Source organism: Panicum virgatum, chromosome 8K (assembly GCF_016808335.1).
Source record: "Panicum virgatum strain AP13 chromosome 8K, P.virgatum_v5, whole genome shotgun sequence".
NCBI classification, from domain to species: Eukaryota; Viridiplantae; Streptophyta; class Magnoliopsida; order Poales; family Poaceae; genus Panicum; species Panicum virgatum.
Window position 1 is genome coordinate 9042805 of NC_053143.1, and position 71404 is coordinate 9114208.

The 71404-nt window shown below is 48.1% G+C and overlaps 3 protein-coding genes across 5 annotated transcripts; 1 reads left to right on the forward strand and 2 right to left on the reverse strand.

Moving 5' to 3' along the window:
• Positions 1 to 8843: 8843 nt before the first annotated feature.
• Positions 8844 to 10375, reverse strand: LOC120643848. The gene is made up of 2 exons (XM_039920329.1): positions 9861 to 10375; positions 8844 to 9752 (listed from the first exon to the last, which is right to left on the reverse strand). Exons 1-2 carry the CDS (start codon positions 10322 to 10324, stop codon positions 8960 to 8962), a joined length of 1257 nt encoding a protein of 418 aa, XP_039776263.1. The 5' UTR covers positions 10325 to 10375; the 3' UTR covers positions 8844 to 8959.
• Positions 10376 to 15043: 4668 nt separating this feature from the next.
• On the reverse strand, positions 15044 to 18204 carry LOC120645401 (translation initiation factor IF-2-like). The gene is made up of 2 exons (XM_039922187.1): positions 18110 to 18204; positions 15044 to 15473 (listed from the first exon to the last, which is right to left on the reverse strand). The coding sequence occupies exons 1-2, from the start codon at positions 18202 to 18204 to the stop codon at positions 15044 to 15046; spliced, it is 525 nt and encodes a 174-aa protein (XP_039778121.1).
• Positions 18205 to 39395: 21191 nt separating this feature from the next.
• Positions 39396 to 43964, forward strand: LOC120643849 (aldehyde dehydrogenase family 3 member H1-like). 3 transcript variants are annotated; one of them, XR_005663218.1, is made up of 11 exons: positions 39397 to 39852; positions 40685 to 40753; positions 40945 to 41041; positions 41685 to 41891; positions 42140 to 42255; positions 42341 to 42445; positions 42527 to 42699; positions 42785 to 42875; positions 42973 to 43122; positions 43219 to 43535; positions 43778 to 43964. XR_005663218.1 is itself a non-coding variant. In XM_039920330.1 (10 exons), exons 1-10 carry the CDS (start codon positions 39673 to 39675, stop codon positions 43462 to 43464), a joined length of 1434 nt encoding a protein of 477 aa, XP_039776264.1. In that variant the 5' UTR covers positions 39396 to 39672; the 3' UTR covers positions 43465 to 43960. The 3 variants fall into 3 exon arrangements, 1 of the variants encoding a protein (XP_039776264.1); XR_005663217.1 differs by having other exon boundaries at positions 43219 to 43532; XM_039920330.1 differs by having other exon boundaries at positions 39396 to 39852; positions 43219 to 43960.
• Positions 43965 to 71404: the final 27440 nt, after the last annotated feature.

Sequence of the window (71404 nt, forward strand, 5' to 3'; positions counted from 1 at the left end):
TGATATGGGAGAACATGTTTCCATTAATTTGCACCTTTGCCAATTAGGATCCATCTGAACCATCCATGCTCCTATATACATCTCTCTTGCGAGGATCAAAGATACAAGGGCTGTGATGCCTACGCTAGGTGGAGCGGACCCTAAGATACAAGATCCCTGACTACAGCATGATCAAAGACATATACTTTAGACGGCGTAAGTGAGACACATAGTATTTCATCTATACTTTGTGCAAATAAGTGAGCAGCATTTGAATATTGTTACTGATCTCATTCCTTTTGCTGATGAGTATCGGCCTGGGCTACATTCTTCATTGGGTGGTGGGAAGCTTTGGGCTTGGGACGATAACAGGACCTGTCTCGATAGGGCGAGTTACAGGCGGAAGCTCACATGGAGGTGCAGATCGTGGACCTTCACCATTCGGACTGCATGGTTAGAGGCTAGGTAGCTAAAAGACTTGATGGATTCATGTGATTAATGTACAGATTGTTGTGGATATATAGCTAGATACAATGTACAGTTTGTCACACTTGGTGGTGGTTTGATGTGAATGAGACAAGTGAATGGTCTTCTATTCTGTGTGATATGAATATAGACATGTGAACGGTATTCTATTCTGGCTGCCAAATCCTAGCTGTGCTCCAGGATGCAGCCGGAACCAAAAATGAGCCTGCAGGGGTCTAGTTCCAAGGTGACGGGCAACAACCAAAGCCGGTCACGTTTTCCTATTCACCAGGTGACGGCGCCAAGAAGCACAGCCCGTCACCTTTAAAAACTACAAGTGACAGCATTGCCCTATGCCCGTCACTTATACTCGAATCATAGGTGACAGGCGTTGTGATCAGCCCGTCACCTTTACAGTACAAAGGTGACAGTCGTAGACCTCATATGGGGGGCCTGGTTACCAAGAAAGGTGATGGTACTCTAGTGAAGTTCGTCACCTTTTATGTAATCAAAGGTGACAGACATTGTGTTACGCCCGTCACCTGGATTGGACAAAGGTGACGGGCGTGGACCTCATAGTGGGGGCCTGGTCACCAAGAAAGGTTACAGTTCTCTAGTGATGTCTGTCACCTTTTACCTACATAGGTGACGGGCATTTGCCCATCACCTTTCTGTTCTAAATAGTGACGCTGAAGAAGTGACGTCATCTTATATTAGGGAGATGATGCCCGTTACTATAGGTCTTTTCTTACGTAGTGATCCATAATGCCAAATACAGTGGTTTCACCTCCTTTCGAGCTGACCACCATCTTCCAAATACCAAATTGACACACATGACCGATTTTTCGGTATATCTCTGACCGTCCGTATTCTATCTTTTCATGATTTCATCAAATATATTTGTCCTAACAGTATATATCATCTTGTACAGTTCATGCAACAAGGATCTGGAAATAAATATGGGTTTTATATTGTACACCACATGATCCGCCTTACTGCGTTTGACTCCTACTTCTTGGTAGGATATGCGGGATAATAAGGACAAGAGATTGGAGAAGAAGCAGCTCTTGGCTATTAGAGAAAAGGTTGCCTCCTTGCGGGTAGACGTCATAAGCGATAAAGGTGACTTCCACTGTCGCTGTTGAACTGATTTCTTTGATGGAATGTTCGATTCATTTGATTATTATACAATTTGTTGTGGAAAGATACAATCTATAGTTTGTCATGTACAATTGGTGGTTGTTTCTGATATAACCTTTGTGATATATGAGTTGAGTTCTAATTGGTGATTGTTTCTGATGTAACCTTTGTGATATATGAATTGAGTTCTATTCTGTGCGTTTGCTAGATCAAGAAGGTGCCAAATCCTAGATGTGCTCTAGGATACAGCCGGAAGCAAAAATGATCCTGCAGGGGTCTAGTTCCAAGGTGACGGGCAACAACCAAAGCCCGTCACCTTTTCATATTCATCAGGTGACGGAGCCTGGAAGCACAGCCTGTCACCTTTAAAAATTACAACGAATCATAGGTGACACGCGCTGTCCTACGCCCGTCACTTATGCTCGAATCATAGGTGTCGGGCATTGTGATCTGCCCGTCACCTTTCTAGGACATAGGTGATGGTCGTAGACCTCATACGGGGGGCTTGGTCAACGAGAAAAGTGATGGTTCTCTAGTGAAGTCCGTCACCTTTTACACAATCATAGGTGACGGACGTTGTGCTATGCCTGTCACCTGCATTGGACAAAGGTGACGGGCGTAGACCTCATACGGGGGCCTGGTCACCGAGAAAGGTGACAGTTCTCTAGTGAAATCCGTCACCTTTTACATACATAGTTGACGGGCAGACGGCCGTCACCTTTCTGTTCTAAACAGTGACGCCGTAGAAGTGATGGGCGCGATGCCCGTCACCTTAGGGAGATGATGCCCATCACTATAGGCCTTTTCTTATATAGTGAATCCGATCCTCGTAATATCTAGGACCCCAGAGAAAGGCGGTGATGGTGGGTGATTCTTGTTGTGGTGGTAGAGGCACTTGCACCATGGATCCGGACAAATTGGGTCACACGGAAATATAATTTCTCGGAGGAAAATATGGAAAGAATATGGTGCATGAGGGACTTGATGAGCATGCCGCACATGGATCGCCCTCGGAATGATTCGCGTGCGACTGTTGCAACTAATCACATTGTGCCACGTGGTGAAGCTCGAATTGCAAAAAAGAAACAAAAAGGAAAAATTGCTAAAGCGGGGAGTGAAACCCGCAACCTTCACTTCATCATGGATACCACATACCACTGAGCTATATGGTATATACTATACACCATGGAGAGGGAGGCCTGGGAGCACCCGGCTCCCCACGGAGCGACACGTGTCTCCGGAGAAAGGTAGCGCAACGCTGGCTGTCCGATCCGTCACTGGAGATCGATCCACGTTGTTCCTTGGTTTTTTTGCAAATAGATCCTTCAAATTTTTTTATTCGAACCTGCCGTCCATGTTTTTTGTAAACTACCCCCCGCCGAGCCACCCACCCAACAGCCCCATTCCCCACCACGCCGTCCCCCCTCAACCCGCAGTGCACCCTACCCAGCGATCGTCCCGGGTTGGGTGCCGCTGCCCCTCCTGGGTTCCCCACGTCTCGACCCCCGCCATCGTCGCCCCTCCGACCCCTGTCGTCCGCTCTGCCCCTGCGATCGGCGGCATGCCGGTGACGGATCTCGTCCGCTCCGCCCTCCGGCGATGTCGTTCGCCGATCTAGGCTAGCGACGTTGAGGCGAAGCAATGGGCGGCGGATCCGGTCCAGCGGCGTCGACGTGGATCGGCGGGCGGCGGCGTAGAGACGGTGCAGCGGCCGGCAGTTCCAAGCGGCGGCATGGAGCGAGCGGCGGATCCGAACGCTGGTGTCGAAGAGGCGGCGTCGGCAGTGGCGGTGCTGTCGAGGCGTCAACACGAACGGCGGCGGGAGCGAGACGGACGGAGGCGACATCCAGGCAGAGGCGCGGGTGGCGGGAACGCCGGTGACGTCCACCGCCGTGCGGTGCCGTGTTTCCTTTTTTCCTCTCAATTTTCCTTTTCTTCCCTCAATTTTTTCCCTTTTCAGTTTTCTTCCTACGCGGCAGAGCGCGTTCTTCACCTAGTTTTATATATTGCCCATGACCATCTGGATTGAATTGAACACATGAACAGTAATCTTTCTCTTTTTAGTACAGAACTAAAACTTGTAATTGGTGTTTCTCCCTCACAAGAATTCCAAATTCCATGTTTCTTTTTTAATTTTTTTTATAAAATCACACTCTTTTATTTAGTTATATTTGTTTGTAAGTTAATTGCTATTTCTTGTAACTTTTTCATATCGCTTGTTTTCTTCCACCTAAATAGAGAATAAAAAAATATGTTTTTCATAGCAATTGGTAATGTAACTTCATATTTTCTAATATTATGGTGAACATAAGGTTATCTCCAAGTTTGAGGTTCATATGAGTTTACAAATATTATGACACAATTAAATCTCAAAGTTTGACTTGAGTTATATGAAACTATCTGAGAGGTATATCCATTTGTGAATAATGTATGGTGTCACTTTAACATAATCATTTAAATTTTTTATTATAAGCTTATGGCCAAAAATATGTTGCCACGTCAATTTGTAGAATTGTCTAACTAAATGTAGGTATTATTCTAATTATTATATGGTAATTTGGAGATAGAAGTTTGAATTGTCCCTAGAAGACAATTGAATTATCCGCATTGGCTTTTACATTTATTTTTACAACTATTGAACCCTATCTGTTGCAAAATAAACTTCTCGCTTATGAGCTGAAGCACAGTTGCCTTTATATGTTTTCTATATGAACTGGCTTTTCAATATACATGATTCTGTTAATTTCAAGAAAGCTTATATGAGTTCGAGTGACTTAAATATACACTGATGAAACCTGCAACTTTATAGTTGTCTGATCATGCTCTGCATGTGATGTAGTTACGTATACATATAGTGATTAATTCATAGAATGAGAAAATGCATTATGGTGGTGGGTAATGGGTACTATTAGGAGCTGCATGATAGGGAAAAATAGAAATACTATAGTATTGGAGTACCGATCGTTAATAATGTATATGTAATGTGTTCCATCTGGAATGTGTTCAATAGTGCTATCAAACACTGATATTTTTCATTTGGAGCATTCCGTGTAAGTTGATTTACTTTGATTGCCAATGTTCCTCTATGGGTAGAGAGGGAGATTTTTCTCTCCTTGATCTTGTTTAGTTATGTTGTCCATTTCCTGTAATTTATTGATAGTGTATAAGTTTTTAAAAGTTACTATGAGCAGTGCCCTTCAGAGGGAAAATGTTTTTCTAAAGTATGCTTGCATTAAACTAACGTTAGCTAACTGCACTATTTCTGTATGAAGCTCAATCTAATATGTGCACATATATGTACATACATGTATGTGCGCGGAGTCGATATTCCCAGTTTCCATTTTTTTTTGTGCCAATAGTTCTTTGCAAGTTGTGATTTAAGATAGGGAAAATTGGTCCTATACAATCGAAAGATCACTGTTTCCGTAAAATACCATTAAAATATCTCTGTTCCGTAAAATAGCATCGAAAGAATGAACGTTACCCTAAACTAGCAGTCTGTCACATTTTCCGCTAACTTCCGTCACGACGTCCGTTCTTCCTTCTTCCTCGCTGCCCCATCACGCTAGCTCGAGCAGGAGCACGGCCACCCCGGACGCCGGCGCTGACGAGGGCCCGCCGCAGTGTGCGTGGACAGGAGCTGCAGCCCTAGGGTCCTGGAAGGCGGAGGAAAACATGACAGCAGTGGGGGAACAAAGCCCGCGCACACCTACTTCATCGACTCGGCTTCTCCTCCTCGGCTCCCCGCTCGCTCGCTCGCCATGCCGCCGAAGCGCGCGTGAGGGGAGGAAGGGTGGAGCGGTGGCGGCAGCCCGAGGGATTCCGCAACAAGCCGAAGCATGCCGGAGAGCAGCGCAGCGCAAAATATTTGGCAGTGGGATTCCTCGCGCCATTCATCCGCCTTACCGAGCTCACAATTCTTCGCCAAAATTCATCATCCTCACAGCATCTCCCTTCAATTCCTTGAGCCAGCACCATCAGTGAGCAATCGTGATTCCGTTTGAGCAGAACCCAACCCAAACCACCCTTTGTCGCCTCCGGTCACCATGTTTCCCTGTTTCTGTCCGCCTCCGCGCTGAGGTGAGGTCGCCGGGGAATCGAGCCCTCCCAAGTTTCTAGGCTAGTTTTAGGTGGGAACGGAGTGTTTGTGCAATGCATAGATGGTGTAGGAGGTACTTGTTGGCCGGCTCTGGGCCTAGCTTGGATGGAACGCGAGCTCGCCGCGAGCCGCGGCAATGGGGGTCGCCGTCGAGCCCTGTGCTCCGGTGCTTCCAGGACCAGGCGGCATGCTCCTGGGGGTGTTGTGGTGCCGGTTGGACGGCTAGTTGTTGCCGGGGGGCCTCGGTATAGTCGGCTGCCGTGCACTGTGGCGGTCCGGCCGCCGACGAGCATGTTCTCGTCGGTGTCGGGCAGGGCCGCAGGGTTTTAGGGGTCTAGGGAGCGTAGGGGGCTGGGGAGTTGGCCGCTCCGCCAGCACAAGAACACCTTTGCCACGCCGTGCCCGCATAAGAGGGGAGCAGAGGGAGGTGAGGTGGAAGAGGAGATGTTTGCCATGGTGAGGCACGGGAGGAAGCGCTCCTGGAACTGCTTGCCTGTCGCCTGAGCAAAGCAGAAGGGAGAGGAAGTTCACGGAGGAGACGGCGTTTGCACGGAACGTGACAGAATGCTATTTCTAGATGACGTTGCATTCTTTCGATGCTATTTTACGGAACGGAGGTCTTTCAATGGTATTTTGAGGAAACAGCAAGATATATGTTATTGCAAGCTTCAGGTCCCAAGGTTCATTAGATTTGTGTTTCTGTGTAACCTCAAGTAAGAATCGGATCAAAAGGGACAGATCTTTATATAAGCTAGTTTGGTTTTCATATCTATATTTCCAGTAATTGTTAATCGAACTTTTTATTAGAGTTATAATTTTGTTGTCGGTTTAAAAAATTTTACTTTTCTATAAGAGGTTGTAACTTTGTTGTTAGTCCAAGAATTTTTAATGTAACTTTATCTATTTTTAGTGATTTTTCATTTGTACTCTACCTTGGGAAAAAAAAACAAAACACGTTTTTTAAGTCAACAAAAACATGCAGTTGTCAGTTTTAGTGTTTTTATTTGCTATCTTTTTCGGGGATTGTTTGTACTTTAGTAGGGAAATAAAAATATGCGGTTTTTTTAGAAGAATAAAATATGCGGTTTTTATGCGGTTTTTTAAGAAGTCAACAAAACACGTAGTTAATTACCAGGGGCGGAGACAGGGGGCGGGCAGGGGCCTGCCCCCCCTATGGTTCCTAAATTTATATTGAACATTTGAATTTTGATTAAATTTTTATATAAATTAGTATGGTTGGCCCCCCTAATAATGAAAAAAACAAATTCCTGGCTCCGCCCATGTTAATTACGTGGGCCTTTAACAAAAAATACAACCCACAAAGCTGGTAACATGCTTCCAAATAGTGATAATACAGGCCCAAAGAGTTAACGGGTCCGCAGGTCACAAAGTGCACCCGATATAAATGTATGTCTATGTTAGCGGGCCCGATAAGACACATGCGCATAACGTATGTATGTGCAGCAGCGGCACTGTCGGGATGAAGAGTACAAAGTCGATTGACATATTGGAAAATCTCAATGGATTGATATATGGACAGATCCTTCTCAGCTAGCTAAACCATATATACAGATGCATTAGCACTTGTTTGATTTGTGATCATGCCCTTCTTGAAGGCGTTGCACCTGGATGCGCTATGGCCTCCACATTTGTTGTCTTCGGCGGTCGCTCTTCACCTCTCGCCGGCCGCCTGGCGGACGAGGCCAAATCTTGTGTCGTGAAGTCGGAGCTGCTGCGTCAGGGGATGCAGCTCGGCAACGATAACACGGGGCGAGTTGTCCAGGCCCGGCCCTGAGGGGGGTCGAGCAGTGCACCCGCCCCGGGTCCAAGAGGCCCCTCCCTATGTACATGTATACTATGTAGAGTACACATTATGAGCAATACATGGCCATGTTATCCAACGCATGCAAGCATGTTCATGTGTCTAATCTGCAGTTACCAAGATCAAGCCATCGACAGGTACGACCGAATAGGTAGCTAGGTAGGTATATCCTAGCTGCACGTAACAATTACCATGATATATGATATCATTTTTTTAGAACAATGCACGCACACTCACACCCTTATGAACACACACGCAAACTCTACCCCTATGAGTATCTTTAAAGACTGAGACGTCGCCTACCACTGAATATTCGCTCTCATGGGGAGTTGAACCCAGAACCTCAGGTGCTACTGAGGCTCTTGCAACTATTAGGCTACAGGCCCTTTCGCTATGATACAATTGATGACCACATATCATTATATATATTACATGTTCGTTGCAGCTGGCCACTGATAATCTCAATTCATTATACATTGGTCAGGAATAGAATCTATACATTGAGGTGCGAGTTTTTAAAGACAGTAAGCAAAAATTTCTTCTTGCGTTCATCTAGTACCCTTCGATTTTGTGCTAGTTTCTGATTACTAATTTCTTTTACAGATTTAGCACCATTATGTTGTCTAGAAAATATGCATCTAATACTTAGTATTAAAAAGTGTTTGACATGGATATATTTGTATTAAGGGCCTCAAATTGAGTTTCGCTCTGGGCCACTAAAATCTCAGGACCGGGCCTGGAGTTGTCCTTCGACCTTGGGTTGCTGCAGGTGTGTTTGAGTGATCAACGGGGGCGGGGCCTTGGTTCGCGGTGGGAGGTCGGAGCTGCTCTTCGTGCTGCGTTTGAGCTCGGCAACGATGACATACGTGACCTCGGTCTTTTGCCAGTCTGCCCGGTGGTGGTCATCCAGGGTTTTGCTTCGGAAAGTCGGAGCTGTTGGCTTGTCCAGCTCGGCAACGATGACCTACGTGACCTCGGTCTTTTGCCAGTCTGCCCGGTGGTGGTCATCCAGGGTTTTGCTTCGGAATGTCGGAGCTGTTGGCTTGTCCAGCTCGGCAACGATGACTCGATGCAGTGGTGTGTGGTGCTGTGCCGCGGCACTTGGGCGGGTTAGTCATCCAGAGTGATTTGACTAACCTTTCTTGTACTTAAAACTTTTATTCCTTTTTAATTTAGAGACAGAGCTCCCGCCATTTGCTTTAAAAAAAAGATTTGCGATCATCGTCTCATGCGGTGAAGCTGGGTACAAATAAATAAATAAACTTTATTCCACACATACCGGATCATCACTAAACCAAAAAGGGACTACTGAAACATGCTGCATTGATTCGGTCGATATGATCGATTCCGGCAGGCTTTATTTAAACAAGACAATCATACATGCATGCACGCAACAACCTTTTATTATTACCACACCAGCTTCACAGAGATCGACGGCGGCGCATGCATGCATGTCAGACGACTGGATCGAGTTGGTAGCTGGTCGATGAAGCAACTCGGATAATGCTCATGGGCATGGCGGCCTGGAGAGGCGATTGTCCTCCACCGGGTGCCGCTGCCGCATCGCCGCGTTTCTTTGTGCCGCAAGAGCCGTCTTCTTCGCCGATGCCTTTCCTGGTGGAGGGGAAGATGACGAACACGAAGCTGGCGAGGAACCCCACCGCCAGCGGCAAGATGGCTAGGAATTTCTTCCACTGCCACGTCTCCGTCGGGACTAGGCATGCCTGCACTTCGGCGTTGCAGAAGGCGAGGACCATGAACACCGCGGAGCTGAAGAAGGCGTGCAGGAAGTCCCGCGGCTTCCTCTTCATTCTTCTTCTCAGATCCTTCCACTTCATTCTGTTCTCGTGCTCGTCCTCGGATAGTCGCAGGTCCTTGCGCTCGTGGCTGAAGAGCTTGAAGCCGTTGCGGGTGGCCAACACGAAGTAAGTGTTGCCGTACATGTCGGCGACTCTGTCGGTGAACCTGAGAAGCCCACAGAGCACGGTGAGGAAGACGATAAGCCCCCAGGTGAAGACAAAGTTGACGTCGTGGTCGCTGCACGCGCCGCCGTTGGTGAAGGATGGAACCAACGTCTCGAAGGCCAGCGTGGCGCTGGATGGCAGGAGCATCGACAGGCTCGCCGCAATCCCCACAGACTTGTCGACAAGCCGCCGAGTATCCTTCGCCGTGGTCGTCTCAGGCCCTTTATGGCCGCCGCCGTCCGTGTCCGATGAAGGGCCGCCGCCGACTTCACCAATGCCGTTCCTGGCGGAGGGGAAGATGATGAACACGAAGCTAGCAAAGAACCCAACCGCCAGCGGCAAGTGGTTGAGTAAATCTCTCCAATGGCGGGACTCCCTTGGGACCAAGCACCTCTGCAAGCCAGCGTCGCAGAAGGCCAGGGCCACGAACATGGCAGCCCTCAAGATGGCGTGCAGGAAGTCCCGCCGATTCCACTTGATTCGCTTCTTCAAAGCCTCGAGCTCGTCGTCCGGCAGTTGCAGGTCCTTGAGGTCGCCGTTGAAGAGCATGAAGCCCTTGGGTGTGGCCACCCCATAGTGGGTGTTGCCGTCCTTGTCGGTGAAGCTGTCGGTGAAGCTGAGTATCATGCAGAGAACGGTGAGGAAGCCGACGAGCCACCAGGTGAAGACGAAGTTGACGTCGTGGTCGTTGCACTGGCCACCCCTGGTGAAGGCCGGCGCCATCGTCTCGAAGGCCAGCGTGGTGCCGTCCGGAAGGAGCTTCCTCAGGCCTGCCACTGTGCCCATCGACTTGTGGAAGACCGGTTTCTTGTTGCTCTGGTCGCCATTCTTCACCTTGCTTACCTCGGATGCCATGATCGATCGATGTATGTCTGCATATGCTTGCCCTGTTATATATATACACGGCGGCGGCCTGGGTTTGCAGAAACAGGCAGGGAGGAAGAAGAACCAGATGCTGGAAAACACTAAAGCGAATGGCGATGATATATGTATATGTGCCCCGGCCGTACGGAACTTCACTTGGGTATCAAGTCAAGTACCCCGCGTGCGCCCGCATGGCAGGAAAAGAAATCATTGTCCGCCTAAATATAGCAAAGTGCATGATCTTACGTACCTGCAATCCAAACTCTTTTACACTAAATATAGCAGAGTGCATGCGACGATATAGAGTAAATTCCCTCTATGCCATTGTAAAATTGAGGTGATCCCTTATGTGCTATTGAAAATTAGCTCATCCTTTCTATGCCATCGTTTATAATTTCTCATCCCCTACATGCCATTGCTGTTAATTCTCCCTAACAGATCTGTTAAAGTTTATGGAGAAAAGACCAAAATACCCCTACATAGGATGAAGCATATTTCTTACCTTCATTCCTTCCATGCCATTAGAAACAAGAATAGTATATATTGACCTAGTTATTTTATCAGGAGATGGAGGGCAAGCATAATGACCGAACAACCCATATAAAGAGATATTAAATATAAAAAATTCATTGCAAGCTGCCAGTGGTGTTCATACAACTAGTTTTTGATGCCCAAACATGCATCATTACAAGCAACCAGTATTGTCCATACATGCCAAAAGTAGTACAGGCCTCAAACTAGTAGCAGCAACCGCACAAGGTTCAGCTCCACAAGGTTCCAGCAAAATAACAGTGCATAGACTAGGTTCCACAGAAGAGGAAGCAAAATATATCACATCAACTTGCAGCCCATACACAATGAATTGCATCAACTAGACATTCAGATCTGGTAGGGAAAGCTTTCTTTTGCTTCTAGTATGTGAGGCAGGGCTATCCTTGTGGGGGGTTGTCTTGCTTCTAGTACCCATCGCTGGACTATCATGTGGCACTGGAACTTGATTCTTCTTCTTCTTTTTCTTTGTTGCTGCCTTCCCTTCAGTCTTTGCCTTCTCTTTTGCTTTCTTCTCTTTTGTAGGCTTCAAGATAGCTGCTGGTGGAGTGCTTTCATGTGTAGGTAGCATTGGGTACTCAATGCAAAGTTGCTCTATCTGGTTTGAGCCACTTCCAGACCTGCACATGTGTTTCATGGATGAGGACAAATTATGATTGTGATATGATCTAAATGGTATTGAATAATTAAGTGGTGCACATGTACCTGAGAGAGTGTCCAGAACCTAAGCTAACTGAGGCACTTTGGCTGTCATACAAATATATAAGATCTCAGGAATTTATGAAAATTTTCAGAAAACTAATGCACAATGTAAGTGTTCAGATTCTTACCTAGGTGGAAATTGCATTGTTTTTTGTGTCGAGCCAATAGGTACAATGCTGCTCTCACTTGATGGTGCTGTAGTTTTCTTCTTTTTGTTTGGTGGAACCCTATATACCATGAACAACAATTAAATAATGTTAAGAAAAAGCAATTGTAGATAACATATGATGGAAAGGCTAAATCAATATTGTAATGCGTACTTTTCAGCTAGAAGAGCTGCAATGTCATCAGGATCGTCATCCTTGCACTTATACCAGCGATGGTCATATCCCTTGCAAATAGGGCACTTATGTTTACCTTTGGGCCTTGTGCCTTCACTAGTCTCCGTACAGCCTTTGAACCTCTCGTTCTGCCTTCTACCCGCTGTAGACTTGATAAGTGGTGGATGCATGAAGAAATCATGGTCAGATTGTGCCCATTGTGCCTTGTCAGTCATGGCAGGGATTAGAGCCCCATATGCAGTTTTGAATTTCTCAACCGAGTAATATGTGTCAATATATTTCTCCAAAGGTCCTCTAAGAAATGTGATAAATGCAATGGCATGTTTGCAAGGAATACCTGTAACATCCCATTTTCTGCAAGAACAAGTCATTTCTTGTAGGTTGACAACACATTTATAGCCACTGCCACCTTTCACATAAACCTCTCCAAGAATGTCCTCACTTCTCTGTACATTCATATCCAAATTCCTACTTTTCTCCCTCAAATCTTTGATGATGTGTGGCAAAATGGCTCCTTCCATCTTATTTGATATGTACCTTCTAATATCCCACTTGTCCATAATAAGTTGCCTGAAATTGTCCAACAAGTCATCTAAATTCAAGCCCTTGATCTTCTTTATCCAATTGTTAAAACACTCTGCCAAGTTATTTGTGACATAGTCAACCTTGCAATGGGTTGAGAATTGACTTCTTGACCATATCTTGGTATGGTTTTGCCTTATATAATCCATTGATTCTGGAACTGCTTCTTCCTTTAGTTTCCAATGCTTCTCAAAGAAGTATGGGCTCCAAGAATATGCTGCTGGCCAGAGGTTTTCTTCAAATATCTGCCCTGAATATCTTTTCTTGAAGTTCTTAACTAAATGTAACATGCATTCCCTATGCTCTGTAGTTGGAAATACATCCTTAACCCCCTGCCATCACTGCTTGCCCAGAATCTGTACATATAGCTAGGCCTTGTGGTGATCCAATTGCTTCTCGAAGCCTCTCCATAAACCAGATCCAGTTCTCATTTGTTTCCGAGTCAAACACTCCAACAGCAACTGGATACATCCAATTGTGTCCATCTACAGCGGCTGCACATGCTAGCTGCCCCCTAAACCTTCCTGTCAAAAATGTGCTATCTATTGCCAAATATGGTCTACATCCATTGAGAAACCCATCGATGCAGGGTTTCATAGCAAAAAATAGCCTATTAAATCTGATTTGCCCTGCTATTGCGTGATGATCTATAACTACAAAGCTGCCAGGAGATACCCTTTCAAACTCTGCCTTAAACCTATACAGGTTATTGAAGCTGCTGTCTCAACTACCAAATAATATGTTGTGTGCCAATTCCTTACCAGCATGCACTCTCTTGTAGGGCACCTCAACCATGTGCTTGTCTTTGATCCTCCGCTGCAATTCTTTAGCTTTCAAACTTGAATCCTCCATCAGCCAATTCTTTACTTGATCACAGATCCAAAATTTGGTTGCGTTCTTCACAACCTTGCTTCTTCTTGCACTTGAACAAGTATGCCGCCGTGGATTCTTCTTCATCTAGCATGGTACATACAAGAAAAAATGTCAAATGTAGAAAAATACATGTTAAATCTATGTACTAGCAGCAAAAGTCAAAGTTGACAAGAATAACTAATTACCTTTATTGCGACGCCATCTCTATATGTAGAAGCATGCAACCTCCATCTACATTCTTTTTCTTCCTTCTTTGAACAGTAAGCCCTCAATCTCTCTGGATCACTTTTCTCAGTATTATACTCAAATTCATTATTTATAGCATGTTGAGAAAGAGCCAACCTAAATTGTGAAATATTGGGATATAGGCTGCCTACGCTCATTGGAGGATCATTTGGATCGTATGCTACATTGGGCTTAGGTAGCATAGGATCTTTTCCAATCAGTCCATCCTCTTCCTCATACTTCTTATCAGATTCAGATCCAGATTCAGAATCAGACTCACTTTGCGCACACAAACCACCATCCTCCACATGTGTTTTAGGAGCAGCATAGTACACACCTTCATCATGAACTCCCACATGTTCTTTGTGTGGTTTAAGATTTGGCAAGCAGCCATCATCATCATCAGGTTCATCACTAGGTTCTACAAGTTGTTTGTTAGTTGTTGGCTTACTATATTGGCTGGATACATGCTCGGTTGACTGGCTTGTTGTTAGCTTACAATGTTGACTGCTTAAAGGCTGCATAGATTGGCTTGCTGCAGTAAGAGATGGAGCAGCAAGAGATGGGGTGCAAGGGATATCAAGTCCCGCTGAAATTTCTGGATGGCAGCACTCAGCGATCGGCACATCTCTAGGTTCAGTGTATATAATGGTCATGCGCACCTTCTTACTATCAACATGTTTGCTAAACATTGCAAGCAATTTCTGATCTGTTCTCACTTCTGAATATTTTTTGACATCATCATAATAAAAGACATGCACTATTTCCTGGTATCCATGAGGGAATTGATCCACAATTTCTCGTACAAAGTCCTTGAAATTTCTAATAGGTTAGGACAGGTCCTAATCCCACCCGATAGGATGCGTAGCTGGGGCCAGTTTCCATGCTATACCCCGAGCCGAGTCTGAATTTCGGCACCATCTCCCCGCTGTTCTCCAAATACACGTCTCGACAGGGAGGTTGTGTATCCGGAGAACAACAGGGAGATGATGCCGACACTCTATCTCGGATCGGCGTATACCATGGAAACTAACCCCATCTATGCATCCTCGGGCTGTCCAAAAAACGTGGACAATTCGAAACAGATACGGTCATAAATATGCAAAGATCTGCATATTTCCAACCGTATCTCCTTCGAACGGGAGTCGCCTAACTTGGTTGCAGGTCCTAGTACAAAGAGAGGGGCCTTTCGCACGTGCTCACGTAGGGCTCGATGGCGGGCGAGGCGATGATGCGCGTGTTGGTGCAGACAAATTGCGTCACGGTTCGACGACGGAGTGCTCGCCTACAAAAATAATGACTAAAATTATGTCACTTCAAAATATCCCAGCAACTTCGCTCTGCACCACTACAAGCAATTCGGCAACCAAATGACAATTTCTAGAATTCTACGCAGTAGAAACGAAGACAATGAAGTTAACCTGCTCGGGCGACTAGGCTAACCCCTTCTCCCGTTGGGAGGAGCACGACGGCGGCGGCTGGGGCGACCGGAGTCCGGCCGAGGCCCTCCTCGGGTCGGGGACGCTCCAGTGGCGGGCCACGCGGTGTAACTGGGGCGGCGCGGCGCGGCCGGGGCGCGGCCTGGGCGGGCCGGCGTGGTGTGGCCGGAGCGGCTCAGGCGGACGGGGGCGCGGCCGGGGCGCGGCCTGCGCAGGCCGGTGCGTCGCGGCCTGGGCGGGCCGGCGCAGCGTGGCCGGAGCGGCGGGGCGGCTCGGGCGGACGGCGTGTCGGCGGCGCGGAGGGACAGCGGGATGGGGGCACGGCTCGGCGGGTCGCACGGGATGGCGGCGCGGTGGGACGGCGGCTCTGCGACGGGATGGCGGCGCGGCGGCGTGGCGGAGTGGGTGAAGCGGCGTCGGCGCGTGCGACTGAGTGTGTGAGTGGTGTGTGTGACTGAGTGTGCGTGAGAGAAGAATAAGGCAAGGGAAGAAAGGTTTTCCGTGTGCCCATATCCATGGCACACGGCAAAGACCTTGTTTGCCGTGTGCCCAGATCCAGGGCACACGGCAAACCAAGTCTTTGCCGTGTGTCCCGGGCAGGCACACGGCAAACAAGTTTGATTTTAAAACATCAATCAATTCAAATTCAAAATTTATTTTTCAAATTTTTGTAACATCAACATTGAAAATACATTGTCAGAGACCCTAAACAATTCATGTTTCATGATTCTATGCAAAAAAATCTATTATTTCATGTGTTTCTAAATTGTATCACATGATTTTATTTAACTGAAAAAAATTATAAATTACAAAACAAAGTTGAAAAATTACCAAATTTTGGAATCAAAGAATTTAAGTTGGGTATTGCATATACAAAAAGTTAGAAGCCAAAACACAATTCAACAATAAGTTTTCATTCTAAACTTGAACGGTTACTTCTGGACTCTACGGATCTTCTACGCGTATTCTTGAATTTTTAACAAGCATATGATAAAACTTCACCGGATCCTTCTCAAAAAAATTTCATGGCCTCAACACAAGAAATTATGATAACATGCCAAATTTTATAATTTTTTGAGTTCATATGTTATTTATATAATTTTAAAATGAGCCGGCCCAAAGATCCTAGTCATGGTTCGTGAACAAGATCTTCAAAATTTTATTTTGTTATACGCATATGTCCTCACATTGACCTCGTAAACTTGAATGTCATTTTTTGGTTCATTATAATCCACCACTCAAAACACTTCTAGTTCAATTGCAAGAAATTTGATTAAACAAATAAATTCACTAAATATAGTAAAACTATAAAGAAAAGTACCAAAGTTTAGTACGAAGCAACATGTATTGTATGCACAAAATAGAAAAATTTGGGATGGCAAAATCAAATTTTTTTTGAAGACTTTGCCGTGTGCCCCTTAGCGGCACACGGCCAATGGAAACTAGAGACATGTTTGTCGTGTGCCAAACGGGTGGCACATGGCAAACAAAATGGGCCACAAGCCCGTTGCCATAACTTTGCCGTGTGCCCAACGTAAGGCACACGGCAAATATAGTCTTTGCCGTGTGCCCTATATTTGTCGTGCGTTGTTTCTTTAGCACACGGCAAATAGTGTCTTTGCCGTGTGCCCGATAAACAGCACACGGCAAAGCATGAGGCACACGGCAACTATCATGTTTCCGGTAGTGGCTGGACAATGTCAGGAATAAATTAGAGCTAAAGTATAGTGTTCTTGTGCTTTCCCCTGAAAAAACAACTATGCCAACCTTAGCCTTCGAGCACTGAAGGAACCTGCACCGCGCTTAGCACAAGAGAGTGAAGCCAGCCGCCGGGGGCTATTAGGAGTTACACGTGCGAGTCGCAGTCAAGATGTCACACGGTCATATTTTTCAAAACTGTGTATATCCAAAACAAAATCCGACTGCACCGTCAAAAATTTCAAAACGTGATCACGCTTGGATATTTTTTTAAACATTTCTAAATGCGGAACCACTTTTTCTTTTAAGTTGGAATAATTATTTTAGTATTATAAAAAATATTTTATTTTATATAATTATTTGACTGTCAGTTATACGTGTGACTTTTAATATGCCTGACAGAAGCTGGAGACGACGGAGATTTGGGTGGGCCACCGGCCGAATCTCTACCTACGATTTCCGCGCCAAAAGAAGGCAGGAGAGCGTGGCCATGTCATTAAAAAAAATCGTGCCCGTCCATCTGGCGAACAATGGCCGGCGGCTGGCTGAGCCCATCCTCCCCGCGGCCCGCTCCTCGCCACAGCTGACCGAGGCCACGCCCCGTCGGCTCCTCGCAGCGCAGGCCCGAGGCTCCTCGCGCCATGCCGCGCGCCGCGCGGGCCCGCCGCCGGCCCGAGCTCCGGCCGCCTGGTCACGGCTCCCCGAAGCCGGATCTGACAGCCCCAGGAGAGAGAGATAGAGGGAGAGGGAGAGGAGGGAAAGAAAGGGAGGCCAGACGCCGAGGCCCGTACGCCACCGTGAGCTCGTCGCCCTTGGCCCCGCTGAGCTCGAGGCCGCGTGGACCGAGCTCGAGGCCACGCCGCCGAGCCACGCAGGCCGAGCTCGAGGGCACGCCGCCGCAGAGGAAGGGGGCGAGGCGGGCCGGAGGAGGGCCGGGGCGGCGCGGCGCTCGTGACCGGGGAGGGAGGACGGCCGGGGCGGCGCGGCCTCGTGCCGCCACCGCCGCTACCTCCATGGCCGGAGAGGGAGGCGCCGGCCGGGAGGGAGGAGACGCCGCACCCCGCGCGGATCCTGCCGTGAGGAAGCTCCAGGGCCGCGTCCAGGCGCCCTCGAGGCCGCCGCCGCCGCCATGGCCCCGCGCGGACCCGCCATGGCCGCCAGGCACCAGTGGCCGCAGCCCCTCCAGCTAGAATCGCTCCGGCCACAGCCCTCTTCTATTCGGCAACGACGGGGAAGAGGAAGAAATGGGCGCCGAAGCCGAGAAGCTCACCACCGCTGCACTCCTCTTTAGCTCGGCTCGAGGCCGAGCGCCGCCACCACTGCTCTCCTCGTCAGCTCGGCTCGAGGCCGAGCGCCGCCACGCTCGCCTCTGCCCGCCGGAGCCACGAGCCGCCACAGCCTGGCCCTCCATCGCCAGAGCTAGCTCCACCTCGCCCGAGCTGAGGCCGCTGCCAGACGCCATCGCGCTGCCCCCTGCTCCCTCCGCCTTGCCCTGCGCCGCCGGCACATCCCCCCTCCGCTTTGCTCTCTCCCTCCGCCTCGTTCTCTCCCTCTCTTTTCTCTCTCTCGCGCGGACAGAACAGAGGGGCCGTAAGCCCATGAACGTGAGGCAGAGCAGTGGATAAGCCGGCCACGTCAACATGACCAATGGGAGCACGCCACCCGGATGCAGGTGAGGTTAACCCTCTTCAGGCTTGCCTCACGTGAACCACACTCAGCAACACGAGTTCACAGAATGGTTCACGAGCAGGTCCACAGAACAGTACCGGCCAGTCAAAGGCTCAGAGGCCACACCGTTAGCAACACATGGGCCATTTCTCCTTTGACTCTAACTTGTGACTACAGCAGCCAATTAATCACAAATCCTTTGGAATTTCCATGTAAAATCAGCGCGCGTATTGTGTTAGGAATTGAAATAATGTTGAGAGTATTTGTGGAAAGACAAATCGAACAGCTTTTGCTTCCTTTCTATTTTTGTTGCAATTATTTAAATTCATTAGATTCTTGCAATATGTCATATATTTGAGTTCACTTTACTCACACTAATTTAAATTACTTAAATATATACCACAATCAATTCAAATGTACCTTTAAAAAATTGGACATTTAAATTTGTTTGCGTATGCAAAAAAAAACAATTCACTTGATAAGGTCCACAAATTCACATAGTAATCATCAAGTGCCTTATCTTATAAACATTTGTTCAAATGTCAGCAAAATTTACGAATTACTTAAGTAAATTTTACTTAACACTATTTAGTAGAACATGAGTGCTTAGCATATGAATAGGTTTTTCTATACCTATTAATCTTTTTCTTTTATGAATAAATCTGAAGAAACTAATTGTATAGTAAACCAATAAATAAATAATATATATTACATCTTATCTAAGTACCTTAAAAAGTACATCTGTCTACATACAATTATTTTTACTCTATGCACGAAATAAAGTCTACATCAAATATAATATCACAACATAATACAGGCCCCGCCACCGCCATGATGTTCATATGAACAAATACTATGACTACATTCTAAATATTCCATTTTTGCCCTTCTATGCATTATTTAATTAGAACAAATTCTAAATACATTCTATAAATTCATCCAAATGCATACAAATTAACCAAAGCTATTCTTCCTATAATTGGAACACCGAAACGTCTTCAAATAAAAAAATGCTCGAAATAAAAGTTGCTCGAAATTCAAAGTGCTTCTACAATTCATTTATAAAAATAGCTATACAACCGCACGCGAAGAAAAAAATCAAGCATATCACGGGTACATCCACTGGCCACTCGCGGCAATGCGGCGAGGTTTTCTAGTTGATTCAGAAAAGCGTTCGGCCAGTTTGTTTCTTCCCTTGCTTTGCTAGTAGGCCCGTGTTACGCTTCGTGGATGGATTGCTAGAGTTTCAGATCATACATTGACGATGCGTGGTGATGGGCCACAGCACAGCACAGCACGCGCTCTACTGTACCGAGGTTTTGGCCCAACAAACTTGAATGAGAAAAGAAAAGAAGAAAATGATCAGATCAAACCACTTGGACACATGATGATGTCGATCCGTTCGGGCCGCATGGGGAAGCAGTGTGCCCCCAAATTAAGTGGCGCTCTTTTTTTCTTTTTGATAAACGCCGGAAGACTCTGTAAGGTCCCCTGCAATGCATGCAATGGTAAGAGTCAGCAGGTATTTATAAGCAAATAAATTTAGAGCTAAGTAGCTAGGTCTAAACCAGTATTGATTGTCGCACAGTGAGAGAAAATCACATTGAAAAACGTTATAGACTGATTTCTAACTTCTTGCTAGCTATTCACTTTTGCTATTATTTATGGAGTAAAAAATTATTTTTGCTAGCTTTAAGCTATCCTTTTGGAGGAGGGCTAAGTTGTGACCATACCACTCGAAACCATGGGGTTGCCGTGCCATTACCAAAGCACTTGAGCTGAAAGCACCGAGAGGGCCCACAGGTCAGACTCGCAAGTACTAGTAGGAGGTGTTTTTTGTTTTTTCTTTGGGGGAATGGTTTAGAGACCGACCGATCACTACATTCTTCTACATGGGTTCGGAGTTTTTCTTTTTTATCAGAAAAATGACGCGCATTTTCGTGATGAATTAGGCCCTGTCTGTTTAGTTGAAACCCAAAAAAAATTTGTAAAAGAATCTTGCTAATTTGAAGTACTAAATTAAGTCTATTTACAAATTTTTTTGTACAGATGGATTGTAAATCGCGAGACGAATCTAATGATGCTAATTAATCCATGATTAATCCATAATTACCGGATGGTACTGTAGCATCAATGTTGTAAATCATAGATTAAGTAGGCTCATTACATTCGTCTCGCGATTTACAGTCCATCCATGCAAAAAGTTTTTTAAATAGACTTCATTTAGTTCTATATGTATGTGTCGAAACATTCGATACGATGTTTTTTTTACGGGGTTATGGGGTCGGAACTAAACAGTCCTTGCTCTCAAAGTGTCTCTAACCTACATGAATCCGCGGGGCCCGCCTAGTGAAGCTGCTGACTGACCGAATTAAAAGTGGCCAGCAGGGGACCAAAAAGATCGCGTACATGCGTGTGCGTGTTTTGGCCTGGGCCGTGTTTAGTTACAAAAATCAAAATTTCAAATTTTTTTCCGGCACCTGCATGAAGACTTAAATCTAGACGAAATAAAAAACGCATTACGACTGCTGCCTGTAAATCGCGAGACGAATCTAATGAACATAATTAGGCCGTAATCAGAAGCTAAATTGCTACAGTAATGCTACAGTAAACAACCTCTAATGACGGATTAATTAGACTCATTAGATTCGTCTCGCGATTTACAGACGAGTTCTGTAATTTATTTTGTGATTAGTTTATGTTTAGTACTTCAAATGTTGAAAGATGTTTTTTCAAAAATTTTACGGAGCGCAACTAAACGGGGCCCTGGTATAGGGGTTCGTTCATTAAATCCGTGATGTGATGCCGAACTTGACTTGAATTTAAAACGGATTCTGAGTTGTAACAAATTAAAAAAGTAAAACTCGTTTCTTTCTTTCTTTCTCTCCTCTTTTTTTGAGTGGAACAAATTAAAGCACTTTTCTCATGTACGTACTCCTTTGATTGGGAGCTAGTATTCTCGCAAAAAAAAAAAAGGAGGGGAGCTAGCAACCAAGAAGTCTGCGAAATTTGGCCGTGCGACGACCACTTTGGTCGTGGAAATGTGACTTTCAGCGTGACAGGAACGGCTCACCTCATTTGGTGGTGCTTCCACTTCGTCTTCTTGCATTCCCGGCTCTCCAAAGTACTACACACATGTAGGAGCTAAGAGTATATTTGATTGAGTTTTTTTTTAATTAGTTTTGGAGATGTGGCTTCCAGCCAAAGCCCACAAACCAATCAAATAAGGGTGTTGATGTGGCCGAGCTGCTTTTACAAAAATAATTTTTGTGTAGTTCATTCTTCACAACAGGGGAAGGGGTGTTGTGGCTGGCTGGGAGGTCGGTATCTTTACGAAAATTATCCACCTGCCATCGATTATGTATGGAGTGTAACTTTTTGTTCTTTCTATTTTCCCCTTCTCTGTCGCTCCCTCCTCCGGCTAGCATAGCCTAGCACGCAAGCCCCGTGCGTGGCTACTTCCCTCCCATCCCGTACGTCCTCCTCCTCCCCTTATTTCATGGAGCACTCCGCTGTGGCGGAGGTGAGGGAGCGGCTCCGGGCGAGCATCACGTTAGGGAGGTCGAGGGGTCAGATCTGCTCCTCCACCGGCTCCTTCGCTGCAGGCTCCTCCCCCGCGGGCTCCAGCACGTGCGGTCTACCTCTGGCGCAGGGCTCGTGTGCGGGCCGGAGGTGGCGCGGGCCTCCGCCGCGAGGCTCCGGCACGTGTGGGCTGCCGCTGGTGCGGGCCTCCGGTGCGGGCAGGCCTCCCATTCCACGTGGGTGAGCTAGGGACAGAGGGAGTGAACAATGTAGGAGGAAGAACATTACAAGTGGGGCCAGCTCGTCATCAAGAGAGGAAAGAGTTCAGTGGAGGAGGGATGTGGATGACACGTGGGTCTCTTAATAGTCGTCTCGAAATGCCACGGCTACCTAACCAAACGGTTTTTGGCTTTCTCATAGTACATAACTCACGATAGCTTTTTTATAATTCACAACTCACAACAGTTTTTCTAAAAGTCACAGCTCAACCAAACACACCCTATGTGTGCTGATGTATGGAGCACATACCCATCGATTGTTGGCCAGCACAAAAAAAACAGAGAGAGAAAGAAAAAAAGAACTGCATGCTTGTGAACGGATATTTGGGGGCTTGGCATATACTACAGCCACACGTCTGCTGGCGTGTTTGATCAGCTAAGCATTAATATACTATACTAAAGCTCCAAGAATCGGAGCGTTTCCATGAATCGTGGCCCCATGTGGGACCCACGCACTGTTTATGCGGATCCCACATACTATTCAGGCGGGACCCACATGGGACCCACGCGCTATTCAGGCGGGATCCATGTGGGACCCACGCGCTATTCAGACGGGACCCACGTGGGGCCCGCGGTTCTCTTAAGTGATCCTTTTTATCTTAAAAAATTATTTTTCTTCCATTATTTGACAATACAAAATATATTTAACTACTTCCTACATATAAAAATAATAACTAAACTTTGTATACTACATTCACACGTGGTAGTTCTACTACTTTTTGGCTTTGGGTTTCCCTCTGTAAACTCACAAAATATACTTGAACTGTACATTTATTTCTATTTTTTTTTCTACTAAAGTAATCAAACTATACCTACTGACACAAAAAACGAATTCCTAAGAAAAAATTGTCTACCTCTATACTAAAATGTTTGAGATTGGCGCGCTCTCAGACTCTAAACTACTATGCTGTTTTACTGTAATTTTTAGATTTAACTCAATACATCGATACGATGTTGTTTCAAACATAGTAGCGAATAATATCTTTCCATTAATATTTTAAGTCAATGTTTTTTTAGTATAGGCACGCGTAGCGCGCCAACCTGACTAGTTGCCTTTAATTATGGCGCATTGAAGTCGTGATGGGTGCTGTCTGTTTAAATTCGAACTCGATCTTGACAGTTGCTCAAAGGACGCCGCCTTTGATTTTTATTCTTGAGCGCACGTGTTAGCTATTAATTGGAAACGGGTCGGAAAGGCTCCCTCGCTCTCTCTTAACCATACTAGCAAGGCGGAGCGTGGCCAGATTAGCACCGCGAGATCAGGGGGGCGAGTACAGATAAGTGTCCATCTCCTCAACATTAAAATCGTGCATAGTCTTGGAAACAAACACTACCACAGAACAGTCTTTCGATCCCCATATTTATTCCGGCCGCCATTAGACCCGGGACCAATAGCCGGACACGCGAGGAGTGCAAGAGGCTTTTATTCCGGTTGGAGCCACCAACCAGAATCAAAGACCTTTTTTTTTGATCCCGGTTGGTGGTGTAACATCCCTATTTTTATTACCAAAATAAAACTTATTTTGCGATTAAACAGGCAACGTAAAATAATATAATAATACTATCTTTATATGAGGTGTTACATAATTAAACTGCTAAGCAATCCTTGCAGTACGCACATGGTCGAGCTGCTGCTGAGTCCACTCCACGTACGAGCTCACAAACCAAACTTGCTTGTCTCCTACGCTTTCTTGTCTCCTGCGCTTGCCTGTCTCCCACACGAAGCACGCCCGATGACATGGGCCCGCGACGGGACTGCACGCTGCACCTGGCACCACACCGTGCCGACTAGCGCCGTGCCCCCACTCCACTGCAGCCTTGCTCGCCGGCCTGCCCGCCCGCCATGCTGACCATCCGCAGCTCGTCGCCGTGCACACCAGCCACAGACCGAGCTCTTATTCCTCCTCTAGCTGAAGAACAGAGCATCGTCGATCTCCTCGCCCATGCCATCTTGGTCCGATTCCTCTCGAGGTGAGCACCCCAATACCCTCCTAAACATGCCCCAAGCCGTGCCCTTCCCTCTCCCTGTTCGAGCAGACCTCCCCCCGAGCTGCCATGGCCGCAACAATGGCCGCACGTGGCCGACCACCGTCCAGCCCTCTCCCATGCCCGGAGTCACCAAAAATGGAATCCCCTCACTCTCCTCTCTCTCTCCCCATGCCCTCGGATTTGAGAACGGTGGCCGGGAGCGCCGCTTTCATTTTTTTAATTTATCTATTTTCGGAATTTAATTAAACACCCAATATTACAACTATAATATCTCATCCATCCAAACTCTGATTCCATTGATTCTTTTTCCTAATTCTTCTAAAATCATATACTATCTACTCCTCCTATTTTCATCTCCATTTAAGCTCATTTTATTTTATGTTTGTGCTTGCTTGTGTTTATTTGCCGGTGGCGTCGTTCCCGTCCATAGGCGACGGAGTGATCGAGGAGGAGCACGCTGAGGAGCACGAAGGCCAGTACCGCGAGCCGGAGCCAGAAGACCCGTACCGCGATCAGGAAGCCGCCGACGCGTATGTAAGCGAAGGCAAGTTTCATCGACCCCTACGTGAGCGGTTGCATCCATGTGAGGACGTTTAGCTGTAGCCTGGGTCTAGGATCGATTACATATACCAGTACTTGAGTGATTGAGAGTGCTCATGCATGCATCTGAGTAGTCATGCATATCCAGAGCTGAGACTAGGATACGAAGGGATCTGGCTGAGACCAGGGCAGCTGGGTGTGCTAGAGCCGGCGCTACCGTGGTGGTAGACTGGCGGGTGAGTGCTACCGAGGTGGTAGGCTCGAGTTGGTATGTTGAGGGATGGTTGCTGCCCTGGTGAACCATAAGGACCGAGTTGTTTTGACATCTCACCTAGCTTACTTTAGTACGACCAAAGGTTCCGGTATGGGCCGGACTTAGCCTAATCCCACTGGTTAGCCTGACGGTCGCAGGGATGGTTTACGGGTATAGACCATTGGAGTCAGGGCCCGAGGGTTTGTGCGGCCAGACTGGGGCGTGACCATGGCTTGGTGTCGGCTATGTCGGTTGTCCGATCGGGCAGTCGAGCGTGTGGGTACAGTGTACGACCTCTGCAGAGTGTATAATCCATTCGAATGGTCCGTGCCCACGGTATGGGCAGGCTAAGGTATGGTCCTGACAACTAGTGAGCTACATACTGTGGGTTGTGTCTGGAAGGGTTTGTATACCATTAGTTGCATTGCTATAAGATTGTGCTTAATGTGTATCATGCATGTCATTCCCCTCCCGTAGGGCGAGGTGGAACTTGCTGAGTACTTTTGTACTCAACCCTTATTGATTATCTCCAGAGGATCCCGACATTGTGCCGGAAGACTACGAGTAGATCGTGTCCACACCCAAGCTGATTGAGTGGAGCCGTGATGGATGAAGAGTTAGTCCTGCATATCGTTATGATAGTTGTTATCATATGGTTGTTCTGTGTAGCTTTGTGTTGTCACCTTACTTCTCGTGTATGTGTTAAATAAAAGTTCTGTATGACTCTGGACTCCACTTGATATAACATGTATTGTGCTTGAGACTTAATTTGGTAATTAATACATGGTTTAGCCTTGGTCTTTAGGTCGAGGCGCTTCAGGTGGCTCCAACCGGGACAAAAGACCCAACTCATTTGGCCCCGGGTGATACCACCAATCCGGACTAAAGGGTACCCCTTTAGTCCCGGTTGGCGGTACCACCCGGGAACAAAAGGGTCCTTTGATCTCGGTTGGTAGTACCAATCCGGACCATAGGTGTTTCTACGGGTTAGTACAAAAGGAAGTCATCTCATATAAAATCACATGCGAGCTGTAGGTGAGATGGTAAGGAATCTCTATGTGAGTCAATAGATTCTGAGTTCAATCCCTACATTGCACATAATTTTTATCGCGTGGTAGGAGGACCTTTTGGTCCCGGTTGTAGCAACCGGGACTAAAGCTCCGAACCTTTAGTCCCGGTTGCCAAAACCGGGACAAAAGGAGGTTGGCAACCGGGACAAGAAGCCATTTCTGTAGGAGTGACTACCTGGATCATCGCTCACGGCGGAGCATGCATGCATCTCCCGCCACGCTACAGCTATAGCTGGCTCCTGTCGTCGTATCTGAATCTGATATGTGCCTGGAGGAGACTTAACGCAGCCAGCAGGCAAGAGGTACTTCTTCCAATCCATTCATAAAAGAATGCAATTCTCACTTTTCGATAAGTCAAACTGTTTCAAATTTAAATAAATTTATAGAGAAAGTAATAACATTCATAATATAAAATAAGTACAGTCAGATTATTTGTGAATATATTTTTACAATTTGGAGACATATAAATGCTAATACTATTTAATATAAATTTAGTCAAATTTGAACTAATTTAGACAGCACGGATCCCACAATTGAATTCTTTTGTGGACGGAGGAAGAAGCTAGCACGTACTGATCCGGATCCTGTCAATTCCTGTTCCTGAATCATGTCCCTAATTATCAGGTCAACCCTGTATGTACATGTAAGAGCAACTCCAGCCCAAGTCCCCAAACAGGGCCCCATCCCATTTTTTAGGAGTTTTGGGCTAAAACCCAACTCCAATGAAGGCCCTATTTAGGCTCTCATTTTGCATAGGCCTCCAAATTGAAGCCCCAAGCCCCTGGAAATACAGACCTCCCATTTTCTTTTGCTGCCGCTCGCCGCCAGCACAGGCGCCGCCCCGCCGGCCCCAGCACGAGGCGCCGTCCGCCGCGCCCAGCACCACGCCGTCTCCGCCCGCCGCCGTCGCTGCCTACCATCGTGCCGTCGCCGTCACCCCTCCTTCTTCTACATGGACAGATCCACGCAGGCGTCCCGTGCCATCTCTGGAGGTGGGCGGCCTCCCCGTCCGACGACGGCTCCCCCGGAGAAGACGCGACGTCGTCCGTTCGTCGCACCGCATCCCCGTTGTACCGCAAATCCTCCGGCTGCCGGCCTTCCTCGTCGGCAAGATCTACCATCTCCCACCGCGGCCTACCTTGTCAGCTCCCCAACGATGTGCTCGTTCCTCCACACGGCCGAGGAACATAAGATGAAGAAAGAACGATGGGACAAAGATATGGCGCTCGAGCAGCGTAGGCTATAGATGGAGGAGCGGCGGCTGCAGTGGGAGCAGGAACAGAAGATCATGTTCTGTGACATGATTACCATGGACGCTCATTAAAGGGCGTATGTCTTGGTAAAGAGAGCTCAAATAGCAAAGGAGACAAGTGCTACTGTAGTTGATAGCGCCGGTGGTAGTGTGGGCGACAGCGGGGAGAGCGTAGTGTAGGCTAATTTATGTATGAGAATGTTATCGCCAGAATTTGACCAGGATTGGTAGGCCAAATGTCAGAAGAAGCCCACGGTAAAGGAGTCCACTTAGCCAGGCTTATATCATAAGTTTGGCCAAATACAATGATAATTGGGCACTCATGGGTCAAGCTGAGATGGGGTCACAGACCTAATCCATGATGAAGCCCAGTCTATTCGCGAGGCTGGTTCGGACGGCAGGAAGAGGCCGCACAAAAATGGACGCCCAGGTCACATATGGACTCCGTTTTGGACGTTCTAGATATGCATGGAAAGCTAAGGAGATAAGCTTTCCAGTACAATTAGAATCACATCCAGATTCGCTCGGAGTTGACGGGAACTGCCGAAACAATAGGACGACCAGAATCTGCCAGAATTATACGGCATGTTTCGGCTGATATTTGGAAGCTTCATGAAGATCTGGGCCGGTGGAGGGAAGAGTCCAGATCATGTTATCTAATCTTCGAGTCTTTATTGAGTTGTAATCTATCTCTAGTCTTCATTTAGGAAAGAGTTTAGAGGTTGCCTTGTACGGCAAGAAGTCTCCGGACTATAAATATGTACCCTATGACATTTGTAAAGAGAGAGCGTCATCACGTCTCGCAAACAACAACTCTCGGCACATCGCCACCCCTAATCCTAGGGTTCCATCCAAGTAAGCACCATGCTACCCTGATCGCTTCTCGCGATCAGGGCAGCGTTGTTCTTGCTTTTACCTTGATATTACTCGTACTGAAGCATTTTTGATGGCGAGTAATGCTAGTTATCTTGATGTTCGTAGCATGGCTTTTAGTAGATCTATCGTGCCTTGTTGTTTATCATCTACGAATATCATGTTGTCTCTATGCAGTCACGTTTCAATCTTATGCTAGTTCTTGTCATATAGGATTAGTTGCGCAGAGACGACACTCTGCTTCTTTCATGTTTAGTAGATCTGATCTGTTACGGTTTGCTCTTGTTCTTAAGAGTTGGCGTAATATCTGCTAGGTTAGGCCTTGCAAATGGGTTGGACGATCCGGTGGCGTCTTAGATGCTTTGCTTTAGTCTTAACGTGGAATTGATCCGGGAATCGGCTCTTGCTAGTTCTTAGGCCTCTGTTTTGGTTATGGTTTAGTTATCTGTTACGTTTATTAGGCCCAGTCATGTGTAGGATGTCCCGATCTAGCAGTGAAGCCTTTACCGTTGTGGATTAGATCAATTAGATTTAATTGAAGCAGCTTTACAGTTATTTGCTTTATTCATCAATATCCGGATAAATACAGATCTCATCTGACACCGGGACTCGATCGGCTCTTTAAAGCCGATGCAAGAGTCGTCCCGGGGAGCCGACCACGGCTCGGACTTATATTTCCACGTGTTTGTGTGTGCAGGTCAATCATCGCAAGTACGTCCGCACCTTCCTGATCGGGTATAGGTCAGGTGGCACGCCCTGCGTCTTCACAAGCCGCGGCGCGTTGCTGGAATTGCGGGCCGTCGACGAGGGAGCAGTGCCTGCCAGCGCCCCGGCGACCTCCCGACTCTTCGTGTTGCCTGTCGCTGCTCGCCGGTGGGTTTCGACCGACAACAGAGAATAAGCTCAAATTCAGTATTTTTCTAGCTACTTGTGAAGTGCAAAAAAGGTGAGATGTATGCCTGCGTAGTTTGACATCTGTGGGAAGTAATCTACTAGGATGCCCATTGAATTCATTGGGCATCGATTTTTTTCTATCATGTGCTTTGATCTAGAGGTTTTCCTGGTAGTTTTTTTCGAGACAATGAAAGCTTTGGGGATTCCAGATTTTAAATTTGTTGTCTTACCACTTACCAGCTTTGTTGTAAAAATAATGGCAATGTTATCTAACTGAAAACATGACCAAAAGGGGGTAAAATTTGGGTAAATATGACTGAAAACCAATATCAAAGCCCTCAAGAATGTTTCTCTTGAATGTCCCTTGGCACGTTGTGGCGACCCGGCAACGATCCACGGAACTTTTTCTTCCACTTGTTTCTCTTCGAGCCCTCAAGAGGACCGGCAATGATCAATAGATTGTCAACATCAGATTCATCCTCGTCATCCCACCGCCGAAGAGCTTGACTACCAAACCTTGACATCTGCCATAGCAACAAAAAACATATAAGGATATGCTAAGTTGCATATTGTTCTGGTTAGTATCATATAAAAACAATTGTATATATCATGTGACATAGGAAGATTCAAATTAAGCCCAAGAACTGGTTGGGAATATGTTATTCATGTATGGTACTCTGATCTACATTAGTATAGGTTACAACCAAACCAAAAGCACAGGCCAACCAAATCGATCAAGGATGTGTAGCCAAAACTTGTCAGTTTAATTCTTCTACACTTGAATTCTATGAGCCATCCTAAATTTGGTGCTTTTCTTCATGAGACCAAGCACCTCGCTGGTTCTTTGTACTTTCAGCAGCCATGGCGAAAGAGGATTCACCTTCTTGCTGCACGAGCGGATGACGAGGAGGAGGGGTGGTGGCACCTCCGGCTGAGCGGATGACTAGACCTCCCGGCTCAGAAGCCGAACGCGAAAGAGCGATGCCGCTGCTGTAGGGTCGAGATGGCGGACTAGAGGGGGGTGAATAGTCTTTTCTAAAACTAATTGTGCCGGCTAACCGAAACTTATGCGGAATTGAAACTATTCGCTTAGCCAAGACTTCACCCCTCTAACTATGACTCTAAGGCACCTCCAAAAAGATCCTACACAAAGCAAATGGAGTGCCAAGCTAGTAAGAGCTCTCCTAACAATTCTAATGCCAAGTCATACAAGCCTAAGAACTAGTACTTCACAAACCGGGGGAGCTCATACACAAATCTAATGAGCAAAAGCACAAAGCCAAACCTAAGCTCACTAGGGGGAGCTCCTACACAAATCTAATGAGCAAAAGCACAAAGCCAAACCTAAGCTCACTAGATGCTCAAGGACAAGGATACACAATCCAAATCCAAGAGCTCAACTTGCTTAGCTACACAATCTAAGCAAGAGCAACTAATTAAGCTACACAAGTTAACTAGTTACACTAGGATCTCTACTTCTAGCTACACAAGCAAGAAGATGATTAGCAAGCTACACAAGCTAATTAAACACTAGAGAGCAACTACACAAGCACAAGATATAGATGAATGTAAATACAAGGCTTGTGACTTGGAGAATGCAAACCACCGAGAAGAGTAGACAAAATTGACATGGTGATTTTTATCCCGAGGTTCACTTGGTTGCCACCAAGCTAATCCCCGTTGAGACAAGCTCCAAGGTTGCCGCCGATCCTCTTGCTAGTGGTGACTCTCAAGTCACACTCTCCCACGTGGAGTGCTCACACCGAGCTCTAGCACATGATCCGGCCGAACCACTTGTTGCTCTTCACGTCTCGCTCAACCAGAGTTGCTCTTCGCGGCTCCCGCGGGGTGAGCACAATACCCCTCACAATCTCTTCTCCGGAGCACCACACAATCTTCTTACGGGCTTCAACGGAGCCTCTTGCCACCAAGCCATCTAGGAGGTGGCAACCTCCAAGAGTAACAAGCACACCGGCTTGCAACACGATCACCTAGTGCCACTCGATGCAATCTCTCAAAGCAATCACACTAGAATCGCTCTCTCACTCGATCGGATGATTACTATCAAGTTAGAGTGAGTAGAGGGCTCTCAAGCACTCTCACACATGGACACCAAGTCCCCAAGGTGCTCAACCACCTCAAATGGCCGGCCACACCCTCTATTTATAGAGGGAGGCCCCAAACTAGCCGTTACCTCACAACCCCGTCGAAACAGAGCACTCGCGGACTGTCCGCCTCACAAAAATCGGACTGTCCTCCATTCAAACCCAACGGCTAGATCTGCAATGATTATGTGTCAGAGTCGACCGTTAGAGCCCTTCGCGGATTGTCCGCGCCATATTTGCGGACCGTCCGCCGTTCAGATACTCCGAGCACTCAGAGAGACAGCGTCTCTGGACAAACTTAAAGTTTGAGGGGCGGGCCGTCCGCACCCCTTGAGCGGACCGTCCGCACCCCTTGAGCGGACCGTCCGCCCTTCGCAACGTGCAACCCACCAGAAGCAAAAACGTCTCTGGTCATTTTCTCAACTGACCGGCGGACCGTCTGCTCCCCAATGGCGGACCGTCCGCCCTTCACTCTTAAATCCCACCAGGGACCCAACACGTCTCTGGTCAAATTGTTAAGTGACTTGTGGACCATCCGCAGTCCAACCTTTCAGCCCAAGCCAGAGAAACAACCTCTCTGGACAATTTCTCTAAAACACCTTCGGACTGTCCGCGAACTAGGAGCGGACCGTCCGCAGTACGGCCTTCAAGCCCAAACAGAGCTGCAACCTCTCTGTACAAATAGAATTAAACTAGCGGACCGTCCGCACAACAGGACCGGACCGTCCGCCCTTCAATTCTTTTTCCCTCAAGTTGATCAACCACAACTCCAACACTTTCTCCTTTGCAAATATGCCAACAACACTACGTGAACAACACCATGTGCATGTGTGTTAGCATTTCACAAACATTTTCAAAGGATTTTCACTTGATCTCACCACGCCACTCGATCCTAGCAACATCGCAATGTTAGATCGCTCAAGTGGCACTAGATGACCGATATGCAAACAAGTTTGCCCCTCTTGATAGTACGGCCATCTATCCTAAATCCGGTCATACACTTCTCTACACAACATTTGACCGGTGAAATGAAATTCCCTACAAGTCATACCTTTGCCTTGCGCATTCCATTTCATCTTCTCCAATATTGATGCCACACAAGCACCAAAACTCCATCAAGCCTTTTGATCATCATCATGAGTCAACACTTGGCTTGATCTTTCTTAAATGATATGATTCACTCCATATCATCACATGACCTCTTTGGTCCATCGATCTTGACCTTACTCGCTCTTCACCGTTGGCTCAGTCCATCGGCGCCAAATCTTGCCCAAGCTTCACCGCCTCGTGGTCCCTCGCTTCAAGGCCTTGACTTGCCCTTCTCCATTGCAACCGGTCCATCAAGCCAAGCCTTGTCTTGATCTTCTCCACTTTGGTCACATAACTCCATGTCATGTCTCATATGCAATGAGCTCCTCGATCACACTATATGAGCATAGCATCAACCCTTAGCCATTTCTCCTCCATGGCACATGTTGCTCATACTAGTGTCTTTGTGTGGACTAATCTCCTGTGTATCTCAACATAAACACTTATCAGTCCACCTAAGTTGTCACTCAATTACCAAAACCAAACAAGGGCCTTTCAATCTCTCTTTTTTGGTAATTGATGACAACTCTACAAAGATATGGAAATTAAGCATATTCCAAGCTAGCACTTCACACATGTGTAAATAGCTAACTTGGTTTGGATTTTATGTTTCTTATCCACCATTAAGACCACTTGTAAAAGATTGGATAAGCACCATAAAATCCGACTTGGTAGTGATAACTCCCCCTACATGTGTGCTCAAGAGATTTGGTTTTAAACTCACACACATGCATAAATATGAAATTTGTGGGATTGTTATCACTACTAAGTGATGCTAAGGTATATAGGATAAACCTTTGAAGCGTGATATCAATTTGAGTTGCATCCTTGAAGTTCCTTCCTTAGCATCAATGAGTAACTAGACATTCATCAAAAACTCAAGATACCTCATGAGATCAACAATATTAGCAAGGCTCTTGATTCACTTGTAAAAAAATGTCTAGCTACAAACTATGCATGCTAGTTATCAAATCATCAACCAAGTTCTATGACTAGCATACATCACACACAAGCAATGCATATATAAATTTTAAAACTTATGCAAATGCAAGCAAGCACATGAATATGCACATATCAAATGCAAACAACCAAGTTCATGAGCTTGCTCCCCCTTCTTGTGTGCTCCTCTTGTCCAAAAATATTGATCCTCCTCAACTTGATTCATGTCCATGATCGCACTCTCATCTCATCTCCCCCTTTGTCATCCAATGATAATTCATATCTTTGTTCATTTCTCTCCCCCTTTGTCATCAATGACCATAAAAAGGGCCGAACCCACATGAAATTTTCCATGTGAAGATCAATGGCTACCACTTGAAGTTGTACCTCTTGTACTTGTAGGGTTACCACTTGAATACCCCTTGTAGGCAATCATATGAAGCGCTTGTGGTTTGATACAAAGAGTTAGACTTGGATAAATGGTTGAGTCTTGAATCTTCATTTTTGATGGACATTTTTAATTTGATTGGAATTTACACCACTTGTAACAACATGTGAAAGCATGAAGACCACCTTGAAATGCCACATGTAGGACACTAGTAGGATCCTTGACCTTGATACCTTGTAGTGGGGCTCCTCCCCCTATGTCAAAGTGTTTGTCAATCTACTTGAATCTTGAGCTCTTCTTGATGAGGGTATCTTTCTTGATTTGAATTGATCACTTAAAGTTGAGGATCGCTTGTGGAACCACCATTGTTGCATTAGATCTACTTGAATAAATACCACTTGTATGACCATGTATATCACTTGTAGAGATACAATGATACACTTGTATGACCATGTACATCTGCAGCGGTGGCGGCGGTACGAAGAAGCGGTCGGCGTCATGGACGGAGCAGGCGGCAGAGTTGGATGGCGACGCGGCAGGCGGAGCCGGCGGCGGACGACTGCACGAACTCGAGCTAATCTTGAGAGGAGCTAGGCTGGGTGAGGCATTTACAGGCCGGCCCGCTGGAGTTGGGCTCATATTTGAGCCCTCAAAATTTGCAGCCCACCTCCCAAATAGAGAAATAGGGGGGTTTCATTTGAGAACCTGGACTGGAGAACCTGGACTGGAGATGCTCTAAGCCGCGCAGCATCCGCATCCCTCCAGGGCTCGACATGATCAGCTTTCAGCTAGTCCGATCCTCTGCTCTGAACGGTCGTCGGAGTAGGCATACGTGATGCAACCGCGGCAATTTTTGACCGACGACCGTACGTGTCCCGACGGGCAATGCAAGAACGAATCGAGGAGCTAGCGAGAGGGCGCCACTGAGTTCCATGCATGCACACGTACGTGTCCGCTCCTGGACCAGGAGCGCGGGTTGCGTTCTCTCTCGTGGGACCGGTCTGCCAGATCGACAACGCTGAACACGACAACACCGCGGGGCCCCCGCAACGTTCGTAAATAATACGAGGTAACTAAAAGTGCGCGAGGTAACTAAAAGTGAAGGAGAATGCCGTTCGTAAATAATACGAGTATACACTACTCCCTCCGTTTTACAAAAATTGTTCGTTTAGGCTTACAATTTTGTCTCACAATAATTATTAAGTGTTTAGGTTGCAGTAAAGTTCATTTAATTAAAGCAATATCAATTACAAAAAAATAATTGCATAGACAAAGGTATAGAGCAAATCAAATGCTTAAAGAGATGTTACTTTTCTGGTTCTAATGTATTGTATTTATCAAAAATTTAGGGAACCAAATAAATAACGCGGTCTTCAATCACAACTGCTATTAATTAGGAGTATTATGGTCATTTTTCGATGCTAGTAATATGGGTCGGCATAATTAACCAAGAATCAAAAATCGAACCGAAATAAGTGACACCAAAACTGAAAAAATTGGTTCCAGAAAGCATAGAACCGAAATAATCGGAAAAGTTCGGTTCCTACTCTCAGGTAACCGAATTAATTGAATGAACCGAATTATATAAATCTTGCATTTCGTAAGAGTATATTTAGTTTATATGCGATGCATCATACTTCAATTGCTATATATTTATTTTACTATATTTTTGTTGTTCCCTTCTCAATTATTATTCTCTATAATAAAGGAATTATTGTCTAAAATTTGCTAAAGAACATGTATGTTTTTTTTTATCTTAGCTTCAGTACAAAATTCGGTTAATTCGGTTCCTCAATTTTTTTTAAATTGAGGAACCGAATTTCTTCAAAACCTGAGGAACCGAACTGACGAACCTTAAGCTACTAATATGTCTAAAAATTTCTAAACGGGCAGAGGGAGGGAGAACTGTTACAGTATGATCTGGTTGGGTTGTACTAACAGCTGTGGTTGCGTGTCGGGATCGTTGGGGTTCATTAAATGTTTGACGTGTCTGTCGCCGAGACTGCGTGCGTGGGCCATGGCCCATGGGCGGGGGGCAGGCGTCGCGTCAGCGCTCAGCAACAGCCTGCAGCGGCCCACTCATGCTTCCTCCTGTCTTTGCAATACCGTTCATCAGGAGGAAAATACGGTTAAAGATTTATCAAACATCCGGAAATAAAGAAACGCGCGCTTCTTCTACCCTTGGCTTGTTCGCATTTCTTACTTACTACTAAAAGAAAATGACATCTTTTTTTTTCGTTTTACCACTTATTATTTTCCTGCCTATTCTTTCACTGTATTTTCTCATTTTTTCATGTTGCACATCTTGAATGTAATTCAAATATTCCGTACATTGTAGCCAGGTTTCTGCTATGTTTTCCTTTAGAGTCGAGCAAAAATTGTTCCCATACACGATTCAAACCTACATTATTTTTGTTCCACGATTTATTCTTCCACTAGTCGTCCACGAGCCCAATAATTTATTTTATGTGTACATTTTTATTCTGCGCGACCATTCTAGGTTCTTGAGGCGTGTCGCAGTATTTCGACGCACGTAACAAAGAAAAAAAGTAATAGTAGACGGAGAGCTCGTATTGGGATGAATATAAGAATAAAGTTTTCGGTGGTTCTCGGTGGTGTTTGCATGCATCTCGCGGCCATGGGATGCCCCTGCAGTACACTGCCATCATCACGGGCCCCACAAACGCAGTGACTGGTATCCTCTAAAGGATCCCGCAGGAGCCGTATAGGGAAGAGTGGCCTTGTTTGGTTCGGCAACAAAACTAATATGCACACTTTCCGAAAAAAGAATCTTGCATGCATGAAGCACTAAATGAAGTCTGTTTATAAAATCTTTTTAGGGATGAGTGTAACTTTTCGCGACGAATCTAATGACGGTAATTAATCGATGATTTGCTACAGTGATGATACAGTACCATCCTTTAATCGCGCGGTCAAAGGCCTCATTAAATTCTTCAGGGTCACTAGCGCGGGGGTTCTGGAGTTGGTTTTGTAAACTGACTTTGTTTAACACCGTAATAAGCGGTCAAAGTGTCACTATTCACTACGCTCTACAAAAACCAAACGGGGCCAATCTCCTGCAGCGGCGTCCTGGCTGGGAGGCGAGCAGGTGGCTGGGGGCGCGCCAGCGGGAGGCGTGGCTGGACCGCCATGGCCACGTGCAGCTTCGGCCGCCGCCGCCACCTCCGACGGAGGGAGCAGGGGAGCGGGCGCGCGCGGGCCCGTGTCTCACCGAGAGGAGCAGGAGGAGGCGGTGGTGGCGAGCATGGAGGCGCGACGACGAGGCGGCCGGTCAGGTAGCCCGAGGCCACCGGCGTCGAAGGAGACCGCCGGATGGGGAGAGAGGGGCCGGCCCTCCCTGCTCCGCGCACCCTGCCACGACCGCGCGCGCCGTGCCGCCGCCGCCGATCGGCCACCCCGCCGCTTCGAATCGAGGGAGGAGAGGGGCGCCGGCCGGCGCGCGAGCAGGGCCAGGGAGCAGGGGCCGCTTGCTCACAGCCGCCGCTGCCACTCGGCCACCCCGCCTCGAGCAGAGTAGGAAGGAAGGGGGGAGCTGGCGGAGCCTCCGCTGCCGACCCGTGCCGGGGCGGATCTGGCCGCCGCACCATGGCCCCGTGCGGGGATGGAGGGAGCTCAAGCTCGCCATGGATGGAGGAGGGAGTGGGAGGCGCGCGAGCGCAGCACAGGGGAGCAGGCATGGAGTGGCCGCCGCACACCATGGCACCGTAGCCCCGTGCGTAGCTCGAGCTCGAGTAGGTGAGGGCAGCTCCACTCGCCACGCCCGCGCCTCCGCTCTGCGAGCTCGAGGCCAGCGCACGCGAGGCCCGCCGTCGGGGGGCGGGGCCCCTGCTACGTGCCCGCCCGGTGCGGCGAGGGAGGCGTCGGGGAGGAGGAGCAGAAAGAGGCGCTGGGGAGGGAGATGCGCTCGAGGTGGGGAGAGAGAATGGGTGGGGAAGGGGGAGGGAGGTAAAAAAAATTTGACGCGTGGGTCCCGCGGCTAGTAGTTGGGATAGAGAAGAGATATAAAGGATGGATGGATGCAGCGAAACTAGATATAGATAAGAGAATCTGAATGACTAGGAGAGAAATATTTTTTTAGAGAATGAATTTAGAGAACGATGAGTGTGAACAGCCTTAACGGTGTGTGACCCCCAATCGCTCCTGAACCTGAAAAAGGAGATGCGCATGTGCACGCACAGGCATTTGTACGCGCAGCCACAACGGGAACCAAGCGCTGTGTAAGTAGGTGTGGGCACACGGCACGCGAAAAGCCATTTTGCTTGCGTGTTCCTCCTGCTGCCTTTGAGCCACGCTCGCTCGCTTTGATGTGTTCGTTTCTCTATACAGGTACGCGCCGGGGCCCCACGTAACGGGCTCGGCGGCCCCACGCGTCGCGAATTCCTCTCTGCCCTGCAGCGGGATGCCGCTGCGGGCGCGGCGAGATTCCGTCCACACTCCCAACCGGCCCCGCCCCGCCCGGACCGGAGGTCACGTGGGAGCAGTGGACGCTCGCTCCCGCCGGCCCCGCATGCCATGCCAAACGGATCCGGCGGTCCCCCCATCGTGGTTGTTCCGTGAAGCCGGGCCGGCGGATGGGACGGGATGCCGAGATCCGGAGGACGACGCACTGGTCAGTGGTGCTGGCGCTGCTGCCGGCCAGCCGCCGCCGCCGGCGTGGATGGAGGGGCACGGGCAGGGGGTAGTTCATTCACTGCAACTGCGAGGCCAGAGAATGTGCCCGACCGACCGACTGACTCGTGACTCCCTTCTAGTAGCAGGGACAGCAACGACATTTATTACAAGCACTATCGCGAGCCGGCCAAGCCCAGCGTTCCGGAACGGCCGGGCCCCAGAGGCGTCTGGCTTACGGTAGCCTCGCCGGCCGGCGGGAACGCGCCCGCGGCCGCGCGCGTCATCCTATCCTAACCGAAGAGCGGGCATGGTTGAAGCCGGCCAGGTGCCGGGGGGCACGCCGCGCGTCCTCCGCCGCCGCTCCGTGAAAGGGGAGCGGGTGCGCGCCTCGTGATGCCGCCGGCCGGCCGGCCTGGCCGATTCCCCCGCGCCCAAACCCGGCGCGCCGGCCGCTGAAATGTCCGTCTCGAGGCGGCTGTGCAGCCACATGTTCTTTGGTCCCGTCCCGGTGCTCCATCTTTTCAAAAATACTATTGGATGTACTGCACATACTAGTACTAGCCCACAAATATCTTTTCAAAAATAAGGTACGGACTACAAATACTACAATCACTCCGTTCGGAAGGTTGGAGCTGGAGACTGGAGCTGGAATGGTGTGAGAGAAAAATATGGACTGGCTGGAGCTGGAGCTGGTGGCTAGAGTAGTGTGAGAGAAAAATACTGTTGGGTGTGAGAGAAAAATACTGTTGGAGCATTACTGGCTGACGAATGGAGTGAACGGGAAAAGTGGAGGAGCCCACCCGCCCTGTAAAACGCGTCCCTGCTTACCGCGCCTGGACAGCCTGACGATGTGAAAGCGAAACCCCCCAGGGCGGCAGCGGCGGCGGCAGGTGCGACGAGGGTGGAGCGCCACGTCACCCCTCCCCCTCATCTCGTGCCGCCCGCCCGCGTTGGCTTTTGTGGAGGCGAGTTGTCCGTCCGTCCCCTTCACTACTCCCACTCATCGAGGGGGGGGGAGGAAAAAAAAAATCAGACGCGACGCCAAAGTCCAAACAGATATCCCCACATTCCCATCGCCTCGCGATTATCCCGTGCGTCTCCTCCAAATAAACCGCGAGAGATTTGGCCCGGGCGAGAGGTTTCAAACCAAACACCTCCCCCTCCCTCCCAGGTCTCATCCGGTGCAAACAAATCCGGTGAGCTGCCTGCCAGCCGCGCGGGAGCCTCGGAAGGGCATAGTATTGTATACTACCACTATATAACCAGCCGCCGCCGCGGTCGTCGTCGTCGCTCCTACCTCGCTGCACCGGCCAGTCCCCCCCCCCCACCCCCCCCCTCCGCCTCGCCGCGCCGCGCCTCCGTCGCCGGGAGTAGGGAGGGAGAGGCGCCGGCAGATCGATCGGGGAGGCGCGCGCGGGCTCGGCGGCCGGTTGCTGCTATGGCGGAGGCGGTGCGGGAGCTGCGCGCGAGCTTCGCGGCGGGGCGGACGCGGCCGGCGGAGTGGCGGGCGGCGCAGCTCCGGGCGCTGGTGCGGATGATCGACGAGCGGGAGGCCGACATCACCGCCGCGCTCCACGACGACCTCGCCAAGCCGCACATGGAGTCGTACCTCCACGAGGTACAAGTAGTACAAATTAATTGTCAGTTTGAGTTCGATTAAATGCGACACGTAGTATCCGCAGAGCATCCGGGTTTGGTTGGTGGCCTCTGCTCGTTGAGCCTCGCTCGATCCTCCTGTCGAACTGTGGATCCAATTGCTGCTGCTGCTTCTTCCCCTGCAGAAAAGTTTTTTTTTTCTGTCTCTCTTTTTGTTAAAAAAAACTACTCTCGCTCTCTCTCTCTCTACTCCTCCTACTACTCTGCTTCACCAACTTGATGATGTCGACGACCTGGCGCTGCGCTTCGGCTCCTCCGACGGGTTCGCTGACGGAGGAAGCGCCGCGCCGGCGGCCTCTGTACCGACAGCTAGCGCTCGCCATGGTCGCCGTAGCTCGGGAAAGCTCCGGTGCTTCCTCACTCGATCTCTCTATTCTCTTCTGCTTGCTGCTCGCCGCCTGGGGGATTCGTCAACGGGTTGGTTGCGTGTGAATCGGTTCGTGGTGGTCTGATACTCCACCCGCCGTTGCGTTGCTTCCACGGGTTCCTCTCCTCCGTGCCCATCCTGTTTATCGATCCTCGGTCCGACCCTGCATCACCTGCAATCTTCCTCAACACCCACGAAAAACCACGTTTTTTTTCTTTAAGAAAGCAAATACGGAAAATCATGCCGTTCTTTACCTGGTACTACGAGTTGGTACTTATTACTTGCTAGTATTACTTGCTGGTAGTAGCAGGGAAAAAATTAGTTAAAAGCTGACCGGTTGCTGTCGACAGCCACATCAGGGTCGATATTTCCATCCTGACCCGGTACGGATTAACTGATAACAGCCACATGTTTCCCATGGCCCCAGATATCGCTCGCGAAGTCCTCGTGCAAGTTCGCGCTCAACGGGCTCAAGAACTGGATGAAGCCCGAGAAGGTATCTATCTATTTACTATTTGTTTGTTTATTCATCTATCTATCTATCTATATCTCTGCAAGCCCAGCTTCCAGATATTATAATTTTCAAACAAAAAAAAGCTTCCAGATACTATTTGCCGCCACCTGCTGCCTGCACTGTTCCGCTGAATGATCCGGTAGTACTACTAAGCTTTGGGAATTCATGGCCAGGTACCTGCGGCCATAACTACGTTCCCGTCCTCTGCGCAAATCGTGCCTGAGCCCCTCGGTGTGGTGCTCGTCATCTCCGCCTGGAACTACCCATTCCGTAAGTGGAACATACTACTGTAATACACTTTTTTTTAGGTTAAGGGAAAAACCCACATTCACAGGTGAATGTCTACTACCAAACTGCAATACACTTTTAAGTTGATGATATTACTACTGTAATACACTTTTACCGGCTGCAATTTATTTGCATAATGGAATTGTTTGAAAAAAAAAGGTTTTCAGATTGGGTAGTTATTAATCAGTTTGTTTTTGTCACGTCATGGAGTTGAGAAAAAACTTAGGCCATGAATTTTATATGCTTGAGAATTGGTTGTAGTATTGTGGAGATATTGGTATCTTTCCTTTTCCACGAAGCAAGCTGGGTTTTCCTTGGCTTTCGGTCAACATCTGCACATTCATCCAGGGCTCATGTTGCCACAGAACGCCTCTAGAAGAATATGGTTGCTTTGACCTTTATTCGTGGAATTAGACTTTTGCGCAAACGAGCCAACACACGATGACTTGCCCACTTTAGTCTTGTTTGCTTGGAAACGTCTCTGACCTATCAAGTTTGAGCCAACAGCGGCAGTGTGTCCACTTCTGTATGTGTGTTGTGAAAAAAATATATTTTTGCAGGATACTCTGTTTCTTGACAGTTCAAAATCAAAGAAAGACCACTGATTACTCGTTCATTTTTTTAGTGCTCTCTATTGATCCGGTAATTGGAGCAATAGCTGCTGGAAATGCTGTTGTTCTGAAGCCATCAGAAATAGCGCCGGCAACCTCGTCCATGTTCGCAAAGCTGCTGCCTGAGTATGTTGACAGCACATGTATTAAAGTTGTAGAGGGGGGTGTTGAGGAAACGACCGCGCTCTTGGAACAAAAATGGGATAAGATCTTCTACACAGGTCAGGCTCTTAATAACTGTAAACTTAGTGGCTGCTAGATTCTTCAAATTTCTTCTAGATTGTGTGATGGAATAAAGATTGATTATCCCAGCCTCTATCTAATTTAATGTTGCACCCACCGTTCGTTATTGCAATGGTACATGCACGAACAGAGATTCTTCTAGTATTTCAGCGTCCAAAAGTCCTTGGTACTGAATTGTTCTTTGTTCTTTAGATTCTGACTTGTATATGACTTGACGAAATTACAGGTAGCGGGACTATAGCACGCATAGTTTTGGCAGCCGCCGCAAAGCATCTGACCCCAGTGGCTCTGGAGCTTGGTGGAAAATGCCCTGCTATTGTCGATTCAGACGTTGATCTTCATGTAAATGCATCTCTTTGCAACTATCGTGCTGTTAAATAAAATTATCATTTTTTTAGTTTTCACAAAATAGATATTTTCCTTGTAGGTTGCTGTTAAGAGGCTTGCTGTTGGCAAATGGGGATGTAACAATGGCCAAGCATGCATCGCTCCAGATTACGTCATAACGACGAAATCATTTGCACCAGAGCTGGTATAGATCACCATTAGCATTGCAACCAATGAATTCCTTGCAGAAAGCCGATTTCTGATCGATGAAATAAATATTTGGCAGGTGAACTCTTTGAAAAGAGTTCTGGAGAGGTTCTACGGGAAGGATCCTCTGGAATCGGCGGACCTGTCTCGTATCGTTAATTCTAAACATTTTCAGAGATTGACAGAATTGATAGCAGAAAAGAAAGTAGCTGACAAGATTGTGTACGGAGGCCAGACTGACGAGAAGAAACTGTAAGGATTTTCACTTTCACTTCAGCAGGTACAGTTAGACTAGTGATTTTTTTTTCTTCAGTAACATTTGTTTCTTGCACCGCAGAAAAATTGCTCCTACAATATTGCTGGACGTTCCCCAGGATACAGCACTCATGACAGCGGAAATTTTTGGCCCCTTCCTTCCTATCGTGACGGTCAGTAATATTTCTCTGCCTTCATGTAACAACTGTAATTCATGTTGTAGGTCGAGCTCACTGGTCGGAATCTCTGTTTTTGGAACTGTGTTTCCAGGTCGAGAAGATCGAAGACAGCATTGACGTGGTGAACTCCAAGACGAAGCCGCTTGCGGCCTACCTCTTCACCAAGAACAAGAAGCTGCAGCAGGCCTTTGTGGCGAACGTCCCCGCGGGAGGGATGCTCGTGAACGACGTCGCGCTGCATGTAAACTAAGCCATCCCCCAAACTCTGAAATGAACCTGAAAACAACGTAGCCTTCGACGCATTCATCTGACCTGCGCCCGTACGTCTTCCATCCAGCTCACGAACCCGTACCTGCCCTTCGGCGGCGTGGGCGACAGCGGGACAGGCAGCTACCACGGCAAGTTCAGCTTCGACTGCTTCAGCCACAAGAAGGCGGTCCTGGTCCGCGGCTTCGGCGGCGAGGCGGCGGCGAGGTACCCGCCCTACACGACGGAGAAGCAGAAGATCCTGAGGGGCCTCATCAACGGCAGCTTCATCGCGCTCATCCTGGCGCTCCTGGGCTTCCCGAGGGAGAGGCGCTAGGCTGGACGATCGATCCCCCGTTCCAGTACAGACTTCTGTTCGTGTTCGTCCGGTGCAGAGTACTAGTAGCATACTTCCTCCGTCCCAAAAAAACCGTTGTTCTTTGACTCTTAGAAATTGCGTTTGACCGCTCGTCTTATTCAAATATTTTATATATATTATAAGACAAATAAAATATTATTAAAATATCATTAGTGATGTAATAAGTCATAACAAAAGTGATAATATTTGTAAAAAAAAAGTTGAATTAGACGAGTAGTCAAACACAATTTTTAAGAGTCAAAGAACAACGATCTTTTTGGGACGGAGGGAGTACAGTACAACCATCACGCTGTCAGATCGATGCTAGGCGCCACCACTGCATGTGTGCGTGTGTGTTTTTACAGAGTTTGTATGATATGATGCATTATACTGTCGCATTGGGATTTGTGCGATATTGAATTGTACGTAAGAGATCAGAGTTGCATGAATAAGTGTGATAGTCATCTGTTAATTATTCAGAGTGCAGAATGGATGGGGATGGGATGTCTGTGGCATCTCTCTGAAGCCAAGGGGGGAAGAAAACCGCAAAAAAAAGGCTAAACACACATGTAGTGTGTCGCCGCCTTCGAATCTGTATATATCTCAAGAATAACGAATTAGTGCTCCCCGCGCATGCCGCGCGGTGGTGCTCTGGACGTCACTGTCGTTGCCTATGAGCCGGCGAGACGGCCTCCGCGCGGACGAGGTGGTACTAAACGGAGGGATCCCAACCCGCCCGCGCCGCGCCGTGCGCCCGTGGTGCATCGCACTTGGGCCCGACCCAGCTGCGGTCCGCGATTCAAATCCTGATGGCCCATCCAACGGACCAGGCTGGATGCGGGCCCGCTGGATGGGTTTTCGAATTCAAAACGCCCATGGGCTACATGCGGGGGACCTGCTATCGGTCAATTGGTCGGAGAGCGAGCGCGGGTGCCCACGCTTTTTTACATATGTCATCATTATGTCCGGCTGGGGACAAACTTTTCCATCACAGTGAGGAAGGATTTTACTACCGTCAAGGACCTTCTTGGCAATCTGCAATTTTACAAGGAAGAAGTATCACCTGTACTCCTTTAGTCACCAATATTATGTTGGAGATACGTGCTTAAATCTACCAGATTTTAATTTGGGGGCAAAATACAAATGACAAAGCTGCTGTCATGTAATTCAGATTTAACAGTATAGAAGATCAAGATGAGCCGAAACAAATTCATGTATAAATCCATCACACTTTGCGCTCAATCATCATCGTGAAGATATGATGCAATGCAGATCGTAGTTGAGGCACACAAAACATAGTCAATCGGCCTCGAGTGGTCGCTCAGTTGCGCTGCCTAGAAACTTTATTGACGGCTCTCGTGCAGGCTTCATGACAACAACGGCTCGGAGATACCGCTAACCCTTCTCCTCGGTGCACGCAAGGAGAAGACCTAACGAGATTAAGCAGCTCTGTATCACAGCACAGTTCACCAAATAAAAAAAAGGAGAGAGGAGGACGATAGCTCGGAGATACCGCTCACCCTTCTCCTCAGTGCATGCCAAGGAGAAGAGCCGGTGAGATCCAGCAGCTCAGTATCACAGCACAGCTGACCAGATGGAAAAAGGAGAGAGGAGGACGTGGGTGTTTCATGTGTCTGTTCCTGAGGACTGCTGACCTTGTTCGCTATAAATTCATCAGTAATCAGTGGTAGTAATCGCCCAAATAACTTGGATTTCTTATAGACGAGAAGGCAGCCCACTACTAACCTTTCTCACTATAAATTCACCACTAATCAGCAGTAGCAATCGTCCAAATAACTTGGATTAATACTGTCCATTTAACTCGAAATTATGGCACTGAAATTCACCACTAATCAGCAGTAGTAATCGTCCAAATAACTTGGATTAATACTGCCCATTTAACTTGAGATTATGACATTAACTGCATACTAATCACGTCTAATGACAGTTGTCAAAAGATTTACACCAACAAGTCACGTGGTTGCTCACGCGAAAACATACGCGCATATGCCCACACTCTTGATATTAGACTGTTAAATTTTGTATCCCATATGTTTGGGGTTTGGTTAAATAGGATTAATAGAAAGCTAAGTATCCAGATTCTTGTTGGGGCGAGTGCGTCCTGTTAGGCGATTCGGCTAAGCTGTAATGAAGTGAATTTTAACAAAGCATAAATGAAAATGTGAAATCTCCTATATTTGCACGCCATGTTCAAGGGTACACATCGATTTTGCTTTAGGTCCTTGCTGCAAAAGGTCACTTGACAACGTGCCACACTTTGGAAGCCGCCATTGTGACGCCCGAACATCTTTGTCCATAAGCATGTGTGGAGCTGAGGTTCGATATTTAAGCTTGAAATTTTGAGTCATAAGTTTGTCATTGCGCTTCTCATTTGGATGGTAGTTGTAACAATGAATAGTTCGTGCATCCTTGGTTGATGGCTTAGGCCAGTCTCAGTGGGAGTTTCGTGGACACATATATCTAGACTGAGAACTAGATAATCGTGCTAGATGAGTTTCATGGTGATAAACCTCTCCTCACATCCCATAAAACTTCATCCTTCTCTCTCCTTGCCATGTCAGTAAAATTGATGGTATTTAATGTTTTACAGACCGACTCCGGCTTCACATGTTTTGCACAAATTGAGGCACTGTATTTTTTATTTGAGACCAAATTGAGGCACTGTAGCGTGAAGTCATTTTGTGAGCTGAGATAAACATTTGCTAGAAGCCGGATTGTGAGAAGTCCTAAACAGGGCCTTATTGTTGGGGCAGCTAGAATAGTCCTATTTTGATATACTGTTTGTGAAAAAGAAACAACAAACAAAAAAGTGAAAACAACAAAAAAACTAGGCACCCGTGTAGTGTGCCAAACAAACAACAAGCTCGTATAACAAATCATTGATAACTGCTCTCCGCACATCCCACGCGGCGGTACTGTCACCACGGTGGCCAGTTATCAACTGGAGAAAGCGCATCCCAGCCACCGATTTGGGACTAAACATATGTTCCTGCAGAATCACAGCCCCCGAATTAAATCGTGTGCGTTCGGCCTGTGTGTGCCTGGTGGGCCGGCCTAGAAGAGGTTGGCGTTTCCGGGCTGAGTTACTCGTTTGGGCCCAGCGAAACCGAGCTCTACATGGGCCGGTTTGGGCCTAACGCAGGCTGGTCGTCTTCCCCGTGGTGTGCCCCTGTGCAGCGCTTTTTTCATTTTTATATTAAAAAATACAAAATTTCAAAAATATATGCCGAATAAGGAAAATTTCAAAAAATGGGTGCCTGTCGCCCCTCTAATGGGCGACAGGCACCCTGTCGCCCATCCAATTGGCAACAGGACCTAAATGTAAAAAAAATTTATATTTAGGTCCTGGCGCATATGGCGTATTAAATAGTGAAATTGTAAAATCGATATAAAATCGTAGAAAAATCAGAAAACTACAAACTCAATTGTTATGAATTCTATGAAACAATATCTACAACTTTTGTTATATAAAGTTTTTTATTTGATCAATGTATCTTGCTCTATTTTAAATACCAGTTTAATGCACTTTTATTTAAATCTCAAGATCCATCCTTTGGATGCATATCATCTTTGGCCAGAGTGTTGCACATGGTGAGCATAGGCTTGTACAAAATTGGTAGGCCCATAAAACATTTCTAGAATAAGTTTTTAAATTAGATCTTGCAATATGTCTAGTTTAAATGGGTTATTTATCCATGCTGCTATACTGAGTATTAGAAGCCATAATTTTTACAGTATCATTATTTTATTTCCTGAGAGATATAAAAAAAGTTTGGTAAATTTTAGATTAGCACAACTAGACCAAATAAATAATTTCAGATTTTTCTAGGTACAAGAACTATTTTTCTTGATTTAGACACATTGGTCAAATGAAAAACTTTATGTACCAAAAGTTGTAGATATTATTTCATAAAATCCATAACAGTTGAGTTTGTATTTTTCCGATTTTTCTACAATTTTATATCGATTTTACAAATTTACTGTTTAATGCGCCCTGGGCGCCAGGACCTAAATGTAATTGTTTTTACATTTAGCTCCTGTCGCCAACTAGATGGGCGGCAGGCACCCATTTTTGAAAATTTTCCTATTCGGCATATATTTTTTAAATTTTGTTTATTTTTAAATATAAAAATGAAAAAAAGCCCTGTGCATGAGGCAGAACCTATATATCTTCCGCGAGAAATTTTCTTATCTTTTAGTGTTTGAGATCCGTGTGACCAGATAAAATCACGTGGGAAAGCAACTCAGCATACAGTTGTCTCCTTGTCGCGTGGGTGGAGGACAAGCAAGACACATGGCAACATATGGTTGGTTGCTGTGGAGAAGTGACGCAATGGATCTTTTTGAATCTGAAACTTCAATTTTATTTTTCTCTCAAACTATAGTTGCGTTTTATATTCCGTTTGAACCGCAATGTTATTTATAATTTATGCTGCAGAATAAGATCAAACATGAATATATTTTATTTTTAAAAAAATCAACATTCGAAACGTACTAACTCAACATCTTGATGTACTTGTTTCAACATTTTGATGTAGTGCTTCAACATTTTCATATAAACGGTTAAACTAATTTATTGGAATTGTTGAACTAAATTTGAATGAATGTTAAATTTAGTAGGTTAAAATGTTGACAACATTAATTTAATATTCTGAGATAAAAAATATTTATCAAAACAATAACTCAAGCAAAATAAAAATGAATAACATACTTAATTAGTCTGCCCTATGCTGCAATCATCCTTAGAAAAGTCATGTGGGGCCGCTCCGTCAGAGATAAGAGGAGGCGCTGTCATGCAGGCCCCAGCTGTTAGCGGAAGAGTAGAGGAGAAGAAAAAGAAAGGAGGAGAAGTAGGAGTTGGGCCGTTGTCGCTGTTCCAGCCCAGTCCGCCAGCGTTGACCCAAGCCGAGTCAGTTGGGCCGCCGAGCCAGCCCACCAATCCTTTTGGCCCGTTAACCCTTTCTATCTTTTCCTTTTTAACACTAACTTGGCACATGGGCCCCGCCCGTCAGTGACACCTGTGACGCTGACACGTGGGACCCGGCTGGCCTGGCCGTGGACCCGTTGACTGTTGTCCTGGTCAACGTTGACCAAGTCAATGCTGACGTCAGCATAGGCCGACTCGTGCTGACGTCAGCATGACACGTGGCGCGGCCAGAGGCTGCCATGTGGCTGACTGTGTGTTTTTGTTTTTTCGAAAATCATTTATTAATTTTAGAAAATGGTTTAAACTTAGAAAATTCATAATAAATCAATCGGAGCTCCGAAAATTATGGAACCAGTTTCATAACTCTTCTAAAATCATGATCTACACGTTAGAATAGGTTTTGTTATGAGTTGGATCTTATTTGAGCAGTTTTGTGCACTTTTGCACTTTTGTCCCTATAGTCATACGTAAATACGACTAGGTCCCTACGAGGAGAAGCCGATCGACATCCCGGACGACTAGAGGATCAAGAAGGACAAACCCAGAGACCAGGAGACCCAGGAGACTCAGGAGTGCTACGAGGAGATACCAGGTTCACGCCCATCTATGATTTGAATGCCTGTTAGACATTGCTTTCTAGATTTGCTATTGCTTTACTATGTGTGTGTGAGATAAGCCTGCATGACCCATTTATTTACCGTATTCCTTGTATACCTATATACCTTGATTGGCTCTTGAATGCTTTGGCTACTATGAGAGTGATGGGTATGGGATTCCATGATATAATAGTCCTGCATGGAAATCCACCATATGAGCCGATGGATAGGGCTTTCTTTTTAGCGGGAGAAAGCGACTGGCCGGGGATGTGTATTGGGCACATCCTAAGGAGCACCTGTGGTGGGTGCAGGACGAGGAGGGGCGATACCTATAATGGGTGCCCATGGAGAGGCGATACCTGTTATTGGTGCCTTTGGCGGACCACTGCGGAGGACTGCGTGAGAAGATGCTTGCTCCGGCTTGTGAGGACATATGACGTAACTATGATTTGTGGGACTTTGTGAACGTGCACGCCACTTATCCACTATGCGGGTGGACCCGGTCCGAGCTAGTTATGCGCATCACTAGACCTGTTAGTAGGATGGGATCATTGTGCGGAGGAGGCCAGGGTGCTGGGGTGGCACTGGCCTTGTAGAACTCCGAATGGCAAGGAGAGAGCCTCACAACTCTAGGGCGACCTCTTGCGAGAGGATGCATCCCAACCTGGAGGGATAGGATGGTGCCATAGCGGCTAGTCTCATTCTCAGTAGACCGATGCCTCGGGGCTAGTCGGCTGATCCCCGGCTAGTGTCGGGGCGAGTGGGTATAGGTGTACAACCCCTGCAGGGTGAAAACTATACGTATAGCCGTGTACTCGGTCATATACATTCCTACTCTTCTGTTACTTCACCTAGTGTAGTGTACCCTGATATTCTACCTCCCTCTAGTCCACTTCCCCCTGTGGAGTCAGCTGAGGTGCAGGGAGTGGGAGCTCCTGCACTGACTTGGGTTGGGTTTTGAGAGATGAAAGTTGACCGGGAGTCCGGGACGCCGGAATGGCCCGCGTCGTGGAGTGATATACTTGCTTGCATAGGAAACCACAACCTAACCATTGGATTACTTTTATACCTTATTGCATCCACTTAAATCTTGAATGCGGATGGTGACGTGAACCTATCCCGTCCTTGGGGATAGCCTGGTAGATGCAGGGATGGACACACGGATCGAGCTCGAGGACGAAGGATGAAGCTAAGGACGGTTCGTGCTACGCTCGAGTTTTGCCTGTGGAGTGAAGACTTCAAGACGGTGGATGCCCAGAAGACTAGCTACCGCTTTCGACTTCTGTTTGTTTTCCTTTAGCCCAAGGGGCTTGTACTCTGATTTCGTACCACAACTCTCTGGGTTATGTTGTAATTAAATCCATGTAATAATTTTCAACATTGTATGCCAGTGATATCTAATTGAAATGAGTTCTGTATGTGATAGCTACTGATCCAGGGACTATCACGACGATACAGGGATTCGGGTTCTCCTTTCGGAAACCCGGGTCGTTTCATGGGTGGATTTTGCTAATGAATTACAATTGCACTAACCCTGATATTCTACCTCCCTCTAGACCACTTCCCCTTGTGGAGTCAGCTGAGGTGCAGGGAGCGGGAGTTCTTGCGCCGACTTGGGATGTGTTTTTGAGAGATGAAAGCTGACCGGGAGTCCGGGATGCCGGAATGGCCCGCGTCAAGGAGTGATTTATATGCTTGTGTAGGAAACCTCAGCTTATCTTTTGGCTACTTTTATAACTTTGCATCCACTTAAAGCTTGCATACGAATGATGACGTGAACCTATCCCGCCCTTGGGGATAGTTTGGCAAGGTGTAAGATCCGATCAGGAGTTCGACGTCAACATCGACGGATGGTATGACTAAAGCTTAGAAGCCTGTGCTACGCTCAAGTTCTGCCTGTGGTGTGAGGACCAAGATGAAGGAAGGCCTCAAGACTAGCTACCGCTACTGTTTTCTGTTTGTTTCGATTCAGCCCAATGGGCTTGTAATAAAGATTCGTACTGCAATTCCTTCAGATATTGGAATATTTAAATCCATGTTTGAATCTCTTTAAGTAAGTATGAACTGATTTACTACCTAAAATGAATTATGTATGTGATAGTTACTGATTCAGGGACTATCACGACGATACAGGGATTCGGGTTCTCCTCTCGGAAACCCGGGTCGTTTCAACACCCAATGTAAACACATGAACACATTTATAAAGTAGTACTAGTAAAAAGGAATCATGGAGGTACTAGATTATTCAGAGGACACATATGTTCAGATTGCAGTACATTCAGAGTTCACGGAAGAAACATGGTCTGACTAATTTGGCGCGTCCTGCAGTCAATCACTTTGGTCGATTCAGTGGCAGACCTACGTATGGTGATCAGGGAACATCCGTTCAACATCCGTTCCCTTTGTTTCAGCGTGTTGTGGCATCCAGGCATCCAGCTAGTGCTTGATAGGAACCCGGGGGTGGTTCCTAATCGACCGGAGGTTGTAGGGATGCGAGACCGGAGGGCGAGGCTTGGGCCGCGAGGGACGGCGGATGGGCGCCGTGGTTTCTCGCGGAAAGAGAAGGAGGCGTGGGAGGCGATAGGGTTGGCGGCCGGCTCCGTGAGGAAGCCGGAAACAATATAATGTTTCTACTTAATCAAAACCCTGAGTTTACAAGCATATTTATGACTCTCGACAAATTCTAATACAACCCCTAAAACTTTTGGAATTAAAGAAAGCTAACGGCCCAAGGCCCAAACCGCACAGCGCCCTCCTAGCCACGTTGTGCGTACTGAACGCCGGTCATAACATCTCTCCCCGCCTGCACAAACAGCTCGTCCTCGAGCTGGAAGTCTGGGTAGTGACCGCGAAAGCCGTCGAGCTGCTCCCAAGTGGCATCGTCCTCCGGAAGCCCGCGCCACTGGATCCTGACGTACCACTTGCCCCGGCGCTGTTGCGCCCAGAGCGCCTTCTCCGGCTCTGGAAGTATGCGCCCATCAAGGAGGGGCGGCAATGTGGCGGTGGAGGCCGGCGGCTCGCCGCGGTGGGGCTTCAACAGTCCAACATGGAAGACATCATGGATGCGCGCGCCCTCAGGAAGTTGTAGACGGTAGGCGACGGTGCCGACGCGGTCCTGCACCTGGAACGGCCCGGCGTAGTGAGGACCCAGCTTGCGATTGGCCCTGGGGTCCAGAGACTGCGCCGTCCTGTGGAGGAGGCACAGCCAAACCCAGTCGCCTACGGAGAACTCCAAATCGCGATGGTTGGCGTCGTAGTACTTCTTGGACAGCTGTTGCGCCTGTAGATGGCGCTGGCACACCTCGGCGAGCATCTCGTCGCGGCTGCAGAGCAGTGAATCAGCCATCTCGGTCACGGCCGACCACGGCATGTACGACAGGATGGGCGGCGGCGGCCGACCATAGACCACCTCGAATGGCGTGGCGCGAATGGCGGTGTGGAAGGAGGTGTTGTAGCAGTACTCTGCCCAAGAGAACCAGTCCACCCACGCGCACGGACGGTCACCAGTGACGTAGCGCAAGTACATGGCGATCACCTTGTTGACCACCTCAGACTGGCTGTCTCAGACTGGCTGTTAGTCTGGGGTTGGAACACCATGCTCATGCGCAGTTTGACACCAGCCCGGCCGAAGAGATCACGCCAGACGTTGCCGGTGAAGACGGGTCCCGATCGCTGACAATGGAGGCGGGGAACCCGTGTAGGCGCACGATGCCGTCGAAAAACACGCGCGCCACCGACGCCGCAGTGTACGGGTGGCCGAGCGTGATGAAATGAGCATACTTGGAGAAGCGGTCTACCACCGTCAAGATCACTGACTTGCCGGCCACCTTGGGCAGGCCCTCGATGAAGTCGATGGAGATGTGCACCCACACCTGGGACGGAAAGTCTAGCGGCTGCAGCAACCCCGCTGGCTGTCGTGTCTCCGTCTTATTGCGCTGGCAGGTTGTGTAAGAGCGCACCTAATCCTGCACCAGCACACGATCACTCGGGATGTAGAAATCAGTGCGTAGGCGATGGAGCGTCTTCTGGACGCCCTCGTGTCCCGCGGAGTGCGCCAGGAGGAGCACCTAATGGCGCAGGTCCTCCTGGTCCGGGACGAAGATGCGGCGGCCACTGCGCCGGGAGCTCGCCGGCATCCAAACATCGCAGCAAGTCCTGTGCGTCCAGCGCTCGCGCCGTCACTCGTTGGATGTCGTCGATGAAGGCGAACGTCGGTCTGGAGCGGACACACATGGCGCCCAGCGCGGGTGCGTCGTCAGGCACTTGCTCAGTGTCGCGGTGAGGCAAGGCGTCAGCCACCGAGTTGAGCCGCCCAGTTCGGTACTCGACTGTGAAGTCAAACCCGAACAGCTTGCTGATCCACTGGTGCTGTGGAACTGTGGACAGGCATTGATCCAGCAGATACTTCAAGCTGTAGTGGTCCGTGCGAACCAGGAACTGACGCCCCCACAAGTAAGGGCGCCAATGGCGCACCGCCTGCACCAAACCGATGAGTTCCCTCTCGTATGCTGCCAGCTTCAGGTGGCACGCAGCAAACGGCCGGCTAAAGAAGGCGACCAGTCCGGCACCCTGGTGGAGGACGGCGCCAAACCCCACACCGGACGTGTCGCAGTCAACGATGAATAGCTTGTCGAAGTGCGGCATCTGAAGGACGGGCCCCGTCGTGAGGGCGCGCTTCAGCGCCTGGAACGCGTCGTCAGCCTCCAAGTCCCAGGCGAAGGCGTCCTGGCGAAGAAGACGTGTCAGGGTGCCGCAATGAGCCCGAAGTCTCGGATGAATTTCTTGTAGTACCCGACAAGCCCTAGGAAACCCCTGAGGCCGCGGGCAGAGCGCGGCGGCGGCCATGCCGAGACCGCCGCTATCTTGTCCACGTCCATGGCGATACCGTTCGCCGAGATGATGTGGCCCAAATAGGCCACCGATGACGCCCCGAACGAGCACTTCGAGCGCTTAAGGTGCAGACGATGCGCTCGAAGCTCGGTAAAGATGATGGCGATGTGCTGGAGATGCTCTGCCCACGACGACTGTAGATGAGAATGTCATCAAAGAAAACCAGCACGAACCTCCTCAAGTAGGGGCGCAGAACGTCGTTCATCAGGGCCTGGAACGTCGCTGGGGCGTTGGAGAGCCCGAATAGCATGACGAGGAACTCGTAGTGGCCGTGGTGGGTGCGGAAAGCCGTCTTGGCGACGTCGTCTGGGTGCATGCGCACCTGGTGGTAGCCCGAACGCATGTCCAGCTTGGTGAAGAAGCGAGCCCCATGGAGCTCGTCGAGAAGCTCGTCCACCACCGGAATCGGGAACTTGTCCTTGGATGTCTTGGCGTTGAGGGCGCGGTAGTCAATGCAGAAACGCCGGGAACCGTCAGGCTTGCGGACGAGGAGGACGGGGGCGGAGAATGGCGACGTGCTCGGCCGGATGATGCCTTGGGTGAGCATGGCCGCACACTGGTGTTCCAGTTCGTCCTTTTGCAGCTGTGGGTACTGGTACGGGCGGACGGTGACAGGAGTGGTGCCCGGCAGGAGGTGGATGCGGTGGTCGTATGGCCGAGCTGGCGGAAGCCCCTGCGGCTCCTTGAAGATAGCCGCGTACTGCTGGAGGAGGCGTTCCAGCAGCGGCCGGCCGGAGTCGGTGGCCACCGGAGGCCGCGGTCGGCGGTGGCGCCTATGGTGCGGCAGCGGCCACGCTGTGCCACATCATTGCCGCGAAGTCCCACGTGATAGGCCCCAACGTCCGCAATAAGTCGACGCCGAGGATGAAGTCGAAGCAGCCCAAGTCGATGCCGATGCAGGTGATGACGAAAGACTCCCCCGCGATGGTCATGGGCACGTTGCGAGCGACGCCCGCGCAACGGAGCCGGTCGCTATTGGCGACAGTGACACGGAGCTGCTCCCCACCGGATGGCGCCAAGTCCAGCAGGCGCATGGTCTCGCCACGAAGAAAATTGTGGGTGGAGCCTGTATCGAGGAGCGTCAGGAGCTACTGTCCCTTGATTTTGACGGAAACCACCATGGTGTTCTCCGTCCTGATGCCGGCCAGCGCGTGGAGGGAGACGACCAACGCATTAGCCAATGCGTCGACCGCCACGGGCGCGTCAGAAGCGGCCTCCTCATCGCCCAAGCCGTCGGTGTCGTCCGTGTAGTCGCTCGACTCCAAGTAGAAGAGCCGCTTGCACTGGTGGCCGCAGACGAACGGCTCGTCACAGTTGTAGCATAGTCCCTGGCGACGACGTTCCAGCTGTTCTGCCGGCGTGAGGCGGCGAAACTGCCGGATCGGCGGCTGGGCAGCCGCGGCTGCCGGTGGTGCGCCGCCCGCTGGAAGCGCCGGTGGTGGCAGCGCTGGGCGTGCCGCCGGCGGCGGATGGCGCTGCTGCTGTGGGCGCCCCGAGCGCTGAGAGTCCGGCGGCCTCAGTGCCGTCAGTGCTGTGGCGCGAAGCTCAAACGACCGCGCCAAGTACACCGCTGTCGGAAGGTCGCGGGGGGCGCGCAGCTCAACGTTGACCCGGATGTGATCCGGCAGGCCCCCCACGAACAAGTCGCCCTTCTGGGAGCTGTCGAGGTTCTTCGCATGGCAGAGTATCGCGGTGAAGCGCTCGGTGTAGTCCTGAACGGTAGACGTGAACTGGATGCGGCCCAGCTCCGCCAGGCGGGAGCCCCGAACAGGCGGCCCAAACTGCAGATGGCACAGCTCCTTGAAGCGCTCCCACGTCGGGCGCCCCTCGTCCTGCTCGATCGGCGTGTTCTGGCCGTGGAAAAACTGGGCACAGTGATTGAGCCAGTTGAGCGGGTCTTCGGAGCCGTCGTACGTCGGGAACGTCAGCTTGTAGAAACTCAGGGCGGCCTGGCCCTGGCCGACCGTCGATCGGCCCAGACCCGATGACGACGAGGCGACACCAGTGAGGACTCCTGTAGCAGATGGGAACAGCGGCCCATCTACGCCGCCATACAGGACGCCGGGCGCCCGGGGACCACCAATGGTGGAGGTCAGCGGCGATGACAGCGGCGCCGGCGTTGTCCGGGCTGGCGGCGATGAGAGCACGCCCCCCTGGGTGGTGTCCAACAGCCAGGGAGGGATGGGGGACGGCGACGGCGGGAACGGCAGCCGATGGAGCGGGACTCCGGTCGTCGGCGGCGCCGTAGAAGCCGGGGCGGAGGGCGCCGGAAGCACCGGCGGGGATGTGGCGGCCGCGGTCAGGCTCGGCGGCGGCGACATGGCAGTCATCGGCGCGGAAGTCCTGGAACTCGGCGCGCAGCACCTCAATGGCAGCCTCTTGAGCCGACTGGCCAAAGGAGAGGTTGACGAGCGCCGCCGTTATCTGCTCGGGCGACATGGCAGGCAGGGCCGTCGAGCCGCCCGACGGCGATGCCAGAACGTCGGCGGTGGTCATCTGCAGCGCCGCCGTTGTAGATGGGAACGACGCAGTTGTGGACGGCGGCGACGTCGTGACGACCGGCGCCGGTGCCTGCGGAAGCGAGGACGGCGGCACCGAGGCGGGTGGGGGAGGGCCTGACTTCACTGATATCATATTGATAGGAACCCGGGGGTGGTTCCTAATCGACCGGAGGTTGTAGGGATGCGAGACTGGAGGGCGAGGCTTGGGCCGCGAGGGACGGCGGATGGGCGCCGTGGTTTCTCGCGGAAAGAGAAGGAGGCGTGGGAGGCGATAGGGTTGGCGGCCGGCTCCCTGAGGAAGCCGGAAACAATATAATGTTTCTGCTTAACCAAAACCCTGAGTTTACAAGCATATTTATGACTCTCGACAAATTCTAATACAACCCCTAAAACTTCTGGAATTAAAGAAAGCTAACGGCCCAAGGCCCAAACCGCACGTCGCCCTCCTAGCCACGTCGTGCGTACTGAACGCCGGTCATAACAGCTGACTAATTTCCACTGCATCAAATCTGTAACCAGATTGTTTTTCTCTTCCATCTAAGCATGCATGAATCAAATGTTCCAGAATGAGGCACCTTTAGCGTTCCGAACGACATTGATTTCTTCTCCGCATGACCAGAGAAAGGGCACCGCCGCATCAGCCCTATTTGGTACAAAAATCATTCTGCAAGGCCTGTGTTTACAACTGCGCAGCGCAGCTCAACACCACCGAGTTCGAATATAGGTTCCTGTTCGCTGCGTGCCCAGCAATGGGAACAACTTTTCCATCGAAGAAAGTTTGGGCACTGAGCACTGAGATGTCTCGATGTCTCGATGAAGTGAAATTCAGAGACAAATCATTGTGATCACCATCCTAGGGAAAATTCAGCCTGAAATAATAAACGATGCAGAGGCCGAGGAGAATGCCACACCAGCAGGAGGGCGATGGTGTTGGAGACTTGGAGTGAGACAAGAGATTGTGATAGTAAGATCGGCATGGTCATGAACCACTGAACAAATTTAATACAAGTAAAACTGAATCAATCAACCGGAGACGGATTATTTTTGAAAACCCCGGAGACAGATTATTCAGGTTCAGATTGCAGTACATTCACAACTTTATGGATGCAAGAAGGTCCAGCGCAATATTCCCGTGAAGACGCACGTTTGCGACCCAGGCCAGCACCTTCTTGCCCACCGGCGATCCCCGATGCTCGCCACATCATCGACGCACCACGTAGCGCAGTACCATATCGAGCTGACGTACAGCTTCGCGTTGTTGAGGTCCCACTCGGCCTGCTCCCCTCTCACCCTGCCGGCGGCCGTCTCGAGCCGCTGGAGCTCGGCCAGCGTGTTGCCCTCGGTAAGGAGGGACACCTCGGCGGACGACACGCAGAACTGCAGCGCCCTGTCCACGATCCGCCCGCCGCCGGTGGCTCCGGGTGGGAGGCGGCCGAGCCCTTCGCGGAAGCTGCGGAGCCGCGCAAACGCGAGGATAGCGGCGGCGAGCGGGAGGAGGGAGTCGTAGCAGGCGGACGCGTTCGTCGTGTTGGCGCAGCAGGCATGGAGGAACCCGCTGCCTTCCACCGCCGGCGCAGGCGATGGCATAATTGTAGCCACCGATGCGCGGGCAGATACGACGACAGCGACGAGCACGGCGGGGAGGAGGAGGGCGGAGGCTGGGAATATCCGAGGAGCCATTAGTGAAGTGCCAACGCCTGTCCTGCCGTCGGTTTGGTCTCAATTTACTGGCGGGTCGATGGGTACAATTTATACTCGGAGAGAGGTCTTTTATGGCTATTCTCACGCGCCGTGATAGGTGGCAGATCTATGATTGAAACTTAGGGTATGTCATGTCGGTATTCGGTACAATCTAAAAAAATTCGGTGCACAATAAAAAATTTCACGAGCAATTCGGTATACATGTAATTAGATTCAATATTTGCATAGATTACAATATAAATAGTAGAAGCACATTAAAAATGTGTTTGGTTGGGCTGTGACTTTTGAAAAAATTGTTGTGAGCTGTGGGCCATGGAAAAATAGCCGTGAAAATCAGAAGGCCATTTGGTTGGCCAGCTATAATTTTTTATCAAAAAACTGTTAAGGGAACCCACATATCATCCACAATCATCCCGATGCGGCCCTCTCGAGGGAGCGAGGGGAGCGGCGTGGGGAGGGCGCGGAGCCTCAACGATGATGAGGGCAGAGACGCGCGCTCATCAGAGCAGGGCCGCGCACCCGCCGGACAAGACTTGTGGTGCGCTGGCGGGAGGAGAGGTGAGGGGCGCCAAGGAAGCGGTCGCGAGAGGGAGGAGAGAGCGACGTAAAAAAAAATACAAACCGGTATCTACATAATCAATGGCAAGTGGGTAATTTGTATGCCAAAAGCCAGTAAAAGTAGAAGAAACTGCTTTTGGATCTGTACTAGTGAAAAGCTGGCTTTGAAAAAAAAATATTGCCACTAGTAGAAGCAAGACCAATTTTAAAAGATTGTAAACCATATCATAAACCTTATGTCTCCCAATTTGAACTAGAACTGAGAGGTCAACAAGATTGGTAAGACCTATAAAAATGTCCTCATGTCTAGTGTCATCAATATAATTGTCAAATTGTACTTCAAATTTTATTAACCGCAGTCAAAAAATTCATTAAAAAGAGAAGTGCTGGCTTAGGGTATACCACGGCATACCCTGGCCACCCACGGGGTCCGCCAGTGGCCGTGATGGCATCCAGCTTGCGCTGACCAATTTGTATTGCATCACTATTTGCAAAATACTACTAATTAATATGTGCTATATTAATCATATTCTAAAATAGTTGTAGGTGTGTGTCAGCATAATCGTTGTTGAGAGATTAAAGCGGGTGGGGTATTTATACCCCATCTTAATTCATGGTTTCAGAAATACCCTACTCAGCTCTTAAATATTTGGAGAATATTCCTAATATTCTGAGCAGATGATTATTTCCATAAGTTTGGAGTGTACAAGTTGCCTACGTCACAACACATTTTTCTCGCGGTGGCGAAGGCAACCTTCAAGTCTGGAGCCTCATTGTTCACGTGACCCCCACCTTCGGTTGGATCCTTCTTTTTTTTTTTGAGTAAAACATACCTGTATTACTAGATAAGGAAAACATACAAATATGTATACGAATACAAGTACGTACGACAAGGATACATGAGCAGTATATGTGTGATTGGTGTGAGAGAGTTAGTGGATGTATTTTTTGAATACAAACTTTTTTATATGATCTCATATGGAAGAAAAAACTTTATACCAAAGCCGTACAACTCAAGGAAATATAAAACTTTATAGTTTTTAACTTTTATATTTGAGATTTTTTAATAATTCAAAATGTCATTATAAGTTATCTAATTTGAAATTATAAATATTAAACTTTTAAATGACTTCTTAGGTAAATAAGTTCTATACCAAAGTTGTAGAGCTTGACGAGATCTAAAACTTTGTAATTTACAACTTTTTCATTTGAACTCATTTGTCTGTATTAAAATGCATTGGAAGGCAGTTAAAATGCTGATTTGCTGAGTGTTTTTTTACACTCGGCAAAGAAAGAGAAAAAAGAAAAATAAAATACTTTGCCGTGTATCAGATCTGGACACTCGCAAAGTTTTCCCCCTTCCGGATAAGACCGGCCAGTCTCTCTCCCTCTCTCTCTTATCTCTCTCCCGCTCCCGCACTCTCTCTCTCCCTCCCTCCCTCACACTCTCTCTCCCCCCCCTTATCTCTCTCCCTCACCTCTCTCTCCATCCCTCACTTCATGGCCGGCCCCGGAGGCGACCACTAGCGCCGGCCTGACCCGGTGGCAGCGCGACCTCCAGCACCGGCCGCGCGGGGACCACCAGTGGCGGCAATGGTGGCGTGGACAGATCCAGCCCCATCGCGGGTGGATCCGCCCGCGCTGCCGCCGGATCCGGCGGTGTCCTCCCCTCCCTCCATGACCACGGTGAGAGGTGGATCCCGGAGGAGCGGGCCGATCCGGCGGCGGCGGCGTCCTCCCCTCTTTCTGCGGCGGCCTCCTGCCCTCCCTCCACCGCTCCGGCGAGGGCGGATCCGGCCCCGGCGAGAGTGGATCCGGTGGCAGCGTCCTCCCCTCCCTCCACGGCCACGGCGAGCGGTGGATCATGGCGGAGCAGGCAGATCCGCCGCCGCCAGCGGCCTCCCCTCCCTCCGCGGCCACGGTGAGCGGCGGATCCGGTCCCGGCCTCCTCCCCTCCCTTGGGATGCTGCGGCGGATCCGGCCCGTCCCCCCAGATGCGGCGGCGGACGTGGTGGTGGCAGCGGCGGATGTGCTGGTGTTGGCGGGAGACCATTTTTTTATTTCTTTCAAAAAATATTTGCCAAGTGCCAGCGTGTGTGTCCGAGAACCGATACACAGCAAACAGCCTCTTTGCCGGCCAATGTATGCCGTGTGGCATTTGTCGTGTGTAACATTGCCGTTTGTTTAACGGCCTTTGTCATGTTCCTTTGGCACATGGCAAATGCCATCCCGTAATGCTTCGGCCGTGCTCGTTCGGAGGTAGCTGTCCCCAACACACCAACCGCAGGGGCTTCAAATACAGATAGAGGCAATACACTGAATTCCTTGATATGTTTGCCGAAGGCAATCGAGCAGTCAAAAGTCAAGTTCTCCTATGGAGAACTGGCAGTTTCGTCCAGGAGACCAGGAGATTACTCATGCTGGACTGTGGTGTGTGAGACGAGATTGTGATCGTAAGATCGGCATGGCTTCTTCCACATCCACTGTAAACCAATGATCAAATTTAGAAATAAAAGAGAATCAACCGGAGACAGATTATTCATCTTCAGATTACAGCACATTCACAACTTTACGGAAGCAACAAGGTCCAGCGCAATATCCCCGTGAAAGACGCACGTTTGCGACCCAGGTGTAACATCCTAAAAATTTACCGAAACAAATTACTCACTAAAAATAATTTTCAAAATCTTTTTCGTCGCTGAGCTTAAATCACCTCAAAATCTTTTCCGTCCGAGCGCACAGTCTCCCAACATCTTTCCCGGCGATCCTGCCGTCCCGACACCGAAATAAATCGTTGTCCCGTCTCTCTCTTTCCCCCGTTCCGCGTACGTGTCGCTTCCTGTCGAAGCCACGCTCGCGCTCCCGACCGACCGCCGCCGCGAATCCCGCCGGCGCCCTCTTTTTCTCCTTTTCACTTTTCCCTCTCTCTTTTTCTCCTTTTCTTTCCCCCCTTTTTTTTGGAAAAAATAGATCTGTACCATTAAAAGATCCCAAAGTTAGATATATACCATTGGACCCACATTTTATTGACTCATGTGCACCCCACACGTCAGTGAGATAGTGATGGTATATATCTAACTTTGGGATTTTTTATTGGTACGGATCCAAATTTCTCATTTTTTTCTTTTCCTTTCGTCCTTTTCTTTCTTCCTTCCTTCCTTCCTTCCTTCTCCTTTCCCACGCACGGCACGAGCAGAGCCGAGCCCGAGCTCGATGCCGCTGTACCCCCTTGCCTACCCTGTCGCGTCCCTCTGCGCACGCCGTGCCCCCTTGCCGCCTTGTCGCACGCGCCCGCCAGCGCGAGGACCCTCGCGCTTGCTTGCGAGCAGAGCTCGGCGATGCCGAGCAGCCTGGCCCCTCAGCCCTCCACTGGCGGCGCCCCACCCCCTTGCGCCACTTACGCCTGCCCTCTGCGCCGCCGTCACCTCACCCCGCTACATGCCACCGCCCACCGTCGCTCAGCGCCACCACCGCCCCCCCTCCCGGCCTCGCTTCAGCCGATAAAAGGGGCCTCCGCGCCACCCCTAGCCCCCTCCCCGGCCTCGCTGCGCCGCTGCCAGGGCCGCCTCCACCCGCCGCTGCCGGCTCTCGTGGCCCCGCTTCCTCGCACCGCCCCAGCTCCGGGTGAGGAGGGGAATCAATCCCCCTCATCTCCCTCTCCTATTCTATTAAGAACCCTCCACCCTTCTGTAACCCTTTTTCTAAGAAAGCCCCTCCCTTCATTCTTTTTGGAAAACAACCCCACCATCATACAAAATAATTATAGATAGATCCCTGCCTAATTTTTTAGATTGACCCTAACATCTTCAGAAATACAAATCAAGCCCCAGTCATCTCGGTTTAGCCCCTAAACCCCTATTTAACCTATCATTTTATGTGCCAAAAATTCTCCAATCGCCTACAAAATTTAACCATGCCATTTCTAATATAATTTCGGCCGTGCCATTAGAAAATACCCAAAAATATTATTCCTATCTCTATATCTTAATTTCTCCCGATTCGAGCTCAACGATAAAACTTTTATTTCTTTTTCTTTATTGTGTGTTTGTTTGTGTGTGCCGTAGATAATGGTGTGATCGAGGGAGAACCCGACGAGGAGTTTGCCGAGCAGTACCATGAGCCGGAGCCAGAAGACCCGTACCGCGAGCAGGAGCTTCCGCTAGGATTCGAAAATGGCAAGTCCAATCTCATCCTTTGATTGCATATTTAACCCAGTTTTTCAAACATAATATATTGGCCCGTTTTACAAAATTGCATAATATTTTACTGCTGAAACCCGATTGATTAGCCACCCCTTGATTGCTATGAACATTCCTTGATGACCTAGATTAATCTCTAAATATGACTCGTTCTATTTATATATTGATCGCTGCTAGAATGCTTAGGATCTTGTACTTACTTTATTACACTCAAATATGGTTACAACGTGTTTTATTAAAAGAAAAATGTGTGAGTACTTTGAGAAAGGGAAAAGTGGAATATTTGAGAAATGAAAGAAAAGAATGATTAGGTGAGATGGATGGATGGCATTTCTCTGTGTGATCTGTCATCTGTTGTTGGCTCATACCTCTGTGGTTGGGCAAAGTTGGGAGATATCAATTTTGTCACAATTAAGGACCGAGTTGATGTGTCATCTTGCCTAACTCAACTATCGTGCAACCACTCGATCGTTGTGTGTGACAACGGTTTAGCATAAATACCACTAGTTAGTCTGATAGTCATCAAGAGAGCTGAGAGCAACGGGTGACCAAGGAGACGGGATAAGATCATGGTGACTTATGCCCCGGGTAAACCTCGATGATAGGTCAATGACCCCTTGGTGGAGTCCGTGGTGGCTCGTCAGGTCTAGCTAAGGTGGGTAATGGCTTTATTGGGATCTGCACCGACACTAAGGTGATCGTGCTGTGGTACCCCACTTGTGGGTAAGGTGTACACCCTCTGTACAGTTAAAACCTATTCGAATAGCCGAGCTCACGGTACTGGACGAGCTATGGTTTGGTCACATAACTAGATTTGAGGATGGATAGGTTATGGTGTGAGTTGTTTTGAAAGGTGTCCGGTAGTTGTGCCATGAGCTACAGCGGATGAGGAGTCCGTAGCATTAAAATTTGGATCATTTGTATAGGATCAACCCCACTCATTATTCGCTAAAGAATTGTTTTGAGAAAGCCTTTTCAAAAATAAACCTTTGCATGTGTAAAATTTAGCTTTACTGCAAATTAATTTTAGCCTTATCCTTGATTTATCCTGTGCATATTCTGTGATTATCCCCCTCCGTGAGTGGGGTTGGACTTGTTGAGTACTTTTGTACTCACCCCGATATATATGTTTTTGCTTCAGAGGAAGATCCAGAGTTCGTTGTTGAAGACGTTGAGTAGAGATTGCGTCCGCACTCAACTTTGCCTGTGGTGTTGGCCCTCTGCAAGATATTTTTGTTAGCGCGATACTCTGAGCCCGAGCTGGATCCAATCTTGGTCGTGCTTTGGTGTATCACCGTAGACTTTTTACTGCTTACACTACTACAAAAACGTTGATTTGTCCCGGTTGGAAAACCGCTGTTGTCCCGGTTTCCCAACCGGGAACGCCTGTCCGGGACAAAAGGGGGTGCCCTTTTGTCCCGGTTGTGGCAACCGGGACAAAAGAGGACCTTTTGTCCCGGTTGGTAACACCAACCGGGACAAAAGGTGCAGCCAGCGCCCACGTGGCTGGCGCACCCTTTTGTCCCGGTTGGTGTTACCAACCGGGACAAAAGGTCTCTTTTTTTTTCATGTTTTTCTTTTCTCAATTCTTTTTCTATTTCAATTATACTTTTGCATTTCAATAAAACTTATGTATTGGAATTCAGTGTGTATGATCTCCACTAATATATACATATATATATAGTTACTTATATAATATTTGTCCTAGATAGTTTTCATATATAAATTAATTCACTTATATATATATGTATACACATATCTATACATGTGAATTCCTTTACATATGAAAATGTCTAGGACCAATATTATATATATATATATATACACATATATATTATTGGAGTGCTTATATATATAATACATACATACTCCATCATATTTGCATAGGTATATTCGTTCTTAATTACATAGTAGAATTTGCCTTTTGGAAATTTAATACATACATACATACTCATAAATAGAAATTTAATACATAGACACACATATATATTTACATAGTTATATTCGTTCTTAATTACATATATACGCGTATATTGTCATATTTACTGTGATTGTCAATATTAGATATTCCATCATAGTAGAATTCGCCTTTTGGATCGAGGACTTGCTCAACAATAAATCCGGAGAATTGTTCTTGAATCGCCATAACCTTTTCCTCCGGTATGAGTTTATCGCGCATCTCCCCGACCTATGGAAAAAGGGGATAATTAATTTCGACTAATTAAAATACGAGTTCAAATATTAACAAGTTTTTTTACTTACTTCCTCCTCCCAATCTGTCCAGCCCTTTGGAGGACCTACCAGACCATGGATGTTCTCGCATACATAGTATGCGCACAATACAGTGCCTGGTTTCTGCCTCATACACTTTAAGAGAGAAGAAATTATCAGGTATTTACATGAATATATAATAAAACTAATGAATCGTGCAACGAATCATCCAAGCGCGTACCGGAAAATCTGTCTTGATCTTCAATTCCTTGTCAAATTTGCCTGGATGATTTTTAGCGAATTCTTTCCAAACCCTGTGCATGATTAGAACAATTATAGTCAAGTAACAAAGTGATTCAAATTATCGGTCATGGACGGAGTAGTGGTAGAATTACTTTTTCATCATGTTAAGAAGATTTTCGTATTGTTCTGGAGGTCTCCTCAATGAGTCCATAACCACGAGTAGGCTCTTCTCGGGAATTATGACAATTAGGATCCAGTGTTCACTGCAAGATTATACGGAGGCAGTTCTTGGTAGTTAAGGTTTAAACAATTCGATTACAGAATAGAAAGAGTTAGACGGAAGGAATCACTCACGCAAAGTTGTAAGGAAACAATATCATTTGCTTGTTGTGATAAACGCTTATGTACTTGAACAACATTTGGAATATCTCATCGGTATTGTCGCGTAGAAGCCTCCAATTACAAGTAATTGGGTCGATGAAGCCGAGGTGAGAGTATCCCTTTCTTCTGCAAGTATGTATCTCCATTCTACATGATACCGAATAAATCAAGAGATCAGTATGTTGAGATCATGCAAAACAATACGTAAGGAGAGTAAAATACTTACAGAACCCACAAGGCGACCATAGAGATGTCGAGGGCCTCCTGATGGAATAGTTGGTAAATTTCTTCCCAGTTTATCCATAGAATGGCCTCCCCCCGTAAGAAATCGTCATCTTTAATCTTTGCGCCCTGCATGAAGATGCAATCGGCCATCGCACGCATGTAGTGCTGGTGCAGCTTATACATTTGCGTTGGAAGCACAGACACTACTTCGGGGGGTACAAGAGTTTTGCCGATCTCAAACGTCCATTTGACGACCACATCGGCCTTTGGAATATCTTCTCCCCCTGCAATCTGAGCGGCCGTCAGGTTTGATTCTTTCAAAAATGTAACAAAGTCTTGTTCTTGCGTCGTCTGTCCCACTACGAGAGGCTCTATTGATTGTTTCTTTTGGGCTCCGAGCTGTGGAACGTCGGACGACGACGACTTTGATTGTCTCTTCTTTTTCTCAGTAGTTTTGATAATTGTGCGTTCGTAGTCTGAAGGGGGGTCTCTCGGAATGAATTTTCTCTTATTTGCTTCGCACATTCCCTTAAAAAATTTCAAATCTATCGGATTTATCACTTTCTCGGGCTCCGGCTTCGGCTTCGGCTTGAAGTGCTCTTTAACTCTTTCTTGAGTTATCCGATCGCATTCTTCAAGGCTCATGTCCCAGGGTTTAATAGGAGCCTCCTTGGTTTTCTTCTTCTTTTCCTTCTTCTTTGGAGGCTCCCTAGCCGGTGCAGCTACCTTCTTTGCCGGCGGCCGTTTCTGCTTCTTTGCCGGCGGCGGAGGGGGTGACCATGGAGGCGACGGTGACGCTTGAGTGTTCATCGGCGCATGAGATGATGGTGATGGAGAATGTGCCGGTGAACCTTGCCGAGACAGTGCTGCCCTTGGGGAGTTTTGCGGAGATGCCGGTCTTGGAGAGGCATGCTGAGATGCCGGTCTTGGTGTTTGATCATCCGACTTTAGGACAATGTAGCGCTTATCCCATAGGATGTAGCCATGAATGGCTTCTGCTAGTGTCCTCTCCCCATCGCCTCCAGGAATATCAAGCTCGAGCGTCTCCCAACCCTGGCACACCTGCTCCACGCCAACTCTTGTGTATCTAGGCGGAATTTGCTGCCCGTGGTACACGTCGCCTGGTTCGGTTGGCATGGCGATACCGTACGCAACAGTGAACATTAAGTTCTTAACGGCAGTCTGCAGGTCACAAGGTGTCCGGTGGGTGATCTCATCCACTGGAAATCGCTGCGGGGCCGACGCTTCAACTGCGGCCTGGATCCCCGTGGGCTCGGCAGCGGCGACGTCTGTGGAAGCGCAGCTGCTTTTCCGCTGAGACAGGTGATCTGCTGCGACACTAGGCTCTGGAGGCAACGTTTGCGCTTGCTGTTGCTGGCTCATTGCTACGGCCACTTGGCGTTGAACCTCTTCCTCCAGTCTTTGATCGTGTGACATGAGCCGTTCCTCTAGCCTTCGCAGGTGCTCCCGCTCATCATTCTTTCTTCTTTGCCGGCTTCTATATGAATCAATGTATTCCCTGAACCCATACTTCCACGGAACCACGCCTTTGCCTCTTGTGCGGCCCGGATGCTCTGGATTCCCAAGGGCGTAAGTCAGCTCGTCCCTCTCTCTATCCGGCTGGAATGTTCCCTCGGCCGCTGCTTGTATGGCCTCCTGTAGTCTCTGGGCTGCTCGCTGGATGTTTGGCCCATAGATGCAGTCACCAGTCAATGGGTCCAAGCTTCCCCCGTGACCATAAAACCAGGTCCTTGACCTTTCAGGCCAGTTCATGGTCGCAGGTCGGATGCCTCTGTCAAGCAGATCCTGCTCCATCTTCTCCCATTTGGGTACTGCAAGCTTGTAGCCTCCTTGGCCTAGAGTGTGATGGTACACTTTCTTCGAGGCGTTGTCTTTGGCCTTCTGCACCTTCTGAAGCCCAAGCTCTGAAGACTTGTATTCCACAAATGCATCCCAGTGACCCCTGAGCTTTTCGAGCTCGCCGGTAAATACGGGTGTGGTCCCGGTCTTGATATATTTCTTCGTCAAAATTTTCTTGAATGATCGCAGTTGTTCGGCCATCTTACTCAGGGTCCAGCGCTTGCATATCTCTTCGGATTCAGCTGGAACCGTGAAGTTTTTCTTAAGCTCCCGCCAGCACCATTCTTTTTCTCTTTCGGGTACCGCATCCCGTTCCTCGCTTGGATTGGAAGCTTTCCAGAGCCTAAAGCTGATCGGGATGTGGTCCCTGACAATACATCCGGATTGTCTTATGAATTTTTTGGCGGCAGCTTCTGGAGCGATCGGTTCGCCATCTGGACCAACTTCCGTTATAATGAACCGCCCTTCCAGTTTTTTTGTTGGGCCTCGCTTCGTCTTTTTCTGCTGCGACGATGATCCAGACGGCTATAAAAAAAACATTCATAGTATTCATATAGATTCAGATGAAAATATGATTGTCACTACAAATAAGTATAGTTTTGATATGTACATTAGCACTTTGTTCAGCAGCAGCGTCATCCTGAATAGATGGTGCCTCAATTCCATCACCGGACATATTCAAATATATGTCGGTATTGCTGCCATCATCAGCTTGTTCAGCGACATCTCCTTGACCTTCGCCAATCATATTCAACAGGAACTGTTCGTCTTCCGCGTCTGTGTGTCGCGGGTCCATCGTAACTAAAATATGAATACAAATAAAACCCTTAAAAATTATCTAAATAATCCACTCCAGAAATTTGCGGCTAGGGATAGGCGGAGGGCCGAGGGCCGAAGGCGAAGGGCTCAAAGCCGAGGGCCGGAGGCGCACTGGGGCGAACGCGGAGCCGGGGGGGACGTGGGCTCAGGGCGAGCTATGAGCAGAGACGGAGAGAATGATTCTTTTGCATTGGGGGCTTCCTTGCTAGGCTTTATTGAATTGGGTCCATATATGATACTCTCTCCATGTCAAAATAAGTATAGTTTTTTGCATCCAAATTTTGTCCCACAAAGAATGTAGTTTTAGCTTGTAATGAGATTCATCTAATTAAAGCAATACTAATTATACTCTCTCCATGTCAAAATAAGTATAGTTTTTTTCCTATATGATTTTTTTGTTTGATTTTCTTTCTGGAAGATCACATCTAGATATAAGTGTCACTATCGATCTGATGACAATTGGATTGAATCACTAGAGGTTCAAACAGTAACCAAGCCATTTGCAGTAGAAGAACAGAAACATTATGGTATTTCCTTTCACGATTCTACTGATCATGATAGATCTAAAAATTAAACTCATATAACTAATATTCTTTTCTTAACTATCCAGCTTTACAGTGTGAAGAAGAACAGATCGAAGAATACCCACACAACAGGGCGGCGGCGCGGCGGCGTGCAGTGGAGGCCGCCGACGAGGGCGTGCGCGCGGAGTGGAGGCCGGGGGCGGCGCTCGCAGGGACGACGGCGCTCGGTGACGTGGGCTCGCGCGGCGGGGCTCTGGGCGGCAACGTCGACGGCGGCGGTGCTCGGGGAGCTCGAGCGGTGGGGGGAGCAGGGGGAACGGACGGCGCGGGAGGGAGGAAGGGCGAAGGAGGGAGGAAGCTAGGAAATATATGGGGGGGGGCCTTTTGTCCCGGGTGAAGCCACCACCCGGGACAAAATGACCTTTTGTCCCGGGTGGTGGCTTCACCCGGGACAAAAGGCCCCCCCTTTTGTCCCGGGTGAAACCACCACCCGGGACAAAAGGACCTTTTGTCCCGGGTGGTGGCTTCACCCGGGACAAAAGGGGTTTTTGGGCGGGCCGGGAAAATTCCCAGCCCGCGGCCCACCTTTAGTCCCGGGTGGATCTACCACCCGGGACAAAAGGGGCCCGTTTTCCCTCGTTCCCGCCTAATGTTATGTTTGTTTTTGTTTCTTTTAACTTCTCTTTTAAAATTGGCTTTCATTTGTTATTTCAGTTAATAAAATTATGATTCCAAAAATTATGGAACAAAATTTCTTATCTCTATATAAACTTGATACACGCAACAAAAATAATTAATTTTCATTCAAGTGATTGGGTCAATGAAATATCTAACTTTTTTGAAATCATATTTGTTATTTTGACCATGCAAAAATATATTAGGTGAAATTTTTTTTCAAACTGTTGCTTTTCGATAGAAAGTGGATTCTATCACGATATTAACGTTTAAAAAGTGAATTTTAGATAAAATTAAGCAATTTCATGATATTAATGAGTAGTGTGTGTGAGTTTGAGAGATGATATTATCTAAAAAGTGAATTTTAGATAAAATTAAGCAATTTCATGATATTAATGATATTAACGTTTAATTAAGTGAAAAATATATAAAATAATATAAAGAACACATAAAATATAATTGTACAGTACATATATAATAAAAGTATTCGAATTGCGATTATGTTTTTATACAATAATATAAAATGATTCAAGTACATGAAGGATTAGCGGTAACAGACTTTCTCTTCACAAATGTCCCTTGATTATGATCACGGCGCAAGTATGGAGCATCATCATTGGAAGGACAACGATCACCCCCACCGGCGCCACTCCCTCCAGCTGTTGAAGCCATATTTTACTGAAAAATACCTTTATTTTCCACAAAATTATAAATTCTTACCATTACAAAGCAAAAATTATTTACTATTACAATTACAATGATCAGATTAATAACTCTTGCAAATAACAATGAAATTATATAAAAAAAGACGAAATGTATCATTAATCCTCAAGAAATCTCTAATTAATTGAAAGAAATCTCTATAACTTCTAATTACTTTGACACCCTTCAGTTCCAGGAGTACACTCTTTTCAATATCCAGAAACCCTCTAGAAGAAAAATAAACCTTTATTTCTGAAAATGTATATGTCAGTAACCTCAACCCTGCGGTGATGACACTGCCTTTCGGGGGGACACGGTGCGGTACAAGGATGTCACCAATCGGCTAGTCGCAGCACCAACATTTACGATTAATAGGCACAGCACTTGGCACAGGCAGCATGCTCGTTCATATGCTCTCAGTACAACAACGGCATGCTGACTGCGTCAAATGCTGTCTTCTTATCAATCGGAAGTGCTGGTGATGCGACCAACCGATTTGCGACGTCCTTATAGCGCATCGTGTATCCCTGAAAGGTAGTGCCATCACCGTTGGATGGAGATTAACGACGTATACTTGTTTCGAAATAAAGATTTTTTTAGCTTCTAGATGGTTTCAATGTGAGCCTGATTAAATACATCACTAGAGTGTCAAAATAATCCATTCATAATACAAAAAATTCTATAATATACTCATTTCATTAATTCATTCACGAATAAAAAAATCAACTATCCACAATATGGTCATATATACAAGTACATCACATGAAGTATCTACACTCATTCTAAAAATTTCTACTATCCATATACTCATCTAAATCTAAAAGAAAATTACGCCTACATATGCAATCTAGCTAGCAAAATAATGTCCAAGAAATGAGCTAGCTAC

Bases quoted from the DNA above. Each gene is read 5' to 3' on its own strand.
- LOC120645401 (XM_039922187.1), bottom strand. From the start codon at position 18,204: ATGGCGTCTGGCAGCGGCCTCAGCTCGGGCGAGGTGGAGCTAGCTCTG. The intron at 15,474-18,109 runs GCGAGCGTGGCG...TCACACACTCAG, and splicing joins CGTGGCTCCGGCGGGCAGAG to TCGCACGCGCCGACGCCGCT.
- LOC120643848 (XM_039920329.1), bottom strand. From the start codon at position 10,324: ATGGCATCCGAGGTAAGCAAGGTGAAGAATGGCGACCAGAGCAACAAG. The intron at 9,753-9,860 runs GTGCTTGGTCCC...CCCCTCCGCCAG, and splicing joins TGCGACGCTGGCTTGCAGAG to GAACGGCATTGGTGAAGTCG.
- LOC120643849 (XM_039920330.1), top strand. From the start codon at position 39,673: ATGGCGGAGGCGGTGCGGGAGCTGCGCGCGAGCTTCGCGGCGGGGCGG. The intron at 40,754-40,944 runs GTATCTATCTAT...ATTCATGGCCAG, and splicing joins ACTGGATGAAGCCCGAGAAG to GTACCTGCGGCCATAACTAC. The intron at 42,446-42,526 runs GTATAGATCACC...AATATTTGGCAG, and splicing joins AATCATTTGCACCAGAGCTG to GTGAACTCTTTGAAAAGAGT.